Source organism: Sorex araneus, chromosome 1 (assembly GCF_027595985.1).
Source record: "Sorex araneus isolate mSorAra2 chromosome 1, mSorAra2.pri, whole genome shotgun sequence".
In the NCBI taxonomy this organism is placed as follows: Eukaryota; Metazoa; Chordata; class Mammalia; order Eulipotyphla; family Soricidae; genus Sorex; species Sorex araneus.
In genome coordinates, this window is record NC_073302.1 from 437,072,844 (window position 1) to 437,133,791 (window position 60,948).

Sequence of the window (60,948 nt, forward strand, 5' to 3'; positions counted from 1 at the left end):
CAGGTAGATAGGGAAGGCCCTCCCCCACACACCCATGGCAATGAAATTCCTGGAAAGTAATAAAGCCACTAGTCCTAAGGCTGTAGGACCATCTTTGAAAGCTCAGGAACTAAAGCCAGAAAGGCTTCATCTGGGTCCCAGACACACAAGAGAAGGCTAAACCTCCACCTCCAAGAAAGCAAAAACAAAGGCCAGGAAAGGAATTTCAAAGAGGACTATCAACCACTCCCAATGCTACCCCCATGGCAACTGCCCTAGCAACAGACTCTTAACTAGGTAGAGGCCCCATGTGGGGTCAGTTGGAAAAACCCTATAAAAGCCACCCTGAGCCAAGGAAGAGCACGCAGGTGCTGCCTGAGCCCCTGTGTATTGGATAGCATTGGTCAGTCCTTTCTCCTCCAGTGCAAGGAGCTTAGGTTTACTGAGTAATACCCATCACAATGCCCCGGAAGCACTCCCATTTCCTCAGTATTCACCTTTAACGCCTCCTTTGTACTCTGCTTCCTCTACCTGTTAATCACTCATTTCCCTTAATCAGAACCTGTGACTTGCAAAGTCAGATTCTTCAAGAGATCTCTGGATTTTGTATTTGTAAGTAAATATTGATAAGAACAATCAATATCAGGCTGCATCGATAGCACAGCAGGTAGGGCGTTTGCTTTCCACACGGCTGACCTGGGTTCAATTTCCAGCATTCCATATGGTCCCCTGAGCACCAACCCGGGTTTGATTCCTCCCTCCCTCTCGGAGAGTCCGGCAAGCTACCCACAGTGTATTCAATATGCCAAAAACAATAACAACAAGTCTCACAATGGAGATGTTACTGGTGCCTGCTCGAGCAAATGGATGAACAATAGAATGACAGTGCAACAGTGCTACAAGTAAATATTGGTTTTCTTTTTCTTTTTCTTTCTTTTTCTTGCTTTTTGGGTCACACCCAGCAATGCACAGGGGTCACTCCTGGCTCATGCACTCAGGAATCACCCCTGGCGGTGCTCAGGGGACCATATGGGATGCTGGGATTTGAACCCGGGTCGGCCACGTGCAAGGCTGCGCTATCACTCCAGCCCAAATATTGGTTTCCTTTTTCCTTTATGTCCTTTGCAGTTTACTTTAGAGCAATGTCCTTTTTGTATAGACACAGGAAGACAGTTGATGTTATGCTCTTGCTACTTGAGAGTTAATAGACTCTTAGTAATATTTACTCCTGGACATCTGTCTTACTCGACTTAAGCCTCAATTGCCCTTAGTTCCTAGCACCCCAAAAGGAGAGTCATTACGAGAGACTTGGATGAACCCATGGCAAGCTGTAAGCTATTCTGGCATTGAAATGAGACAGGCCAAGCACCATAAAACTTATAAGTTAAGACCATGGTTAAGGACGCAAAAAGAAGTAATTGGATTAAGACCCTGCTGGGGTTAGGAAAGACTAACCTGGCCTGAGGACTGTAATCTGAGATATATAGCAAGATATCCCCAGGAAGAGCCAATCTTTAAGCTTAATGTACCTCTTACTGTGTCCATACAAAATGACTTGTATCATTTGTCATCCCATTGTTCATCGATTTGCTTGAGCGGGCACCAGTAACATCTCCATTTGTCCCTATCGCGTCCATTTGTCCCTAGCCCAATGGTGTCTGCTCGCTCCAGGAACATGCAGAGCCTCAAACGGTTTGTTCAGGGTCTTGATGAAGAAGTCTGATCATCTTGGAGGTGGGCAGCCAGGAGTTCTTTTGACGTTGTTAGGGCACGGATTGAGATCTCCCTATAAGGACAAAGAGACTCCAGACACTGCAAACAGCAAGCAGGGTTTATTGTAAGACTGGCTAGCCAGGGTCCAGCCGCCTACGCAGACACGCAGGTCTAGCAGGTTGGGCAAAAGACCCTGAGCTTCTCCAAACGAGATCTTATATAGGCCTTACCTGTCCGTTACAGCAGAGCCCGCGCATTTCATAGCCAATAGATTTGTAATATTGCAAACTTTCTTTTTTTTTTTTTTTTAATTTTTTATTGTGGAAAGTTACAAAGTTACAAAGTTTTCAGGTTTAAATCTCAGTTATACAATGCTCGAATACCCATCCCTTCACCAGTGCTCATATTCCACCACCAAGAATCCCAGTATAGCTCCACCCCGCCCCCTCACACCCCAAACACCCCCACGCCCCTAGCCCCCCCACCCTAAGCCCCCCCCCGCCTGTGTAACTAATAAATTTCACTTTACTTTCACTTTGATTGCATACAATATTTCAACAAAACTCACTATTATTGTTTGGAGAGCCTCTCCCCTAAAGTCAGACCTGCTGAAAAGGAAGCATTAGGTAATTTGTTTTCCATTGCTGAGGATGAAGAAGTGTGAGGTCGAGTGACCACACTTAGCGGCCTCTCAGTTTTGGGTTTCTGTAATTTAGTATTTTAGTAACTAAGTCCAGAGAGATATCTGCCAGAAGTTGCATCGTTGCCAACTTGTACTTCTCAGTTACATTATATTCCACATATGAGTGCAATCTTTCTATGTCTGTCTCTTTCTTTCTGACTCATTTCACTCAACATGATACTTTCCATGTTGATCCACTTGTATGCAAATTTCATGACTTCATGTTTCCTGACAGCTACATAGTATTCCATTGTGTAAATATACCAGAGTTTCTTTAGCCAATCATCTGTTTTCGGGCACTCTGGTTTTTTCCATATTGTGGCTATTGTGAACAGAGCGGCAATGAACATGGAAATGCAGATGTCATCTCTACTATACCTTTTTGCCTCTCCGGGATATATTCCCAGGAGTGGTATTGCTGGGTCAAATGGGAGCTCAATTTCTAACTTTTTGAGAATCGTCCATATTGTTTTCCAAAAGGGCTGAACCAGTCGGCATTCCCACCAGCAGTGAAGGAGAGTCCCTTTCTCCCCACATCCACGCCAACACCGGTTGCTTTTGTTTTTGGGGATGTGGGCCAGTCTCTGTGGTGTGAGATGATATCTCATTGTTGTTTTGATCTGCATTTCCCTGATGATTAGTGATGTTGAACATTTTCTCATGTGCCTCTTAGCCATTCGGATTTCTTCTTTGGAAAAGTTTCTGTTCATTTCATCACCCCATTTTTTGATCGGGTTGGCAGTTTTCTTCTTGTGGAGTTCAACCAGTGCATTGTATATCCTTGTTATCAACCCTTTATCGGATGGGTACTGCATAAATATCCTTTCCCATTCTGTAGACTGTCTTTGTATTTTGGTCACTGTTTCTTTTGAGTTGCAGAAGCTCCTTAGTTTGAGATAGTCCCATTTATTTATCTTTGTTTTCACTAGCTTAGCCAGTGGCGTGTCAGCTTTGAAGATACCTTTGGCTTCAATGTCGTGGAGGGTTTTGCCGATCTTATCTTCAATGTACCTTAGGGATTCTGGTCTGATGTTGAGGTCTTTAATCCAGTTTGATCTGATTTTTGTACATGGTGATAGATGGAGGTCTAAGCCCATTTTTTTGCATGTAGCCGTCCAGTTTTGCCAGCACAATTTGTTAAACATGCTTTCCTTGCTCCACTTCACATTTCTTGCTCCCTTATCAAAGATTAGATGATCATATATTTGGGGGTGTATGTCAGAGTATTCAATCCTGTTCCATTGGTCTGCCGCTCTGCCTTTGTTCCAGTACCATGCTGTTTTAATGACTACCGCTTTGTAGTAGAGTTGGAAGTTGGGGAGGTTGATTCCTCCCATTTTCTTTTTCCCAAGGATTGCTTTAGCTATTCGTGGGGGCTTATTGTTCCATATGAATTTCAGGAGCGCTTGCTCCATTTCTTTGAAGAATGTCAAGGGTATCCCTATAGGGATCGCATTGAATTTGTACAATGCTTTGGGGAGAATTGCCATTTTGACAATATTAATTCTTCCAATCCATGAGCAGGGGATGTCTTTCCATTTCCTCGTGTCCTCTTTTATTTCCTGCAGTAGTGTTTTATAGTTTTCATTATACAAGTCCTTTACCTCCTTTGTTAAGCTGATTCCGAGGTATTTGATTTTTTGAGGCGCAATTGTGAATGGGATTGCTTTTCTCAGGTCACTTTCTTCTCTCTCATTATTATATTGCAAACTTTCTTAACCAATCCATTTAAAAGGACATCACTCCTTAGCCTATGGTTTTAGAGATCAGTATTCGTGCCAATATTCAGGAATGTCCGGGTTCTGGGGGCAGTCCTGGGTCCTGTGATATGGATCTTGTGATATGGGTCTTGTTACCTGGTCTGACCACCACCCTTCTTGCGACCCAGGGTGCCTGTATCCAAATTCCTTGCTCAGGGACAGATAGACAAGTTATTCTACAATGCCGGCTCCTATAAAAAGTCTTAAGAAAGCTAAATAGATTCCTGTGGTCTGTCCTCACAATGTCACGTGGAATCCAGTCGGTAACAGCTCTAGTCCAGTCCAAAATGACTAGAAATAGTATGAAGAAGTAAATTTAAGATGACCGTTTCAATAAATACTGGTTAAGGAAAGGAGAAAATAATACACCTCAGATGGGATCCCGCCCTTGGGTGGATCTGATGTCGGTGGACCCCACAGGTGACTCTTGTGAAGTGGGGAGGACAGTCACTTTCTCCCGATCCCTCTGCCACCTGGGACCCAGGGTTACTGGGTTCTTGTCTCCCCTCACAGAGAGGAATTTCAGAAGTAGATGAACAGTGAAATTACAGAGTTTTTGTTTAGAGGTTTTGAAAGGAAGGAAGAAGAGAAAATGGGAGAGAGTGGAGAGTAACCTGCTCAAGAGAGAACCCGGGCTTCTCCAAGGGCGGAGAGAGCCCTTACATACATCTCAACATTAGACATTGTAAGAGAACACGCAACCCGGAGATTCTTCTTCCAGCTATTTATTAAGAAACCTTCTCATGCAAACGGAAAAAAAGACGAACGAAGCATGGACTAAGGACGAACTAAGGAAAAGGAACCAGGGGGCCCTAGCTAGGCAGCTTCCCTCCTTATATACCTCTCGCTGCTTGTTTTCGCCCACGTGTCTGCATCTGATAGGTTAGTTACAGCTTATGGGCGTGGCAAGACATCCTGTTCCTTATTAGGAATGGTTTTCGAAGCACACAGGTGTTGTTTACCAAGAAAGGTGCAATTTACAAGCACAGTGCAACTGTTGTTGCAAAGCACGGTCCCGTGGAGGCTCTCCACAGTTGCCCCTTTTTGTTTTAGAACAGCCAGTCTGGCTCTCCACGGACATGAAAGCGTGAAAGTGCACTGGCAACACATGTGCCCAGGCACCACATGGGCTCAGGCAGCATATGCGTGTGCTTCCTTTGTTCAAGGTGGCCTTTATAGGGTTTCTCCAACCTGCCCCCATGTGGGGCTTCTACCTAGGTAAGAGTCCATTGCTAGGGAGGTCACCAAGGGGCTTAGGAGTGGTGATGGTCTTCTTTGAATTGCCTTTCCTGGGGGTCTGGATTGATAGCACAGCGGGTAGGGTGTCTGCCTTGCACGAGGCGACCTGAGTTGATTTCCAGCATCCCATATGGTCCCCTGAGCTCTTTGTCCTAGCCGGGGTAATTCCTGAGTGCAGAGCCAGGAGTGACCCCCGTACATTGCCGAATGTGACCCAAAAAGCAATTTTTTTAAATGAGGGCTGGAGCAATAGCACAGCAGGTAGGGCGTTTGCCTTGCATGCGGCCAATTCGGGTTTGATTCCCAGCATCCCATATGGTCCCCTGAGCACCGCCAGGGGTAATTCCTGAGTGCAGAGCCAGGAGTAACCCCTATGCATTGCCGGGTGTGACCCAAAAAGCAAAATAAATAAATAAATAAATTCCTGGAGCTGGAGTGATAGTACAGCGGGTAGGGCATTTGTCTTGCATGCAGCTGACCCGGGTTTGATCCCCAGCATCCCATATGGTCCCCCAAGCACCGCCAGGAGTAATTCCTGAGTGCATGAGCCAGGAGTAACCCCTGAGCATCATTGAGTGTGACCCAAAAAGAAAATTAAAAAAAAATTCTTTTCCTGACTTTTGTTTCTACAGGGGTTTCTGTTGGAGGGGGTTGGTCCAGCCTCCTGAGGGTCTGTTCCAGACAGGCACCAGTTCTCCATGAGGTCAAGGCTATTACATCCCAGAAGATGTACTGCCATTGCCTTGGGCAGGGGCTTCCCTATCTGCCTGCCCTCATCAGCTTGCCTAGCTCTTTGTCCTAGCCGAGCTCCACCCCCCCACCGAAGGAGGGGCTTTACATATGATGACTGTGCCACCTCACCTATGTGTAATTGCTGTCCCTAACCTTTGAGGGTTTTGTTTTTAACAGTGGGGAGAGGGGGAGGCGATGGGGGGCAGAGTAAGACTGGAATGGGGCAGAGTGAAGCTGGATGGGCCGTGTGCGGTGTGAGTCTGCAGTGGAGATGGCGCCTGACCACCAGCCAGCCTGGCCCATTTCCTCCTTCGTTTGCCCGTCGCCATCCGCCCTCTGGGGTGGAGAGACCACCAAACGCAGTGCCGCATGCCTGCGATTTTTGAACACCCACGTGTGTCGCCTGCGTGTCCCCTCTTGAGATGTGTCCTGGGGCTCGCTCTCTCTCTCTCTGGAGAGTCCTGCCTTCTCCCTGAGAGTGTGTCACTCTCTCTCCCTTCACTCTCCCTCCTTCTCCTTCCTAAAAGCCTCCAAATTAAAATGTTTTTATTTCACTGCTCATCTGAAATTCCGTTATGTGAAAAGAACAAAGGACCTGGGAACTCTGGGTGAGGTCTAGGCCTGACTTTCCTCTCCTGCAAAGAGCAATTCCTCACTCAAGCCTGAGTCTGCGGTTCCCTGAGAAATCGGTGGTAGGGACCAACTCCCGGGCTGAGAAGACAGAGCAAGCAGATGTTAGATGTGGGTTGATGGCCACCTGGAGGGACTGGCAGGACTTGAGGTCTGAGCCCTGCAGGGATCATTGCAGACTTTATCAGTCCTAACCTTCCCAGTTGGTCCCAGAGTCGCAGAGGCGGATCAGGAGAAAGTGACCATCTCTGTCCTCCCGGCCTCACATAAGCCACCCATGGCCCACCAACTTCAAGATGGTGAAGGCTTAGAAGGAGTTTTGGCATCAAGGACTAGTTTGGCAAAGAGAAGACAAAGGTCCTGGACAGGAAGTCAGCAGTCAGAGAGCAGAGACTGGAGCCTGAGCACATGAACCCAAAGAAGGTAGAGATGAGAGACAGAAAAAGAAGAATTTGTTTTATTATTTTTAGGGGGGGCAGAGAGATAGTCCAATGGGTAGTTCATTTGCCTTGCACGCGGGCAACCCCGCTTCAGTTCCAACACCCCAGAGGATCCCCTGAGCCGGCCAGGCGTGATCCCTGAATGCAGAGCCTGGAGTAAGTCCTGACCATTGCCAGGTGTGGGCCCCAGACAAAAACAAACGAAAGTGCAAGCACTACAGCCCAGCATATGTGTGTGTGAGGTACACCAACACACAAACATCATCATAAAACAACAATGAAGGGAAGAAGGAAGGAGGGAATAAGAAAGGAAAGGGGCTGGAAAAATAGTCCAGTAGGTGGGATACTTTCATTCGGCAGACCCAGATTTGATCCCTAGCACCACTTATGGTTCCCTGAGGCCCGTCAGGAGTGATCTGGGTACAAGCCAGAAGTAAGCCTTGAGCAACGCCAGGTGTGACCCCTCCCCCAAAAAATGAGCCAATGCTATGCCCTTTCCTTTATGTGTGCATGTGTGTGTGTGTGAGTGCACGTGCATGTCCCCTGCCATTACACAAACATCATTATAAACAAAACAGCAAAGAGAAGAGGTACGAGGGAATAAAAAAGAAAAGGGGCAAAGAGTTAGTACAAGGGATAAGACGCTTACTCTTGGCAGAACCAGGCTCGATCCCTGGCAACCACATATGGTCCCCTGAGGACCATCAGGAGAGATCCCTGAGTGCAGGGTCAGGAGTAACCCTTAAGCATCACTGGGTGTGGCCCCCACCAGCAGTAAAATTTTTCGTATTTGAGTGAGTGGTGTCTCGATGAAGCCATTAAAAAAATCTACATAAGGAGCCTATAAAAACGTGCAGATGTTTTGCAGGTATGAAGCTGTGGGTTTAATTCCCTGATACATTCCTCATCCCAGTATAGGGATGGAAATTTCTAATACTTGAAGTCTAAAAAAAGAATTACAAATATTGTGCCAGTGAATTTGTGTATCTCAAGTTTATGCATATACCTATTTGTTTCCAATATATTGTGTTTACATACCTATGTGTTTCTATATGGATATAGAAACATGTTTTTATGAATATATATAAACACACAGGTATATGAATATATTAATGTTCATATATATACAAAATGTATTATTATCATGGTATCATTATGATATTAAAATGTATTAATATCATTATTATTATTACTATTGGGCTGGAGCGATAGCACAGCGGGTAGGGCGTTTGCCTTGCACGCGGCCAACCCGGGTTCGATTCCTCCGCCCCTCTCGGAGAGCTCAGCAAACTACCGAGAGTATCTCGCCTGCACAGCAGAGCCTGGCAACCTCCCTGTGGCGTATTCAATATACCAAAAACAGTAACAACAAGTCTTGCAATGGAGACGTTACTGGTGCCCGCTCAAGCAAATCGATGAGCAAGGGGATGACAGTGATACAGTGATTATTATCATGAATTAGTCATCCATGACTCTCCAAGTGATTGTGAGTTTCCCTGGTCAGGGCAGGGAGTGAAGAGGGAGGATAAAAAATCGAAGAAATCATTCTTGCCTCCAAAAAGTTCATAGCAACTTCAGTCTCTATGGGCTAGTCAGCCGGCTAGTCATTCACTGTAGTAATTATTTTTGGCCACACCTGGCTGTGCTTCAGCTTTCCACTTGGGAGAACTGCTTCACTTCTCCAGATGTTCCTTCGTTAATTCTAAGGCCCTTTGAGGTTCCTTTTACCTCCACCATTGCAGGACTTGGTGACTTTAGCAAACCTTGCAGCACTGTTGTCTGCATTTCCCCGTACTGCCAATAAGTCATCCAACCAATACATATTTATTACAGCTCCTCACAGTGTGTGGGTGTGTGGAAGACTAACCCTATTCTCCTGAGAATGAAATAAATTGTTTCGTTTTTGGCTTGGGTGTCCAGGATGTATGCACACTTGGCAGAAAAGCAGGATGTGCGCCAGTTTGGCAGAAAGACAGGATGTGTGCACGCTTGGCAGAAAAGCAGGATGTGCGCTAGTTTGGCAGAAAGACAGGATGCGTGCTCACTTGGCATAAAAACAGGACACAAGACACGGGTAGACCAATCAAAGAGCGTTTAGTTAACCATTTTTTTTTTAGCTCCTATATCAATCAATCAATTATTCGACTACTTTATCTTTGACTTCTGTATCCATCAATGGATTACTTAGCTAACTGCTTTATTTTTGGCTTGCTTGCTCGTTTAGCGTAGGGATGGATGTAAGCTCTGCCCATAAAGAGCATTGCCCCGCAATCCTGACTACTGCTCTCCTGTCCAGGGTTTGGTACAGAGAAAACAGTCGCTGATCAGCTAATAAAGAATTCCTGAGTCTTTGCCGAGTGCGTCCCGCTCCTTCCGCCTATAACAGGTGCACTCAGAGACTAAGAAACTCTTGCGAGGAGCTTCCGAGCTCCAGCACCCGCAGTTTCCGCGGTTCAGCAGGAATCTGGTTTCTAAGGTTCCCGCATCCGCCTACGACGGGCATCACGGTTGCTAGGGAAGCGAACGGGAAGTCCCAACCGGAAGTGGTTCTGGAAAATTACCTTCCCCGGAAACTTGTGTCGGAAAACACTGCCGTCTTCCTTCACTTTTTTCCCTAAACGTAACTCCAAGTGCTAGGGCCTCGCTCTAACTATCCCAGTGGAGGTCGTCACTCTCTTTCCCGCAGAACGGCGCCCCCTCTTGCCCCCCACCGGTAGCGGCAGGAGCAGGGCGGAACTAAACCGTCGAGGGCGTCGCTTCTTCCGGGAGCGCGTCTCGGGACGGACCGGCCCTGAGCGGCGTTGCCGTGGAGACGGAGCGAGCGGTGTGGATGCTGCGCCGCCGGGACGGGGCGACTCTGCTGTCTGTGTGCCCTCGCGGCTCCCAGAACCCACGCCAAGATGGTCAGTGGCTTTGAACTCTGCTGGGGCGGGCCCTGGAGATGAGAGGCAGCTGAGTCCTAGCAGGGTTAAGCGCAGAATTGTCGGCGGCGCTGGGGTCTCGACTTCGGGCCCCTTCTGGCATCCCCGCACGTGGGGTGGGTGAAAGGTGGGGAGGAGAAGCGCATCCGACGCCGCCGTTGGGTGGTCGCCCTTCTGTGGGGTCCATTGCTCCCGACCTGACCCGTGGGCGCTAGAGCTGCCCCACCTGGGCTGGGGGGTGGGGTAGGTGGGTGGGGGCCGGGGGGCGGGGATGGCGCTGCCCTTGTGGCTGTTTTCACAGATGCTCTCCAGGGCCAAGCCCGCCGTGGGCGGAGACCCCGCGCAGGGCGACAAGCGGAAGAAGAAAGGGGGCAAGATCCCCAAGCTGGAGGAGCTGCTGTCGCAGAGGGACTTCACGGGCGCGATCACCCTGCTGGAGGTGATGCCTGCGGCGCGGGGAAGGCGGGGGAGGAAGCTCGCTGCTCTGAGCAGGTGGGGGTGTCCCCTGTAGACCTGGCAAGAAACGGGTTCCTGGCTCCCTAGTGAACGGTATGCGTGATCAGAGGAGAGCAGGAAAGAAAACTACTTCTGGGGCCAGACCCCCAGCAGGTAGAGCTTTATTGCTCTGCATGCGGCTGACCTGAATTCGATTCCCAGTACCCCATATAACCCCCCCTCCAGCGCAGAGCTAGAAATATGCCCTGAGCACCTCTGGGTGTGTCCAACAAATATAATAATAATAATAATGCACAGCACTGTAGCACTGTCCTCTCGTTGTTCATTGATTGAGTGAGCACCAGTTATGTCTCCATTGTGAGACTTGTTACTGTTTTTGGCATATCGAATACGCCATGGGTAGCTTGCCAGGCTCTGCCGTGGGGGCGGGATACTCTTGGTAACTTGCCGGGCTCTCTGAGATATAATAATAACAATAATAATAATAATAATAATAATAAAAGGATACATCTTTCTCTAGGCACACTTCATTATGCCTAGTGGTGACGCCAGCATTGAATACAGTGTCAGTTCAGTTTTTTAAAATAGGCATTTTAAAAAGTGTCCATCCCTGATCTGATCGATTTATGGTGGTTTTTTCTTGGAGGAGAGGGCAAATCAAAGAAGCATTTAATTACAGTTCTTCAGGGGAGGATTGAAAGCTGATGTCCTTAGCTGGCCGGATATTCCACAGCAGTACAGCTGCAGAAAAGCCAGTTATGTTTAATTTTACTGTGTGTTATAAAATTCCGGTCGAGGGGGCTGGAGTAATAGCACAGTGGGTAGGGCATTTGCCTTGCACGAGGCTGATCCGGGTTCGATTCCCAGCATCCCATATGGTCCCCTGAGCACCGCCAGAGGTAATTCCTGAGTGCAGAGCCAGGAGTAACCCCTATGCATTGCCGGGTGTGATCCAAAAAGCAAAAAAAAAAAAAAAAAAAAAAAAATTCCGGTCGAACAGAAATTTTCCATGCCTTGTGCTTGTTGTCTAATGTATTATGTATCTTACGCAGATGTACGTTGTTGTGGCTGTAGTTCTCAACCTTTTGTTTATGGTGATGGTGGTTTGGAGCCCGGGAGAGGGAAGGAGGCGGGGGGGGGGGGGGGGAGGAGACACACAGCTGTACTCAAGGATTATTCCTGGCTCTGTGCTCTGGAGTGACCACTGGTGGTGCTCAGGGGACCATATATGATACTACCATTTGAATCTGGTGGGTGGGAAGCAAGGCAAGTGCCTCGCCTGATGTACTATCTCTCCAGCCTCAATTCTCAACTTTAAATATATTCCAGAATCACCTAGGGGAATTATTTTTGTTTTGTTTTGTTTTGTTGCTTTTTGGGTCACACCTACAGGGGTTCCTCCTGGCTCTGCACTCAGGAATTACTCCTGGCGGTGCTCAGGGGACCATATGGGATGCTGGGAATTGAACCCGGGTCAGCCGCATGCAAGGCAAACGCTCTACCCACTGTACTATCTCTCCAGCCCCTCACCTAGGGAATTATTAAAATGATTTTTTTTTGTTGCCAGGTCAGTAGTTCAGCAGATAGGGCACTTGCCTTGCGCCTGGTCATATGGTCCCCCGAGTCTGCCAGAACTGAACTCTGAGTGCAGAGCCAGGAGTAAATCCTGAGCACCAGTGGGTGTGTCCTTAAGACCAAAATAAAATAAAAATAAAATGTGTATTTCTAGCCTGCTCTAGGTACTCAATCTTATTCCTTTTTTTTTTTCTCCCCTTGGTTTTTGGGCAACACCCAGCAGTGCTCAATCATATCCTGTCTTTGTGCTCAGGAAGAGCTTCTGGCTAACTTGGGGTTCCATATGGGATGTTGGGATCAAACTCAGGCCAGCCATGTGCAAGGCAAGCTCCTTGCTGTCCTCAGACTCGGGCCCCTTCCTCTTTCCCTTAGCCCCACTGGGCTGTGCTTGGGTATACTCCCCGGGCGCTGCCCCTGGTGTACAGAGCGTCCACCCCCGCTCCTGGAGCTCTCGCCCCAGCCCCAGGTCCCTTATTTTCTGTGGGATCAGCCTGCAGTGGTGCCAGACAAGTGACAGTTTAGGCAAGTAGCCTAAGCGCTTCTGATGGAGATTGTTCCAAGGACACTGCACTTGGGGGGTCACATTGGCAGTGCTTAGGGTTTACCCTGGGTCTGTGCTCAGGGATCACTCCTGGCGGTGCTCTGAAAACCATCTGAAGTGTGGGGGATCAAACCCAGGTCGGCCACATGCCAGGCAAACACCTGCCCGCTGTACTGCCGTTCCGACTCCTTGGAGAAGCTGTGTTGTGTGGTTGCCTTGTTATAGGAGGCGGAAGGGGAACATCCTGCTTTGGCGGCAAAGCCGGTTGTGTTGACTCACATCATTTCTTCAAAGCTCAGGTTTATGCTATGTTAAACAGAAGGCTTACCGTGCCCAGGTTTTCACCTTTGTTTGTTTGTTTTTAATGGAATTTGAACGTGAAGTTCAAGCGTCATGTGGGGGAACAAGAAGAGGATACCAATTTGTGGATTGGATACTGTGCCTTTCACCTCGGTGACTACAAGAGAGCTTTAGAGGTCAGTTTAAAGTTGTCACAGAAGTGCTTAAAAATCAAACTTTGTCTGTTATTAAACTTTGCATGATGAGCACATATGCTCCTGGTAAATTTCCCACATCGTGTAAGGGAGCAAAGAGAAGAGGCATAGAGCCACCCTGTGTGCCCTCCGCTGTCCTGCCTTTGTCAGGAGAGGCAGCCGCTGGCTGTGTCTGAATGTACTGCTCCTGAGAGCTCTGTCTGGTCGCATGTATCTGTCTGGTATCCTGTTCACTCTGTAGCTTTAAGACACTTGTTTTTGTTTGTTTGTTTGTCTTTTTTTTCTTTTTTCTTTTTTCTTTTTGCTTTTCGGGTCACACCTGGCAATGCTCAGGGGCTACTCCTGGCTCTGTACTCAGGAATTACTCCTGGCGGTGCTTGGGCCAACACATGGGATGCTGGGGATCAAACCCGGGTCTGCCGTACGCAAGGCAAACGCCCTCCCCGCTGGACCAGCGCTCCAGCCCAAGATACCTGTCAGTGAGATTTACACTCCCTGTCAGCACTGGCTCCTTTGAGGGGCCACAGCCTGCGGTGCGAGGAGACCCAAGGGCGCTGAGCACTGCGGCACTGAGACCAGCCAGGCCTGCGGGCAGCTTCGAGCCACGGTGTTGGCCAGAGGCCCCTAGGCAGACAGCCCTGCCGGCGTAGGCCGGCGCGGCACTGCAGTGCTTATTTAACCGCACAGGGGAAGGAGAATTGAGGAGCTAAGGGCCTGCAGGGGTGAAGCTGCGCCATCTCAGTGAGGAGCCCTTGTCCGTCCGAGCTGCTACAGCCACTGACGAGGCCATTGCTTTTCCCTTCATTTCAGGAATACGAAAACGCTGCCAAAGATGAAAATTGCAACCCCGATGTCTGGGTGAACCTGGCCTGCACCTACTTTTTCCTGGGAATGTATAAGCAAGCAGAAGTAGCTGGATTTAAAGGTACAGTAGGCCTTTTCATGCGATGTTGGGGCCAGAGCGAGAGGAGAGAAGTAAGGCGCCTGGCCTTGCATGCAGCTGGCCTGTTTCAGATCCCCCACGGCACCTCGGGGATCACTCCCGGCAGAGCCCTGAGCACCACGGGTTGTGAACAAAAAGATACAAAACAAAAAATAGTGGCTGGAGTCCTAGCACAGTGGGTAGGGCATTTGCCTTGCACGCAGCCAACCTGGATTCGATTCCCAGCATCCCATAAGGTCCCCCAAACACCACCAAAAGTGATTTCCTGAGTGCAGAGCCAGGAGTAACCCCTGAGCATCGCTGGGTGTGACACAAAATAAAAAACAAGACCTGCTGTTCATCACTGCTATTCATTATGGGTATGTTTTGTTTTGTTTGGGGGCCACACCCAGCAGTGCTCAGGGCTTACTCTTTCTTGACTTTGTGTTCAGGGATCATTCCTAGCAGTGCTTGGGCTATCCACCTGACGTAGGCAGTGATCCCTGAGCACAGGCCCAGGGTAAACCCTAAGCACTGCCAATGTGACCCCCTCCCCAACCCAAACAAAAAGTTTCTCCAAGTGCAGTGTCCTTGGAACAATCTACATCAGAAGCGCTTAGGCTACTTGCCTAAAATGTCACTTGTCCGGCATGGATCATTCCTAGTGGTGTTCAGGGGCCTTATCGGGTGCCAGGAATCGAACCCAGGTCGGGCACCTGCCACTTGCAGCCATCACATTAGGATTTTTGCTTGTGGAAAGGATCAAGTAACAATACAGTAACAGATATGTACATATCTCTCGGAGAGCCCGGCAAGCTACCGAGAGTATCCTGCCTGCACAGCAGAGCCTGGCAAGCTACCCATGGCATATTCGATATGCCAAAAACAGTAACAATAGATCTCGTTCCCTTGACCCTGAAAAAGCCTTTAGTCTTTGGGAAAGACGAGTAAGAAGAGGTTGCTAAAATCTCAGGGCTGAGTGTAGTAGAGATGTCACTGGTGCCCGCTCGAGTAAATCAACAAACGGGATGACAGTGATACAGTGATACAGAAAGCTTCAAGACCAGTAGCGGGATGAGAGCGGGGGCCGTGCCCATGGAGGTGCCCAGGGCTGGAAGTCTGCCTTCGGGGCAAGGCGCCGACAGCACCGTGGAGGGTGGCTGCGTCTCCTCCTGCCAGAGCGCTGTGCTGCGGTGGCGGGAAGGGAGTGAGACAGGACGGGGAGGAGCAGCCAGAGTACCTCTCTGCTCCGTGCTCCCCCTGCCACTGCACGGGCGGCCGGGCAGAAACAGCAGGAGGGTGTGGGAGCTCCCTGAGGCTCCCGGCCTTTCTGCAGCGGACAGAGTGGTTGCGTTCCTTAATGAGCAATCTGGCTTCTTTGACCAGCTCCCAAGAGCCGGCTTCAGAACCGCCTTCTCTTCCACTTGGCTCACAAGGTATGTTAAGTTCTCATTTCCCGTGTTTTGGTGGCGGGGAGGGAATGGTGGTGGGGGTGGCGTTGGAGCCACACCCAGTGCTCGAGGGCTACTCTTCATTCACTGCTCAGGGATCACTTTCAGGGCTCCCCGGGAACCACAGTTTCCTGCCCTGCCTGCTCGCTCCCCTATTGCTCTCGTCCCTTGTAGCTTCCTTCTTTCCTCCCTTCCTTCCTTCCTTCCTTCCTTCCTTCCTTCCTTCCTTCCTTCCTTCCTTCCTTCCTTCCTTCCTTCCTTCCTTCCTTTCTTTCTTTCTTTCTTTCTTTCTTTCTCTCTCTCTCTTTCTTTCTTTCTTTCTTTCTTTCTTTCTTTCTTTTCTTTCTTTCTTTCTTTCTTTCTTTCTTTCTTTCTTTCTTTCTTTCTTTCTTTCTTTTTTTCTTTCTTTCTTTCTTTCCTCTCTCTCTTTCTTTTTTTTTGTTCCTCGGGCCACCTCTGGTGGCAGTACTTAGGGCTTACTCCTTGCTCTGCACTCAGAATTCACTGTTGCTGGGACTTGGGACCATGTCGGGTCCTGGGGATTCAACCCAGGTCACCGCGTGAAAGGCTGACGCCCTCGCAGCTCTGGGCCGCTGTTGGCTTCCTTCTTTCCTTGCCGCGGGCCCATGCCCAGCAGTGCTCGGGGTTACTTCTGGCTCTGTGCTCTGAGGTCATTCCTTGGTGGGGCCCAGGGGAGCATATCGGGTGCCTAGGTTCAAACCCTGGCCAGCTGCGTGCAAAGTATGCGCCCTACCCGCTGTCCTATCCCCGGGGCCCCCAGTTTTCCTCTCTCTATTGCCCAGCCCTCTCCCCCCCCCCCCCGTTGTCAGTGCGCGCACGCCTGGCCATCGTGCCGGCACAGCGCAGATGGGGTGCTGGCTGGGGTCACACGTCAGGTTGCAGTGCTCACTGAGCAGTCCTCAGGGCTGAGGCACGCAGGTCATGGTGGTGGACCTGGCCAGGGCGGGGACCCCTGTGCTTCTCCCCTGCGCTTGCCCGAGTCACCTGCCGCCCCCCTCCTGCACTTCAGTCAGAAAGCCTTCTTCCCCTTGTGGGACCTAGCAGGTTTGAGCACCTTTCTGCGGTGCTTACACAAACCAGACCGGTGTGAGCAGAGAGACTGTGGTGTCAGGGGTCACAGAAGGCAGAGCTGCCTGACCGTGCCTCTGGGGACTTGAACTCTTGACCATCGCTCCCAAGGCACGCTCTGCGCCCTGTGCGATTCTTCCTCCGGGCCCTGTTTTCTTTCTTATCTGAAGGAGAGACCAAGAAGGGGGGAGCTAAGGGGACAGAGCAGACAAACAGCTGAAGGGGAAGGTAGAGCTCTGTAATGAGAAAGGAGGGACGAGTTTAAAGCGCTTGCCTTGTATGTAGCTGGCCCACGCTCAGCCCTCAGCTCCCCATGTGGTCCCCTGAGTCCCTCCAAGAGAGATTCCTGAGTACAGAGCCAGGAGTAAGCCCTGAGCCCTGCCAGATGTTCCCCCTACAAAAACTGATCGATAGAGTGCAATCTTTTCTAACTGTAATATTCAAATGTCTTTTTTTTTTTTTTTTTACAATTTTAGTTTAATGATGAGAAGAAACTAATGAATTTTCACCAGAATCTTCAGGATATCACAGAAGATCAACTCAGTTTGGCTTCGATCCACTATATGCGATCTCACTACCAGGAAGCTATTGATATTTATAAGCGGATCCTGCTAGATAACAGGTCTGTGTTCTTATCCCGCCGAGAATGGTTTTCACTGTAGGAGGTTCTCTTGCGAATGTGGTTCCCGTATTCCAGAGCGCAGATCTGCTGGGCTGGTAAGCCAGCCAGACTGAGAGCGCCCCCTTGTCCAGAGCCGGGGTGCTTCTCCCCACCCCTTTTCACCCAAGAAATACAGTGTAGGTGAGGCCAGAAACACCTTAGATTCATAATGTCTTTTTTTTTTTTAATTTATTTTATTTTTTGCTTTTTGGGTCACACCCGGCGATGCTCAGGGGTTACTCCTGGCTCTGCACTCAGGAATTACTCCTGGCGGTGCTCGGGGGACCATATGGGATTCTGGGAATCAAACCCGGTTGGCTGCGTGCAAGGCAAATGCCCTACCCGCTGTGCTATCACTCCAGCCCCTGATATTGTGTTTGATTTTGGTTTTTTTGTTTTGTTTTGTTTTGCTTTTTGGGTCATGCCTGGCAATGCACAGGGGTTACTCTTGGCTCATGCACTCAGGAATCACCCCTGGAGGTGCTCAAGGGACCATATGGGATGTTGGGAATCCAGCCCGGGTCAGCTACGTGCAAGGCAAACGCCCTACCTGCTGTACTATTGCTCCAGCCCCTAATGTGTTTGATTTTGAATTAATTTTTGATTGTTAAATATTCAAAGAGCTTCTACTGTTGTCAGAGTTTCTGTGATACCCGTTCTGTCACTGTCTAAGAAGCTCAGGTCTAAGTCAGTGTTTCTCTACCTTCGTATCAGTATTGCTTCCTTGGTAAGTCATGACAGACTGTCTCTTTATCCATCACAGATGAACTGTACATCCATTTATCTGTGCATATATGCTTAAGCTTTCTTTACAAAATGAATACGGGTCGCTGCCCACCAACACCCCACTGAAACAATTTGTGCCCTTTTAGGGGTGGCAATACACTTGTTAAAAATGCTTAGTCAGGGGCCAGAAAGATAGTACAGTAGGAAGGGCATTTGCCTTGCACGTCGCCAACCCAAGTTTGATCTCTGATACCCTATATGGTACCCCGAGCCCTGCCAAGAGTGATCCCTTAGCACAGAGCTAGGAGTAAGCTCTGAGCACTGCCAGGTGTGACCCAAAAAACAAAACAAAACAAAACAAAAAACCATTGTCTATTAGAGGTCTAGCAGGGAAGGCACTTTACCTGTATCTGTTCAATCCAGGTTTCTTTTTTGGTTTTTGGTTTTTTTTTGGCTTTTTGGGTCATACCCAGTGCCACCCACCAACGAGATGGTCAGACTTCTTCATCAAAACCCTGAATGAATGATCTGAGTCTCTTCCTGTTCCTGGAGCAAGCAGATATCATTGGGCTACACTAGCACGTGACAGGGACAAATGGAGATGTTACTGGCGCCCACTCAAGCAAATCAAGGATCAACAGGATGACAAGTGACAAGTGACCCGGCGTTGCACCGGGGTTACTCCTGGCTCATGCACTCAGGAATTACTCCTGGTGTGCTCGGGGGACCATATGGGATGCTGGGAATTAAACCCGGGTCGGCCGCATACAAGGCAAACGCCCTACCTGCTGTGCTATCGTTCCAGCCCTGGTCAATCCAGGTTTGATCCCTGGCACCTCGTGTGGTCTCCCAACCACTGAAGGAGTGCTTCCTCAGCGCAGAGCCTGGAGTGAGACCTGAGCATAACTGTGTCCTCCCGTAAAAAAAAAAAAAATCGCAGAAAAATCACAGTCTTTGGGGTGGAGAAATAGTCCAGGGGTAAGGCACTTGCCTTGTACATGGCTGATTCCAGTCTCATCCTCATCACTACAAATGGCCCCCTGAGCACTGCTCTAGAAATGATCCCTGAGTACCGAGCCAGGACTTACCTGGCTCTGAGTCTGGGCGGTCCAGCAGCCACTCGTCTCCCGGGAAGCATGATCCGGCTATAGCAATACCAACGCTGAAGTGAGTTATGTAGAGCTTCCTGACTAGGGAGTATACAAACCATCCTGAAGAAGTAACTTTCCAACTTGGTCACTGATCTCTTGTCCTCTGCCATATCCACAAAGCTTCCCCCCGCCCCCGCTTTCCCACTTCCTTTCTCTGTGCTTTGCTTTCCCTGAGCAGCCTCTCGCGTGCCCCTCCTCAGTGGCGGTCTGCCGTCTCTGTCTCTCCTCTGTCCCCTGCTCGCCTACAGCCTCGTTGCTTCCTGGGCTTTTCTTTCCAGCAGGAAAGCCACAGGCTGAACGTTCCTTTTCCCCTCTGTCATGGTTAACCCGACTTATAGAGAAACACCGCAGCAATACAAGAAGAAACCGCTACCTTGATTCTATCTTGCCGTCTTCCTCAAAAGGCAATCATCTCTTCTTTCCACACTGTCCATTTGGGTCCTGACCGGGGCAGCGCTTCTGACGCCCTCAGCTGCTGACCTGCCCGTTTCCTCTCCCAGGGAATACCTCGCACTCAACGTCTACGTGGCTCTGTGTTACTACAAACTGGACTACTACGATGTGTCCCAGGAGGTTCTGGCTGTCTACCTGCAGCAGATCCCCGACAGCACCATCGCGCTCAACCTGAAGGCCTGCAACCATTTCCGCCTTTACAACGGCAAAGAAGCTGAGGTAGTGATGGAAGTGTGTACGGTTTTTAATTGGGGAATATTAGTCCTAACCTTTCCCCCACCAAGATTGTTGCACTTTTATTGCTCCTTGCAAAAAAAGTTAAAGTGACTTTTAGTATTTGTTTCTTCTACAAAGATGTCAGCTGGGGCGGGAGCAATAGTACAGCAGGTAGGGTGCTTGCCTTGCAGACGGTCAACCGGGGCGCGAACCCCAAAACCCCACATGGTCCCCTGTGCCCTCCAGGAGTGATCCCTGGGCAGAGTCGGGTGATCCTTGAGCACAGCTGTGTGTCACCCAGAAAGTAAAACAAAGCACATAGAAGTCAGCTGGAATTCAGACGGGGGTTGCAGTGAACCTGTAGATCAATTTGGGAATTATTGAATAGCAGCAAAATGTAAAACGATGCAACTGTTTAAGTAAAGCAAAATCGTTAGTATTGAAATAAATTTACTTAGATGTGTGGGGCGGCTGGCGTGCGGGTGGCCAGAGGGATAGCACAGTGGGTCGGCACGGATTCTATCCCCACACCCCATGTGGTCTCCTGGGCCCTGCCAGGAGTGACCTCTAAGTGCAGAGCCGGGACTAACCCATGATCACTGCTGGTTGTGGGCGCAAAACAAAATAAAACAAAAAAAGCAAGATGTGAGGGGGAAGAAAAAGAGGAATTTGCGTTCAAGAACAGGGGCTTGGGACAGCAAACTGATGCTGCGACTTTAGAAACTGCAGTGGATCCTCTGATTAACTATGGAATTACGGAGCCCAGGGGCTGGAGTGACAGCACAGCAGGAGGGCGTTTGCCTTGCACTCGGCCAACCCGGGTTCAATTCCAAGCATCTCATGTGGTCCCCCGAGCACTGCCAGGAGTAATTCCTGAGTGCAGAGCCAGGAGTGACCCCTGAGCATCACCAGGTGTGATCCAAAAAGTAAAAAAAAAAAAAAGAATTATAGAACCCAGCATTTTCACTCTGCAGGATCTGCCGAGACATGGAAATCTTTTTATAACGTTTTCCCACATTTAGAATTCTTTTTCATTTGTTTGGTTTTGAGGACATACCCGGCTGTGCTCAGGTTCTACTCCTGGCTCTGTGCCAGGGATCTCTCCCGGCAGGCTCAGGGGACCCTCTGGGATGCTGGGGATCGAACCTGGGTCAGCAAGGCAAGCGATAGTACAGCAACCTGCCGTGCTATCTCTCCAGCCCTCGTTTAGGGTTCTCTAGGAATTCTCTAACCTTTTTAATGATGCTTTAAGGTTTTGAGAGGTTATAATTTTTGTAGTTTTGTTAAATTTATTCTGAGTATCTCATTTTTCTTGACAAGATTATAAGTGTAACTGTTTCCCTGGTTTCATTTTCAGATTGCCCATTGCAAATGAATAGAAATGCTGTTGGCTTTTATATATTGATATTGTGTCCTATAGCCTTGTCTAAATTACTATATTCTTGTGGATTCCTTAAAATTTTTATATATGATTGTGCCCTCTGTGATTTGTAGGTAGTTTTACTTTTTCTTTTCAATGTGGATGTTTTCAATTCTTTTTATTTTCCCTAATACCTTAGTTAAAACCTCCAGTTAATTGCCGAACAGAAATGACAGATTTGTCTTGTTTCCGTTCTTGGCTACTGCATGCACCCTCTCACCTTGAATCACTAAGATAGCTGTGAGGCTGTATATCTTTTTAAATAAGTGAGAGCACTCATAAATTGGAGTCATATATAGGAGCCATTCCAAGAAAGAAATCCCACTGTGGGGTGACCGGCCATAACTGAACGCAGACTCTCCTCCAGGGGAGCGGGGTACGTGCAGAAGCCCGGCACTCGGGTGGTTCATCTACACTGCACGCTGGCCTGGGAGGCAAACCCCAGGGTCTGGACAGGGCAGGAGCCTCCGCAGGGTCATGCTGGCGAGCTCACAGCCTTGCTGCCCGCAGAGCTGGTGTAGGCCGTAGTGGGTCTCTCCCCCCACCCCCCACACTAACCACCCCCAGGGAGCGCTCCTGCCCCCCCTGGAGCACAGCCCTGCAGGCGGGGGCAGATAAGAAATCAAGACTGCTAACTGCCCCCTGCCAGCAGGCCGCACTCCGCAGACAAGAAAACACTTAACGGTCCCCCTGGGCCCGCTGGAGCTTCCTCAGGATGGCATCATGCCCCGGCCCGCAGCACCGTGTCCTCATGGACCCCCAGGAGTACAGGGGCGAGGACGCATGCCTTGGGCGTGCCCAGCCCAGATGCCGGGGACCCACCTGGTCCTCAAGCAGCGGGGGGTGTAGTCCCAAAGGCCCCCGGTCCTGCTGGGGTGGCCCCTGGTGCCTGGGTCAGAGAGTATGTGGAGGGGTTATGGGACTTTACTTACACGTGAACAACTCAAGTTTGATACAGGTCCCCTAAGCGACACCAGGGGTCACTCCTGAGCACAGAGCTAGGAGTAGCTCTTGAGTAAAGCCAGGTGTGGCCCAAAGCTGATCCATTAAAAAAAGTTATTTCCTTTTTCATGGGGGCGGGGTCGTATCCAGTGATGCTCAGGGGTTCCTCCCGCTGCTCTGCACTCAGGAATCGCTCCTGGTGGTGTATGGGGGACCGTATGGAAGCAAGGCTTAGGAGGCCAGTGCCACCTAAGAGCGGGTAGGGCATTTGCCTTGCACGCGGCTGACCCGGGTTTGATTCCTCCATCCCTCTTGGAGAGCCCAGCAAGCTACTGAGAGTATCTTGCCCGCACGGCAGAGCCTGGCAAGCTACCTGTGGCATATTCGTTATGCCAAAAACAGTAACAGGTCTCACAATGGCGACGTTACTGGTGCCCGCTCGAGCAAATCAAAGAGCAATGGGGTCACAGTGACAGTGGTACAGTGATGGAAACAAAGGATCAAACTGGGATTGGCCACACGCAAGGCAAGCACCCCACCCACTGTCTTAAGATTTTTCCTTTCAAATATTGGACTCCTTGTCCCTGGGAGAATTCTTGGAGCCTTGGGGTTAGCTAATTTCAAATTTCCTGCCCACTGTAAGTTACTTAACTTTGATAAGTCTCAACAATATGATCTATGAAGTGAGGATAATGATAGTCACACTGGCACTTTTCTTAAGGATCCTGAAGAACGAATGAGAAGCACACAGACCTTTTCATGTGCTGTAAGCCTTGCGCCAGTGTGTGGTGTCAGAGCCAGACACTGATCATTTTCACGTATGTTTTCCTTTTCCAATTGTAGGCAGAACTCAAGAGTTTGCTGGACAATTCCTCCTCTTCCTTTGAGTTTGCCAAAGAGCTCATCAAGCACAACCTGGTGAGTGAGAGCTGCTTCATAGTGCTCGGGCCGCTTTATACTCTGCCATCTGGAGATGCTCCGCTGGGGTCGACACCAGAAGTCTAGTTTCCGTCCGTCCCCAAGATGTCCACCCACACCTGACTCCCCCGCCAGCCCCCTGCCTTCTTTTTTTTAAAAAAATTTTATTAGTGAATCACCATGAGACAAAGTTACAGACTTACAGGTTTTCATGCTTACATTTCAGTCATACAATGACCAAGTACCCATCCCTCCACCAGTGCCCATTTTCCACCACCAATGGTTCCAGCATCCCTCCCACCACCTCCACCCCCCCTCTTCATCCCACCCTGACTCTGTGGCAGGGCATTCCCATTTGCTCGCTCTCTCGTTTTGGGTGTTGTGGTTTGCTACAGAGATATTAAGTAGGCATCTTGTTCAGTCTATAGTCTATTTTCAGCCTGTATCTCCCATCCCTAGTAGCCCCCTTCCTTCTTTCAGTTTTTCTATTCTTAATGACGTGGATGCATTGCAGAAAGACTGGGGGAAGGAGGCAGCTCAGAAGACATTTCTCTTTGTGAATTCTTCTTTGCTGCCAAGGCCCCTTCTGAAGGAAACCCTTGTTTGGGAGGACAGTCCTCTATCTAGAACATTCAGCGGGAGGTAGGCGGATCCACGTGTGCTTCGTTGACAAAGACATGTGAACATCTCGCTGTGGATTAAACTAACTGGGAAGGATTCTGGTCCGAGCAGAGTGGGGCCCGCCTCGGATGGCTGTGGCTGGGAGGGTTCAGGGTCCCCGGGGTGGGGAGCGGTGGCAGGGGAGCACTGCGGCTCACAGGGGGAGCGCACTCACTCTGGGGCGGAGGGAAAGGAGGTGAGGCCTGCACTCTGGGGCTTCGTGTGCGGCTGCATCCCTGCCGAGAGCACCCGGAGAAAGCAGGTTTCTGCCGGCCGTGGCCTGTGCCTGCGGAATGGCTGCCCTCAGCTCGGGCACCCAGGACACGGGTCAGTGATTTACCATGAGTGAGTCTCCGTTCCCTTCTATAAAAATGCCAGTTACGGGGGCTAGAGCGATCGGAAAGGGGCAACGCACACGCCTTGCCCGCAGCCTACTTCTCCTTCCCCTCTGTTCTTCCTCTGTCCCTTTCTTCAGCGCTGACTCTGCTGAACACATGCTGAAAACGCATGTTTTATTTATTTTTAAAAATTTTTTTTTGCTTTTTGGGTCACACCCAGCGATGCTCAGGGGTTACTCCTGGCTTTGCACTCAGGAATTACTCCTGGCAGTGCTTGGGGGACCATATGGGATGCCGGGGATCAAACCCGGGTCGGCCGCATGGAAGGCAAATGCCCTACCCGCCTACTACTCCAGCCCGAAACCGCATGTTTTAGATGCTGTGGACCCCTGCCTCTTCGATAGCTGCTTGCTCACTCACTACTGTTTATTATATCTCGGTACTAGCTTTTACAATAATCCTGTCCCTTCTCTAATTTGATCCTCTATCACACATAGAGTTCCCTTTGACTATTTTCCGTCATGAGTTTCTGCCCCAGGCATCTCACCTCTGATCTAGTTTCTAAATTAGAGCCAGATTGGATTTTGTGGAGATTGATTTGTTAGAAGTCTAGCAATGGAGCTTGGCAAGAGAGCGAGACTCAACAGTAGGTTGAGGAGTTATCCTAAGAGTAGCGGCTGCCAACTTCTTGACACCTGAGTGTGGAAGAGAGATTAAACCAGAAAACCATGCCTGTGACTTTAAGGGGCTGGAGGAGAGAGAATAAGCCAGACCAGAAGGAGCGCCTGGACAATCTAATGTCGCTCACAGTATCTTTTCACCAGGGGGGATTTTTTTAAGTAACGATACACGTGACCCACCCCCAGAGATTCTTACTGAATTGTCTGGCTTCACAGCTGGGCCTGACAGACAGCCCGAGTCCAATCTGCTGTGTGTATATGTGATAAACAGTATTGGCACAGAGTACTAGCCCAGCAACTAGTAGTTTGGGACTGTTCTTGGAGACTGGGATTTAAGAACGTGAGAGCCAGAGAAGTGACAGGGTCACGCTAAGGCCTTGGTAGCGTGACAGGTGGACAGGGGCTCTGCACCACATGGCCTCTCATCACCACCAGAGGGCACTACTGAGCCCGGAGCCAGGAGTAGCGCCTGCGTGAGGCCCCGAAGCACAAAAGGGAAAGAAAGGGAATTGCACAGCAGGTAGGGCATTCGCCTTGCACACAACCAACCCGTGTGTGACCACCGGCATCTCATATGGTACCCTGAGCTGCCAGGGGTGATCCCTGAGCAAACTGTCAGGGGTCATCCCTGAGCACTGCCAGGTGTGGCCCCAACCCCCCAAATAAATAAATAAATAAAAATATGAAAGTTTTTCCTATTTCCTGGTGAAACAATATATGTGTTTTCCCCCATTAACACATATATTTAATTTTTGTTTTGGGGCCACATCTGGTGATGCAGGGGTTACTCCTGGCTCTGCACTCAGGAATTACTCCTGGTGGGGCTCAGGGGACCATGTGCAATGCTGAGGATGGAATGCAGGTAGGCTGCAGGGAGAGTGAGTGCTCTACCCACTGTACTCTCTCTCCAGATCCAATTTTGTTAGTTTAAAAAAGATGAAAAGCGTGGAGCTGGAGTGATAGCACAGCGGGTAGGGCGTTTGCCCTGCACGCGGCCAACCCGGGTTTGATTCCCAGCATCCCATATGGTCCCCTGAGTATGGCCAGGGGTAATTCCTGAGGGCATAGTCAGAAGTGACCCCTGAGTGTCGCTGGGTGTGACCCAAAAAGAAAATAAATAAATAAATAAGATGAAAAGCGTTGATATATTATAAATGATTACTAAGAACATAGACTTCTGTTGTCAGATTTGAGTGTTAAAATCAAGTTGTACCCTGTATTATCTTTTTTTTTTTAATTGGCTGTGCCGAGGGCTCAGTCTTGGCTCTGCGCTCAGGGATCACTCCTCGTGGACTCAGGGACCATAGGGGCTGCCAGGAATCAAACCCTGGTCAGCCGCGTGCACCTTACCTGCTGTTCCTGCCAGTCCATACACTGGTCCATCCACAGAGCCGGCATTCCTCTGGGTGCTTGAAGCTAAGGAGTAGAAGCAGAACATCAGTGACAAGACACAGTTTAAGTCTCTGTACGCACTCAAGAGATTTGTCAGGGGATACATCAAACTTTCTTGTCCCGCAGCAAAGCAAAGCAAAACCTCCTCTGGGCCCAGAGCGCTAGTACAGTGGCTAGGGTGCTTGTCTTGCACCTGACTGGCCCCGGCATCCCATATGGTTCCCTGAGCACCACCAGGAGTGATTCCTGAGTGCAGAGCCAGGAGGAACTCCTCAGCATCACCAAGTGGGTCTAACAACAATCACAACAAAACATAACCTCCCAAATAAGTTTTTGGCCAAGGATGCCCAAAGTTCTCAGGAAGAGAAAGAGCAAAGAGAAAAATCCCTGTGTTCTGTTTCTTAAACCCAGTGCATTGTAGAGAGGTCTTTCGGTGGGGGCCGGGTCACTTACATAGAGCATGCTTCAAAGGTGCGTTCATCCTTTCAAAGGATCCCTGAGTGCTGCCTCTAGGAATCATAATTCTAGGGCACAGAATGGAGAGTTTCCTGTCATGGAGCTTACGTTCTGGTGGGGTAAGATAAAAAGGAGCACATAAAATGAAGGGATCGGTGCTATGAACACAAAGAAAGGAGGCCCGGACAGATTGATAGCAGAGGTCGGCTTTAGGTAGAGCAGAAAAGAAATAGTTCGGACACACAGCAGGGTTCTTAGGTAGAAGGATCAAGACCAGAGGGAAGGGAGAAGAGAAATGGCTAGAAGCATTGGCATTAGGTCGGCAGGAGTCAGATGGTGCCTGTCGGAGTTCCAGACTGCCTGTGTGCTGTGCTTATTTACGAGGGGCACCCACATGGGCAGATTCCCGCGGCTATTCCAGTGGGGTCTGTGTACCCGGCTCCCAGTGACCTCCGCCGACACTTCCAGCAGTAAGTATAGCTGCACTTAGGGCGCTGGTAACCAGCTTCTCTGTCTCTAGGTGGTTTTCCGAGGCGGTAAAGGCGCTTTGCAGGTTTTGCCACCCCTGGTTGATGTCATTCCTGAAGCTCGGCTCAACTTGGTCATTTACTACCTTCGGCAAGGTCAGAATTTGTCTCGCTCTTCCTATGCTGTAAAATTTTAGAACGTTAAATCTCTTGAACCATTTACTGAACTTTAAAAATCCATAATACTTCTAAAAATATATTTGCAACAGGCTTATATGACAGAGCAATTTAATGGTGCTTATTAATTATATCTTTGCTCTTTATTCTCCTTTCGCCGTGTTGCTTCCAAGCTCCTTTTCCTTTTTTTTTTTTTTTTCAACTCTTATTTTTCTGTCCTCTGTCCTCTGCCCAGGTAATTTTGGTTTTCTCACTCCCTTGTAAGTTGTGTTCTTTTTCAGTGTTCCTCTTGGACACATCTATCTGTACCATATTCTGGAGAGTATAACTAGTAGACACCAGGTACATAAAGTAGAGTAGCTTGTCTTTTTTTTTTTTTTGTCTTTTATTTTTATTATAAAAATCCAACCCAGGGACTGGAGCGATAGCACAGCGGGTAGGGCATTTGCCTTGAACATGGCTGACCCAGGTTCGATTCCCAGCATCCCATAGGGTCCCCCAAGCACCGCCAGGAGTAATTCCTGAGTGCATGAGCCAGGAGTAACCCCTGCGCATCACTGGGTGTGACCCAAAAAGCAAAAAAAAAAAAAAAAAAAATCCAACCCAGGTAAGCCACAGACAAAGCAAGCATCTTAACTTCTGTACCATCTTTTATTTTTATTATTAACTTTTAAAAAATATATATATATGTGTTCTGTTGGCCTTTCTGACTCTTATTTCTCCTGGCTTCTTGTACTATCAGTCAACATAATGTGGCCCTCAATTGCCCCCTGAAGAAGGCTAAAGTGGCCAGTCACTTGCCTCTAGGGCCTTCATTTGACGAGGTGCGGGGTGTGCTGTTGGTGGCACTCTTCAGGAGCTCAGAAGTGTGGACCTTCTGTTTCCATTGCCAGAATGGCCTAAATGAAAATCCAGGATCCAGAGGGGCTCCGGGAGCCAGTGCCCATACTCTGAACACACGGGGGCCAGGTTTGACCCCCAGCACTGTGCTCCGAGGGCCCCAGGGCCCCCCAGGATGGGCAGCAGCAGCTCCAGAGCAGCCCAGAGAGCAAATGCCCTGCTCCGTGTCATTCCACTCTTACATGTCTGAAACAGATGCTCCGCGTGACCTTCTACATGTGTGTATGCATATGTACACACACACACACACACACACACACATCCTTTCCATGGTGTATCTTAGCTCCTTATAAATTAATTGGGTTAGGAGTGGAGTTTGGACCAAACCCAGCTGCGCCCAGGGGTCATCCTGGGGAGTTTGGGGGACCATACGTGGTACCCGGGATCCAGCCCAGGGAAGCCACAGACACAGCAGGCACCTTAACTTCTGTGCCATCTCCCCAGTTGGGGGCCTGACTGCCCAGGGCTTGCTCCTGGCTCTGTGCTCAGGGATCACTCCTGGTGGCGCTCAGGGAACTCTGGATGATGTGGGGAATTACAACAGCCACATGTAAGGCAAGCACCCTACCTGCTTTATGCCCCAGCCCCGCCATTAGCTCTTTTTATTTATTTTTAATTTTTTAAAAATATTTTTTATTGAGGTACTGTAATTCAGAAAGTTATTCATAGCTCCCACCTTTACAGTCAGCCAAGATCAAATACCATGTGTATGGTTTACCCGACCTCAGTTCTCAACCCCATCCCCCCAGTCTCAGACACCACTCCCGCCTGGGCTCCGGGGCCGTGTGGGGTGCCAGGGACCGAACCCAGATCGGCCACGTTGCAAGGCAAACGCCGTAACTGCTGTCCTGTCACTCTGGCTCCCCATTAGCTCTTTCTAAAATGGTTTCCTTTCTGGTTTGGAGGGGCCTCAGAGGGAAGCTCTCCGGCCGTGCTAACGAGGCCCACCAATCAAGCCGGTGGTTCCGTGCAAGGCCTGAGGATTTTGTGCTGCTTAGGGTCTGCGGGGCCGGGGGTTACACAGGCCCACCTGCTGGTGCTTGGGTGTCACAGGCCTGCAGTCAGCAGTGCGAGTGGACCGTGTGGTGCAGGGATCTAACTGGGGTTGACCACACGGGAAGACTGTGCCTTGACCCCGGTGCTGTCTCTGCGGCCCCTTGGTGGGGCCAACCTAGCAGCTGGTAGGGTTGGGTGCTTGGATGGCTGCTTCTCCAGTGCCATGGATATGTAACGCCCGGTCCGTTTGCTGAACTTGAAATTTGATTTTGGGTGCTACATGACGTCATGAATTTCCTAGAAATATTTGATAAGCTTTAGGATAACTACTGAATGTTGGACTTGATGGAGAGTTAGAAGACAAATAAAACATATTTTCCAGGAAGTTTGAGTACTTAAGTACTTGTCTGGGATGCGGAGGAGAGAGTTCAGAAGGCGGGAGCTCAGGCCTTGCACACAGGAGGCCCCGGGTTCCGTCCCCATCCCTCCATGGACCCCTGAGCAGTGTTGGTTGCCCCCACCCCAAGAATAAGGGCTTGATCTCTGGGGAGACTGTTGCAAAACACCTATAATTCTTTTTTTACATCTTAGTTGAACAAAAGCTTAATTTTAGCACAAGTCTGATAGTTCCTTATTTCCTTATATTTCAGATGATGTACAGGAAGCGTATAACCTAATCAAGGATCTGGAACCTACTACTCCCCAGGTAACGGAGGGCATGCCACATTTCTTTCTTTCTTTCTTTCTTTCTTTCTTTTTGGGTCACTCCCAGCGATGCACAGGGTTTACTTATGGCTCATGCACTCAGGAATTACTCCTGGCAGTGCTCAGGGGACCATATGGGATGTTGGGAATCAAACCCAGGTCGACCGCGTGCAAGGCAAATATGCCCTACTCACTGTGCTATCGCTCCAGCCCCACATGCCACATTTCTAATAACCAAGTTGTGGAAAAGAGCAGCTTTGCAGAGGCAGCGGGAAGACGGGGTAGAGAAGTTGCTGGCCGGGTCCCAGGAAGGGCTGAGGTCTGTTACCCTAGTAGGCCCCGTGCTGCTCAGGGGGTGGCGTCCTGCCTGCTGCGCCCAAAGCACGCTCTCTAGCCCTGGGAGCTCCAGCCACAGCTTTTCTTTTTTTTTGGGTCACACCTGGCGATGCACAGGGGTTACTCCTGGCTCTGCACTCAGGAATTACCCCTGGCGGTGCTCAGGGGACCATATGGGATGCTGGGACTCGAACTCGGGTCGGCCGCGTGCAAGGCAAACGCCCTACCCACTGTGCTATCGCTCCAGCCCCCAGCCACAGCTTTTCGATGGTTTTTTAAAAATATATTTATAAAAATATATTTATTATAGTACCATGATTTACCAGCTTCTTCATGATACAGTTGTTTTGTGCATTCGATGTTTCAACACCAGTCCCACCAGCAGTGTGACCTTCCCTCCACCAGTGTCCCCAGTTTCCCACCCATCACTCCAGCCTGCCCCCTTGCAGGGACAAACTAATTTATTTCATATTCTTGTTAGAACACAAAGGCAAGTGGAACTATCAAAATTTAGATCAGTAAGAATCAATTTGAGATAATTAGGGGGTTTTGTCTAAAATTTAATTACACATAGTAATTAAAATGTTAAAATCAAAAGACAAAGACTCAAAGTGGCAACACTCAAATGCGGGCAAAACAACATAAGAATCACAACTGACTTTCCATATATAATTGAGATAATTGTTGATTCTCACAGTGACGTGACGAAAGTGGTTGTCTGAGGTCCACTGTGTAGGCTGGTGCTGGCTGAGCCTTCCGCGTGACTGCTTAGGCCGGGGAGCTTGGTGGCCCTCGGTGTAAAACTCCCGTCCGCTTTGCTGTGATCCTTCCGGGCTGACGGCACCGTGAAATCGGGAGGTGTCACCTGGCTGCTTGTGCAGCTGCACCAGGAGCTGTCTAGATCTGGGACAGTCTGGTGGCGTGGCAGTGTGCTGGGCCCTTTCTGTGTGGGGGGTCAGGAACGGCAGTGGGCCACTGTGCCTTGACTCAGAAAGGGCACTGCTCGCCCCCATCCCGAGAGGGCCCCAGAGTTCTCAGCCCAGACCAGTCCACCGCGGAATATTTGGCGGTTTCATGTTCTTTCGGAGATAGGACATTGGTTCCTTTTGATGCTTTAAGATTCCCTTTAGTTAAACTTTGAAAATACTGAAATCTTGAATTCTGGTGAAACAGTTGAGATGTCGACATTTTGGTCACGGCTGTAAGTGACTATACTTGTCTTTAGCCAGAACTGCATCTGTATGGTGTCACCCATGCTGTGTTGTTTGTACTAAGCACATGATAAACATTCTGCTTATTAACTGAGAGACAGATGGAAAACTATTTACAGACCCTGTGACGTTTAAGCAGGCATACTTACCTAGTGTGGAAAAGGTTTTTTGTCTTGTTTTGTTTTGTTTTTTTGTACCATACCCAGCAGTGTTCTGTGATTCCTCCAGCTTCTGTGCTCAGGGTTCACTCCGGGCGGGGTCTGGGGCACCACAGGCTGTGCTGGGGACTGAGTCTCAGTTCAGCTGTGTGCAAGCCACGGTCCTTACCTCTTAGTATGTCTCTGACCAATATCTTTCCTACCAAACTATTTATGAGCCTTCTTCTTTGTGTGTGTATGTGTGTGTGTGTGTGTGTGTGAGTGAGTGTGTGTTTTGGGCTACACCTGGATCACCCTGGCAGGCTCAGGAGAATCTGACAGCATGCCAGGGATCCAGCCCACGTCAGCCCACTGTGCCATGGCTCCAGGCCCCCTACTGATGAGCCTTCCTAAATGAAATTAGCACACACATAAAAACTGATCAAGGTGCTCATAAGAGTATGTACTAAGTATTAGCACTAAGTCTGAAAGGGGTCTAGATAATGCCCCAGAATGCCAAGAGAAAGAAACCTTTACAAATGAGTATCAGAAGATTTTTAAAAAAGAAGTCGAGGGACCAGAGAGAGTAATAGTAAGCAGGTAAGTTGCTTTCCTTGCACACTACTGACCCGGTTTCAATTCCGGACACCACATACAGTCCCCTGAGCCTGGCCAGAGTGATTCCTGACACAGCCATCTTGGTGTGGCTCAAAAACCAGAGAGAGAGAGAGAGAGAGAGAGAGAGAGAGAGAGAGAGAGAAAGAGAGAGAGAGAGAGAGAGAGAGAGAGGAGAGAGAGAAAGAGAGAGAGAGAAAGGATTAGTAGCAAAAGACAGTTATATTATTGGAAAGGGAAAATCATATTTATGATGTTATATGTGTTAGTGACTGAAGTGATAAGAATTATTATGTAAACAATTTTTAATTGAATTGAAATACAATAAAACTTATTTCAATGAAAGTTTCCACTGAATTATTTTTGTTGAGATTGAGAATTTACAAATACAGTAAATTCTATGACCCGTCACAAATAAAATTAAAATTTCCTAGTTCTTTCATGACCCATCATAAATAAAATTAGCATTTCCTAATTCTTTCATTCAAACAAGAGGCTAAACAGAGAATGGTGATTTTGGGTAGTTCTTAACAATCATATACAATTTTGTATCGATGTAGATAATTAACTTGAAAGATATCTGACAGCTTTGCATTCCTTATATAATTGATATCATCCGTGTTCCCAGGAGTACATCCTCAAAGGAGTGGTCAATGCAGCCCTTGGCCAGGAGATGGGTTCGGTGAGTACAGCGTCACGAGTGGACCGGGCTTTGTAAGGTGTTAGTGTGGGAACACAGCAAGACCAACAGCAGGAAGGCCATGGCTGGCTCTTCTGGGTTTCTCTTTTCCTTTCCTGAGTTTGGGGCCGTTCCTGCTCCTGGGCTGTGCTCCGGAATCCCCATGAGGGACTCGGGGGGCCATGTGCGGTGCTGGAGATCGGGCCTGGGTGGGCCAGGAACCAGGAAGCGCCTTCCCTGCTTCCGCCATCTTTCTGGCCTTCTGAAGCCGTGGGTGCCTCAATCCAGTTTCTAGTATTAAAATTTGTTGAAGATTAAGAAAAGAGTTTACCTGGGGCTGGTGCAATAGCATAGTGGGTAGGGTGTTTGCCTTGCACGTGGCCGACCCGGGTTCGATTCCCAGCATCCCATATGGTCTGAGTACCACCAGGGGTAATTCCTCAGTGCAGAGCCAGGAATAACCCCTGTGTGTTGTCGGGTGTGACCCAAAAAGAAAAGAAAAAAAGAGTTTACCTGTAAAATTTGTTGCTTGTCTTTCACATGAAAACATTCTATTTCAAAATAAAAGAGCATGAGTTTTATTCCTTATTCTTGGAGAAGTTTTACTTTCATTGCTGGGTGTCAGACTCAGGACTGACAGAGGCACGAGAGCTGTCTCTGAGCCACACCTGTCTGAACCCAGTTTTTACAGGGTTTGCGTGTAGTGACAGCAGATCATTATACACTTTCATTGTCATTTTCATGGCTTTCTCTGTGTGAGTGCCTGGGAAACACCCCGGATCTCACATGTTCATGGTTCTACTGCTGAACCGCATCTCTGACCTAAAGAGATGTTTTTTTTCCCCCAAAATCTTGTGCATTCTGAGCAATAATGTTGGCATCGTCTCCAGTATCTCCAAAATGGAGATAATTTCTCTATGAGAAAGGAGGTGTTTTTGGTTTGCTTTTGTTTGGGGGCCACTTTGGCTGTGCTCAGGACTCACTCCTGTCTGTCCTCAGTGACCACTCCTGATGGGCTCAGGGGCCATCTGGGTGCTGGGCGTCAGATGGGGTGTCTGTGGGCACAGCCAGCACCTTACCCCTGTCTTCCTCTCCAGCTCTAGTTTATCTCCAACTTGTAACACAGAAACTCATAGATTATTTTTGAACAAACGTATGAGTTTACTTAATAAGCACATTTGTTACAGCCACGGCTCCTGCCCCAGGCCTGATGTTTGGCTAGTGAGCAGTGCGTCTCTGTTGGGGAGGCCTGGAGCTTGGAGGTCCCAAGTCCAAACCCCCGGTGTCCCACATGCGCAGAGCAGGGACTGGCTGCCCACTGTCGGCATGGTGTCCCCGCGCGCAACCTGGACTGTGGGAGCCCCCTTTGGGCACCGGGCCCCCCTGAGCCACACAGCCATCATGTGTGTGCCCCAACTCAGTGCAGCCCCCGCACACACATGAGCCAGCAGCCCCCTAAAGGAGTCAGCCCCCTGCCCTGAGCACCGTGGCCAAACCCTGCAGCTGTTTGCATCCCCACAGAGCACCACAGCCAGCACTTGTGCCCCCGTCTCAGCAGCCGCGGGGCTGGGGGTCGGAAATGGAGCTACTGAAGGCGTGACTGACTGAGGCCCGTGGAGGCCCCGCAGGCTGGAACGTGGAGTTGACGCCTTTCTCCTCTCTGGCTGCCCGAGCAGATTTTGTGGTTTCCTGTGGAAAGGCCCCGGTGGTCTCTGCAGCCGGGTAGCGGAGGAGGCCTGAAGCAAGGGTGTCCGGCAGCCTTGGGAAGCAGCACCGGGCCGGGAGGCAGCTCAGAGGGCCGCACGCGCTGTGGGGGAACCCCGGGCCCCAAGTACCAGGCGGATCTCCCTGGCAACAAGCCGGGAGTAGCCCCTGATCCCACTTAAGTGGCTCGAATGGCCCCAAACCTCAAGCCTGGCGAGTGTGTGCGGCCCATGGAGTGACATGGGGACGTGTGTCCAGTGTGACGGTGGCCGCTGCTCTGTTTTCCAGAGGGACCATATGAAAATCGCACAGCAGTTCTTCCAGCTGGTGGGCGGCTCAGCCAGCGAATGCGGTACGTCTGGGCCCCCGTGCTGGCCGGGGACCGAGTCTCTGTCCAGGGCCGGCTTCCTGCTCCGGGCACAGAGTGACTGCGTGCTCTCTGGGTCTCTCAGATGGTCTCATACTCGTACCAAGCTTAAAAATACTTCCTTAGCCCTTGCACTTGGGGGATGGATTCACTTACAGCTCCATGACTTATTCCAAAGCTTCCTTCTTTTTTTTAAAAAAAAGTATTGGTTTGCTCTGTAAGCTCGTTTCTCCTTTGAACATGTATTTTGTTTGCTTGTCTCTGTCTCTTTGCTTGCTTCTCCCCCCCCCATCTGTCTGTCTGTCTGTCTCTCTCTCTCTCTCTCTCTCTCTGTTTGTCTGTCTCTGTCTCTGTCTCTGTCTCTGTCTCTCTCTCTGTCTCTCTCTTTCTCTCTGTCTGGAGGTGGGTATACTTGAGTCGCATCCATGATACTGAAGGGTTACTCCTTGGAGGCTCGCGGCTGCCGGGTGTCACGGCGCTCCTGATGGCGCGGGTCAGATCCCAGCCGGTGGGCCCACAGAGGGTGCCCCTGCACTGGAGACTGGCAGGACTGATGACAGAGACCGAGTCACAGTCGTGGGTGTTGCAGCGTGGGTGTCTCCCTCGGGGCCCGGGCAGCACCAGGCAGCCACCTCGGCTCTCCAAGTAGACAGGGCACTCTCGAAGCCCCGGTTCCGGTGCTTCAGGTGTGTGGGAGACAGGCCTGTCGTTCAGCCCTGTGACAGCGCGCGCCCCTATTCCATTCCAGACACCATTCCAGGGAGGCAGTGCATGGCTTCGTGTTTCTTCCTGCTGAAGCAATTTGATGATGTGTTGATCTACCTCAACTCTTTTAAGGTCAGTACAGAGTTTCTAGAACGCTATGTTTAATGTGTCATACTAATAATTTTAGAAAAAGCCTCTTAATTATGGTGGCCCTAGTTCCTTTAATTCTTACAATTATTATTTTTTGAATACTGGGATTCACAGTACTGTTGATTTGTACATCGTCCCTGCATCCATCGTTCCTGCCCGAGTCCCTCCACGAGGGCCCCTCCTTGCCACCCCACCCCTGGGGAAGCTCAGTGTGTGGGAAGAATCTCCAGTTCTGAAGACTTGGGCCGTTTGTTGCCCCCTCGCTGTGTTTCTCCCTGTCCCTCTTGTGGGAGAGGCCTTTTCTCACACGTGTACCGTGGAGACGGAGACACCTACACGCCTGTAGCCTTTAAATGATGTTGCATGTACATGAAAGCCATTATCGTTAGCACTATTGTAAGCGTGTGCCCCAGACTGCAACCTGAAGGAAGACTTGTCATGAGCTTCCCAAGGAGGTGGGGAGGGCACGGGAGGGAACCCCGAGACAGGGGGAGGCCGCTGCTGCGGGGACGGCCGTTGCCCCCAGTGCTGTCACCAGCGGTCGTGTGAACCTCCGTGCCTGAATCAAAGGGGAAGAGTGGAGACATGAAGAAGTTTTCAAAAGATCATTATTTTATTTTATTTTATTTATTTATTTTTCTTTTTGGGTCACACCCGGCGATGCACAGGGGTTATTCCTGGCTCTGCACTCAGGAATTACTCCTGGTGGTGCTCAGGGGACGATATGGGATACTGGGAATCGAACCCGGGTCGATCGCGTGCAAGGCAAACGCCCTACCCGCTGTGCTATTGCTCCAGCCCAAGATCATTATTTTAGAGGGGCTGGTTTGGGCTAGATCTGGTGGTGCAAAGGGCACATTCCCAGTGGGCTGGGGGGTGGGGAACCACTGGGGGTGCCAGGGAATTGAACCCAGGTCAGGAGCCTGCAAGGCAAACACCTTACCTGCTGCACTATTGCTCTGGCCCCCTAAAAGGTTATTTTTGTGTTGAGCTGGTCTCGTGCGTCTGTTTTGAAACGTGCGTTTCTGCCCCGTGAGTGCTCACTGTGCCCTGCTCTTGGCGTGTCTTTCAGAGTTACTTCTGCAACGACGACATCTTTAACTTCAACTACGCCCAAGCCAAGGCCGCCACGGGCAACACCAAGGAGGGGGAGGAAGTAGGTGCTGAGGTTCTGCTCTGGGTGTCGGGGGCTCTGGGTGCAGAGTTTACGGGGGAAGGATTATGCCAAGTCATTTTGCTCTAAGTTACCTTCTAACAGCACAATGTGGGTAGTTATTTTAGAACCATATCAATATTTCATCTCGATGAGTTTTATATAAGTATAACATGCTGAGAAACATATATGTCAAATTACTCACTTGAATTTTTTATTTTTTAGCTTTTTGGGTCACACCTGGTGATGCACAGGAGTTACTCCTGGCTCTGCACTCAGGAACCACTCCTGGCGGTGCTCAGGGGACCATATGGGATGATGGGAATTGAACCTGGGTCAGCCGCATACAAGGGAAACGCCCTACCCACTGTGTTATAGCTCCAGCCCCTCACTTGAATTTTTTTTTAAATATTTTTTTTATTTTGTGTTTGGGCCGTGCCCAGCAATGCTCAGGGTAATTCAGAGTAATTCCTGGCTCTGCATCCAGGAATTACTCCTGGCAGTTTTGGGGACCATATGGGATGCCGGGGATTAAACCTGGGTTGGCGCGTCTAAGGCCAATGCCTTCCCACTGTACTAGTGCTCTGCCCCAGCCCCCTCACCTTTTACCTTTTACTTTATTTATGTATATATGTATTTATTTATTTTGGATTTATTTTTTTTTGACCAAAAAAATTCTTGAGCACCCGGCAGTGCTCAAGAATTACTCCTGGTGGGAGGCTGTCTCCATGGCTTGGAGGCTGGTTTCTCATTCTGGGCAACTCAGAGAAGGGAACACCAAGTAAAATGTGGTTGGAGGTCATGTGGGGGAAGGGTGAAGCGTGCTGAATACAGACTAGAGACTGAACACAATGGCCACTCAACACCTTTATTGCAAACCACAACACCTAATCAGAGAGAGAGAGCAAAAGGGAATACCCTGCCACAGTGGCAGGGTGGGGTGGGGGGAGGTGGGACTGGGAAGGGTGGGAGGGATGTTGGGTTTACTGGTGGTGGAGAATGGGCACTGGAGAAGGGAGGGGTTCTCGAACTCTGTATGGGGAAAACATGAGCACAAAAATGTATAAATCTGTAACTGTACCCCCACGGTGATTCACTAATAAAAAAAAAAAAAGAATTACTCCTGGTGGAGTTCGGGCACCACATGGGATGCCAGAAATCAAGCCCTGATCAGCGTCATGCAAGACAAATCCCCTGCCCACTTGCTATCACTCCAGCCCCCTAGGCCTTTTAAAGCCAGTCTCTCTCCTCCAGCACATCACCGCTACCTCCATAGACTTGTCTGAATTACTCATAATCATTTAATTAGTCATCCAAGTTTCGTTATTATCCAGCAGATTAACATGTCACCCAAATTCTGAAGCATTTGTGTTTTTTCGGTTTGGTTTGGCTCTTGTGCACCGTACTTACCCTTTGTGCTCAGGGCTTCCTCGTGGCTCTGCACTCAGGGCTCACTCCTGGCAGTGCTTGGGGGGCTACATGGAGTTCTTGGGAATTGAACCCAGGTTGGTTGTATACAAAGCCAGCACCCTGTTTTCTGTACTATCTCTTCAGTCCTGTTTCTAAATATTTTAAGTTTCCATAATGATTTCTTTTTTATGAATATTTTAAAAACAGGTTTCATGATTCGTTTTGTTGTTTTGTTTTTGGACCATACCCTGGTCATACCCAGGGCCTGCTCTGGCAGGGACCAGGGGACAATATGGGGTGCAAAGCAAGCACCCTGACAGCTGAACGAGCTCACAGGCACACGAGTTTCATATTTTAAAGCAAGATCAGGCAGGAGGGATTCAGGTGCTTGCTCGCTTGCTGCCAACCTTAGTTAAATCCTTGCCAGTCCATATGGTTCCTCGAGGAGGGCTAATTTTATTTATTTATTTATTTATTTATTTTGGTTTTGGGGCCACACCTAGCAATGCACAGGGCTGACTCCTGGCTCTGTGCCCAGGGATCACTTCTGGTGGTGCTGGGGGACCACAGGGAATGCCGGGACTTGAACCTGGATCTGCTGTAAGGCAGTGTGTGTAAGGCAAGCGCCCTGCTGCTGTGCTATCACTCTGGCCCCAAGCAGGAGTCATTTCTGAGCGTAAAACCATGAATGACTCCTGAGTTCTGTCAGGTTCCCCCCCCCCCCCGCCCCACAAATAAGCAAAAGAAATAAAAACGTGTTTTATTGTTTTAGGCTATGAATGTTATCCTTTCTAGAAATTTTTTTTCTGCTTTTTGGGTCACACCCGGAAATGCACAGGGGTCAGCCGCGTGCAAGGCAAACGCCCTATCCGCTGTACTAATGCTCCAGCCCCAAAATAGGAATTTTATTTTGATTTCTAACTTAATCCTGGGGATAGACTCTGTGTTCTTTAGAGCACTACCTTTCTAATACCTTTTTAATATTTGAACCATTGTTTTAGTTCCCAGTGGCACGGTCATCTATGTTTGTGTGTGTCATACAATTAATTACTGGTCAGATCGACTTCCATACCATCTTCTAGTCAGCTTGTGATATCAATAGCTAAGAGAAGTGTTTCAAAGCCACAGTTTCGTGCTGAATTTTGATTCTAAAGCTTTGTTAGTCATTTACTCCAAAGCAAGCTGGCAGGGTTATTTTGGCTGGAGAACATTTCATGCTTATTGGCTTTCTTTCCTCTTCCTGCAGGTTTTCCTCTTAATCCAGAGCGAGAAGATGAAAAATGATTACGTTTACCTCAGTTGGCTAGCTCGGTGCTGTGAGTCCCCTTTTCCCTGTTACGGAGGAACCAACCCTCCTCTCTCTGCTCTTCTGGATGGAGTGGCACGCGCCGACGCTTTCTGACTGTGCTTTGCCCTTTGTTCAGGCCAGGGAGTGGGCATTCCACTGCTGCAGGCGGGCTGCCCAGTAAGGGCGCCACGGGTGTGTGTTGTGTGTGGGGCCCATGATGGTTCTCCCTGGACGACACTGAACTGCAGAGACAGTCTTGAGAGACGCCAGGTTCTTCCTTTAGCCTCTTCCGGTTTTCAGAGTCTCCCTTGACAGTGTTGGCTGCGAAGTTACATTGTCGCTGCTCGTTGTAACTTTTAATGGTGGTACAGGTCTGAAAAATGGCTTTTTTTCATTTTTGTTTTTGTTTTTGGTAGATGACAAAAACACCTTTCACTTCTCTTTTCTCTTTTCACTTCTTAATTTTTATTTTAAATTTAAAACACTCACTGAATTAGAAAGAAATTTCCCCCACACTTTAAACACTGGTTTACAACGTTGTTCATGTCTGCGTGTTGCAGGCATTCAGTATTCCAGCACCAGCCCCGCCACCACTGTCACCTTCCCTCTGCCTTTGTCTCCACTTTTGCCACCACCCCTCAGCCTGCGCTCCTGGCGGGCGCCCCATGATTCATTTTATACTGCTTCTTACCACTAAATGGCTAATGGAATGATAAATATTTCCATAGAAGAAAATTAGTGAAAAGTGTTGTCTGAGGGATTACTAAGATGTTACAGGTCACTCTTTCTGTGTGAATGTTTTCATTAGTAAAGAGTGGCTGGCGTCCATCCCACCCACTGTGGTTTGCCAGTGTTGGAGAGTTTGGAGATGTCACATGGCTGCAAATGCATCTGGAAGATCCAGAATTTTTACCTGGGCAGTCCAGCTAGAGTTAATTTTTTTTTTTTTTGCTTTTTGGGTTACACCCGGCGATGCACAGGGGTTACTCCTGGCTCATGCACTCAGGAATCACTCCTGGTGGTGCTCAGGGGACCATATGGGATGCTGGGAATTGAACCCGGGTCGACCGCGTGCAAGGCAAATGCCCTACCCGCTGTGCTATCTCTCCAGCCCCCTAGAGTTAAATTTTTAACTGGGTAGTGGCTTTGGAGCCTTGTTGGTGTGAGTGCTGGCCCGCCCCCCTCTGACATTGCCCTGGATGGAGAGATTTTTGCAGCTAGTTGAGTTCTTTTGAATTTTATTTAGGAGTCTCTGAAGCAAAGCTGATAGCTGAGCTTACACGGCTGTGAGGTGGGTCATGGGCGTGGCTGCCGGGGCTCCTGGCAGTGCGGGAAGGTGGGGGGAGGCAGCCCACATTACTCTGAGTGGGCCTGAAGTTGTCAGCCGCAGGGACCTGAGATTTTCTGCAGGTGAAGGTCTCTGTGCAGCTCGGTCCTGAGGCGACGGATACTCAATGCGTTCTGCACACCTTGGGACATGTCTGTGATTAGACTTTCTGAGTGAAGTCGAAACGCAAATGAGTGAATGGCAGGTGTCCTCCCTTAGCTGAGGCGCAGAGTAGAAACTGCTGGAAGGACATGCTTGTGTGAGCCCCAGGAATTACTGTATTGATCGTGCAGCTCTGGCTGGGAGCCGGCTGCTGCGAGCGTTCTTGGGAACTGTTGCAGTTAGACCCAGCCCACAGAGGAGCAAGACGTAGCAGAGTCCTGCTCACAGGAGTTCAGAAATGCCAATCTTTGTTTCCCTTTTTCGTAGACATCATGAATAAGAAACCAAGACTGGCCTGGGAGCTTTATCTCCAGCTGGAAGCCTCGGGGGAGTCCTTTAGCCTCTTACAGCTCATTGCCAATGACTGCTACAAGGTGAGAACGGGAGGCTCTGAGGAAAACCGAAGGCCAGTATCAAGTTGCTGCATGCACCAAAAATTCAAGGAAATTCTCCCTGAGCCTCTAGTGCTGTGGTGAGAGGATTCACGGTGACAACAGAAATGCTATCCCTGTTGGGATTGAACTAAACGTTCGGGGTTTTATTTGTGCATGAAATAGTGATTTAGAGAGAGGAGATTTTGTGTTTCTAATGGTCATGCAACTTTTTTGTTTTGTTTTGTTTGGGGACCACAGCTGGCTGTGCTCAAGTCTTACTCCTGGCTCTGTGCTCAGGGGCCACTCGTGTGGGGTTAAGGCAAACAGATGCAGTGCGGGATCAAACCAGGGCCAACCTGTACAGAGCAAGGCTTTACCTGGTGGACAATGTCTCTGCTCCCATGTCCGTGAAATTTTTATTTTTTCAATTGAATCACCATGTGGAAAGTTACAAAGCTTTCAGGCTTAAGTCTCAGTTATACAATGCTCAAACACCCATCCCTTCACCAGTGCACATATTCCACCACCAGGAGCCCCAGTATACCTCCCCCACGCCCCCACTCCCGCCTGTGTAGCTGATAAATTTCACTCCACTTTTCTCTTTACTTTGATTACATTCAATATTTCAACTAAAAACTCAATATTATTGTTTGGAGTTTCCACCCCCAAAGTAAGACCTGCTGAAAAGGAAACATTTGATAATTTGTTTTCCATTGCTGACAGTGAAGAGATATGTGGTCGTGCGGCCGCAATAGCAGCCTTGTGGGTTTGGATTTCTGTATTTTAGTTACTAAGTCCAGGGAAATTTCTGCCAGAAATTGCATCACTGCAAGCTCATACCTCTCTTTTGTGTTCCTCATAAGATGGCGGTCACCACACCGTGCCCGAAAAGGAAAAGCGGAGAGAGAAACACCTTTCCCCTCCTGGGGCGGCGTGGGGCCATGGCTTAGTTCACAGTCTAGAGACATTTCTGCAAGAAGCTGCTGGTACCAAAAGTAGTTTAGCCGGCCTCCGGGATCATGGTCGTGCAGCAGCGGAGAGCTGTCCGTGAATTTTAAGTACTATCCAGATACAGATATTTATCTGAAGACGTGTTTCTGAGACTCAAAAAAGAGTCCTTTGACACACAAATATTTCAAGAAATCATCAGTATCTTGATAGTCATAAAGTGCTGAAAAATAGTGAGATTGCCTCAGTAAGGAAGAAAAGTGCGAGGAAGGGTTGCAGAGCAAACCCTGGGGAAACTGGAGGTGTGGATGGTGGATAGGAAAGACAAAGGAACCAGGAAGGGATGGAGGCGAGGACAGGGCGAGATCAAGAGAGTGCGGTGTTAAGCTGACCAGTGGCGGCTCACTCCAGAGGGAACCGTTGTACGAATAAAGTGAGCTCTCACAAGTCTGGAAGGCCTGAAGCTCCGGCCGGGGCTGCTCTCCAGCCCTCGTACCTCTGCAACACACCGTACTCGGGGCAAGCCCTGCTCTCTCTCGAGAACACGCCTCCTCCCTTTCTCTCCCCTCACAGCTTTCTAAATGAGTTTCAGGAAAAACTACCTTGCATCACCAAAAATAAATTAGAAAATTAAAATAAAATACAGCTGGAGAGAGAGAGTCCAGTGGGCAGGGCACTGGCCTTGCACTTGGCTGACCCGGATTTGGTGCCCAGCATCCCGTAAAACCCTTAGCACCGCCGGGAGTGAGTCCTGAGCACAGAGCCACAGGCAGCCCTGAGCACCTCTGGGTGGGGCCTCGTGTAATTTTTTTTTTAATTACAAAAAAAAAAAAAGAAAACAAAACAAAAGGTGGTTATAAAACTCAAAAATGTTTGCCACGACTTGGTGGACGGCAGCGAGGTTTGACGAGCTCCGGGAGGAGTGACTGGGGTGAGCGTGAGGCCGGGCGTCCAGGCGAGAGGGGGGTCAGTGGCGTCACTGAGGCTGACTGGCTAATGGTGCTGGTGGCAGCTGACTCAGGGAGAGTGCGATGAGGCAGGGGAGTGGGTGAGCCACCACAGCAGTACCAGTGCTTACGGAGTCAAAGTAGAGCCAGTGGGAGAGAGCAGTGAGGAGAGGGAGAGGAAAATAACCAGAAGAGAAGAAAAGCAGCGCTTTTTTATTATCTCACTCCAGTTTCATCAGAAATCTAGGGAGAATATCGAATCTGCAGCTAGGTGAACTTGTGTATGGCCCAAGAAAACAGTTGTGGATAGAAAAGTCAGTTAAGAAGAAGAAGCAGTTGGGCCGGAGCGATAGCACAGCGGGTAGGGCATTTGCCTTGCATGTGGCCGACCCGGGTTCGATCTCCGGCATCATATATGGCCCCCCAAGCACCGCCAGGAGTAACTCCTAAGTACAAAGTCAGGAGTAACCCCTGAGCATCGCTGGGTGTGACCCAAAAAGAAAAAAAAAGAAGCAGTGCCTGGAGCGATAGTACAGCAGAGAGGACGCGGGCCTTGCGTTTGCCTGACTTGGGTTCCATCCCCAGCGTCCCATATGGTCCCTGAGCACCACCAGGAGTAATTCCTGAGTGCAGAGTGCAGAGCCAGGAAATACCCCTGAGCACTGCCGCTTGTGATCCCCTAATTCTTCCCTCCGCCCCCTTCCAAAAAAGAAAGACACAGTGAGTGGGGTAATCAAACCACAGTACTTTTAAAAAGTGATGTGGAAAACATAATGCTAAAACCTGATGTTAAAGGATAAACCAACGTGTGTGTTTGGAGGAGGCAGATTTACTTTTTGAGGTTGAGGGAGAGGGGAATAAAACGACATTTTAGGCAGAGGGAAAGAAACCATTGACAGCGAGATCAAAGATTGGAGAGGGGGGGAGCATTTCTGATGGAGTCAGACCTCAGAGAAGATGAGCAAGGGGTGGGATTAAGATCAAAGGGGAAAGGAAAGAGATCAAAGGAGGGATACAACCTTGAAAACAACTGGCATCATTATCTCCTGTCTCAGTGGTCCTGTAATAACCCGCGAGTGTGATGATTCAGGGCCCAGATTTCTTACAGCAGAGCATGCAGGCAACGATGTGGAGGTGAAAACAGGAGTGCTCACGTCCAATTCATTTTGGTTTTGTTCTGGGGCCACGCCCAGCGATGCTCAGGGCTTCCTTCTGGTTTTCTGCTCAGAAATCACTCTTGGTGGGCTCAGGGGACCCTGCGGGGTGCCAGGGAGTGAACCCGGGCCAGCCCCGTGCAAGGCAGACATCTCCAAGTCCAGGCATTCCTGTCTCCTCTGCAAATTACAGTCCTGGCTCTGTTCAGGTGTGGACGGCCGAGATAAGCACATCCATGTTGTACGCCGTCCAGAAAAAACAGGCGGGACAAACAGAAAACCCCCGGAGAATCAAGTCCAGGCATGTCACTTCTTTTCCATGCCAGGGGGCCAGGGGCCAGACAGAGCCTGCGTAGGAGGCCTGGGCTGATCCCCTGCACCACCGCCAGGAGTGACCCCAAGCACCGAGCCAGAAAGCCCCTGAGCACTGTGGGAGTGGTGTAGAGCCAAAGAGATGTGTACAAGCAAATATATTTTATACATTTAACTAGTGTACTTAGACTAAAAGACATTAATAAGTTTAAAAACATGATTCAAGTACGTGCTCAGTAGAAGTTCAAATATCAGTTCTAATGTCTTTGGTTTTTCTGGGGGGGAGGAGCCACACCCAGCGGTGCTCAGGGCTATTCCTGGCTCTGAGCTCAGGGAGCACTCCTGGTGGGGGTCAGGGACCATGTGGGTGCTGGGGATTGAACCTGGGTCGCCCGCATGCCAGGCAAACGCCTGCCTGCTCTACTCTCTCTCTCGCCCCTCGCGTCAGATATTATGATATAGACACAGTGAAAGTAAATGGCCTTAAAAGGGCATGCCATGAAATAATCAGACCATTTTATTTTATATTTTACTTTATTTTGGATTACTTTATCCAAATTTCATTTTCTTCAATTTCTGTAATTTTGTTACTTTATCTGAGTTTTCGGTTATAGACTCGGTGAGGTGAGTGCCGTTGCTGAGGCCTCCCGTGTCCAGTGCTCTGAGTGACCCCGGCCCCCAGGCGCTCAGCTCTGGGGACCAGCGCTCAGGTGCTGTTGCCTTCGGCCGCTCGCTCCTCTCTCGCCAGAGAGAGATCATTCTGCCCCATTGGCTGGGCTTTGGGGCCACCTCCGGCCGTGCTGCAGGCTGCCCCCTTCAGACCTGGGGTCCCCCTGCGCCCCAGGAGCCTCCCGAAGGACTCAGCAGCCCCCGGGCTGACTGCGGAGACCAGAGTACCAGAACCGGACACAGTGCAGGCGTCCCTCCGGGGTGGGAGGTTACTGCTCTGCTGCGGCCCGGGTGCTGCTCAGTGATTTCTAACGTGTGTTGGGGGGTGGGGACCCCTGAGGTGACTCTGACTCCTCGTAGGCCACCAGGCCAGGATGATGAGAAGGCTCGGCCACTCCCTTCCCTGGCCCTTAGACCGCGGTGACCACCCCACAGGCCCACAGGCCCACAGCCCTGCCCGTTCCCTCCTGCCACAGGCCTTGCGCACCTCACTCAGGTCTCAGGTCTGCCCGGCTCGCGAGCCACAGCAGCAGGCAGGGCGTTTGCCCTGAATGCTGCAGACCCCGGCTCAATCCCCAGACCCCCGATAGTCCCCAAACTCCACCAGGAGTGCTCCCTGAGCACGGGGCTAGGCCTAAGTCCTGAGCGTAGCTGGGTGTGGTCCTCAAGACAAAAAGGAAAAAGAAAGACTGGCACCGCTTTCCCAGGGCGGTCGGCTGTGGCGGGAGTCGGCTTCACACTCGGCGACTCTCAGTGCTCTCCGCACCTCTCCACACTGGCCAGGTACTGATGGCGGCCGACCACCGCCACGGGGAGCAGCCAGGCAGCGTACAGCCGGGGGAAGGCGGTGCGGTCCCTTCTGCTCCGTTGCCCATATGCAGCATTATTATTATTATTATTGTTGTTGTTGTTGTTGTTGTTATTGTTATTATTTATTTATTTGCTTTTTGGGTCACACCTGGCTCTGCACTCAGGAATTACCCCTGGCCACGCTCAGGGGACCATGTGGGATGCTGGGAATTGAACCCAGGTCGGCTGCGTGCAAGGCAGACGCCCTCCATATGTAGCATTCTTGAAATGAAACAAAACTGTTAAGATGTAGAAAAATGAGCCGAGGGGCGGGAGCTGGAGGAGTGCACAGGGCGAGTGACGGTGGCTTCCAGTGGCCTCACACCTGGCCCAGCCACAGCTGTGCTCACACCATGGCGCGTTTGTTCAGGGGCCACATTCAGCAGTGCTAGGGCTTACTCCTGGCTCTGTGCTCAGGATCGCTGCTGGCGGTGCTCGGGGACCTTGTGTGGTGCTGAAGAGCAAGCCCGGGTTGGCCACATGCCAGACAGCTGCATCGCTCCGGCACCTTGTAATTATTCTTAAAGTGCCCCACCCCCACGGAACAGTGAGAACCACAGGCAGTGACCGAGATGAACTTTTGAATATATGTCAGAGGGCATTTTCCATCTGGGCACCACCCGCATCTCAGCCCAATATATGTCATTCCTTCCTTTCCACCTTACCGACTGGTCTTGACTCTCTTCTCCAGAGAAGCATCTTTAAAAGACTTTTTTTTTATTATTATTGAATCACAGTGAGTCACAGTGAGTTGCGGTTGTTCATGATTGGGTTTCAGTTATATAATGTTCCAACACCGTCTCTTCACCAGTGTACATTTCCCACCGCCAATACCGTGTCCCCAGGTTCCCTCCTGCCCCCTCCTGCCTCTATGGCAGGCACTTTCCTCTCTCTCTCTCTCTCTCTCTCTCTCTCTCTCTCTCTCTCTCTCTCTCTCTGTCTCTCTCTCTGTCCCTCTCTTACACTCTCTCTCACTTTCTCTCTCACTTTCTCCCTCTCTCTTTCTCTCTCCCCCTCCCATCTCCCTCTTCCTCTCGCTCTCCCTCCCTCCACTTCCACCTCCTTGCCCCTTTTGGGCATTATCCAGAGAAGCATCTTGAACACGTCTCACCCACTTACTGAAAATGTACTGATGGTCCAGGAAGGGCACTTGCCTTGCACATGGCCAACCGCCAGGGGTCACACCTGAGCACAGGGCCCGGAGTAGCCCCTTAAGCATCGGTGTGCTGCCTCCACCAAAAAAACAAAAATAATTTTCCCTCACTAAAACTTTTTTTTTCTTTTTGGGTCGCACCTGGTGATGCTCAGGGCTTACTCCTGGCTCTACACTCAAGAATCACCCTGCACAGTGTTCGGGGGACCATATGGGATTCTGGGAATCAAACCCGAGTCGGCCTTGTGCAGAACATATGCCCTTCCCACTCTACTGTCGCTCCAGCCCCCTCACTACAACTTTCAAAATAAAAGTAAATATGCGAGACAAAAGAGAACATTTAAGGGTTATTTGATAGAAATAAAGTTCTGAGAAGCAAAACTGCATCACACTGTCTAAAGATGTGGACATGGCGCCAGAGCAGTAATACAGCGGGTCGGGCGTCTGCCTCGCACGTGGTCAGCCCATATCTGGTTCAGCCCCGGCGTCTCCTACGGTCCCCTGAGCCTGCCAGAACTGATCTTTGAGCGCTGAACCAGGAGTAAGCCCTGAGCACTGCCAGGCGTAGCCAGAAAGTAGGGGAGAATGTGTCCATAGGTGACGAGCTGTAAAATGGGATGGAGGGCACAGGACCCCACCCGTCCCCTGGAAGGCTCCAGCAGCCTCCTATAGCCCTGAGGGCCCCAAGCACCACTGCGGTGGCCTGGCGGTCCCTGGCACCCCTGCATCTCCGGCCGAGCATTGAAGCAATGACCTGCTTACCCGGGTATTGCCGGGAGTGGGCACCGCGCAGAGGCTGCCCAGAATAGCTCTGAAGGAAGTCCAAGGCATGATGGCTTGAAAGTCTGAAAGGGCGGGAGTAGCTCCGGGGCTGGTAGGAGGCTGGAGTCAGTTCCCAGTACCTCACGCGCCCCGCAGCAGAGCTGGGAGTGACCTCCGCACCAAGGCAGGAGTCCCCCTGAGCAGAAAACACAAAAATACAAATGTCTAATAGTAGTTGTGTCTGGAAGGCAGGAGAGCGCCCTCATTTCTGGTCTACAACTGACACAGGTAGTTTCTGCTTTGCTGTCATCATTTTATTTCATGACCTGGGTTGTGGTGACACTTTGATTTACAGCATCATCAGGAAACAGTACACTAATGCTGTGTGCACCATCTTACAAGTGTTAATTCACCTGAAAGTTTTGTTGTTGTTGAGGGACTATATGGGGAGTTGGAGGTCAAACCCAGGTCAGCAGTGTGCAAGGCAGACACCCTCCCCTCTGTACTCTCTCTGGCCCCAAGCATTTGAGAATTTTAGCACAAGGTCAGGGAAAAGCCATCTTGGGTTGTACAGGGAGAGGGGGTGGGGGTCATGTGTTGATTGTAGCATAACTTCAAAGCACTGTAGCACTGTCATCCCCTTGTTCATCGATTTGCTTGAGCGGGCACCAGTAATGTCTCCATTGTGAGACTTGTTGTTAACTGTTTTTGGCATATCGAATACGCCACGGGTAGCTTGCGGGGCTAATTCTGCCGTGCGGGCGGGATACTCTCAGTAGCTTGCCGGGCTCTCCGAGAGGGACGAAAAAATCGAACCCAGGTCGGCCGTATGCAAGGCAAATGCCCTACCCGCTGTGCTATCGCTCCAGTCCAACTTTCAAAGCCTATAGAAAAAAATACCGTTGAAAGCTGAATAAAGATAAACTGAAACTGAACCCCTGTGCTAACCTTCCTTTTTTCTCGCTCTAATAAGGGTTTAGTTTTTCCGCCTTTGCAGACTCATGGTGTTGTCATTCCCTGCCCTTGCTTCATACAGCTGCGCCTCACAGTCTGTCCCTTTGTTCTGTGCGGTCTTCTGCTTACGAACGCCGCCGCACTGTTTTCTCTCACTCATTCAGATGGGCCAGTTTTACTACGCGGCCAAGGCCTTTGACGTCCTGGAGAGGCTGGACCCCAACCCTGAGTACTGGGAAGGCAAGCGGGGAGCCTGCGTGGGCATCTTCCAGATGATCTTGGCCGGGAGAGAGCCCAAGTAAGTAACCATGAGGCGGCCGGTGGCTCGCGGGGGATGGCGTTGTCTTCCGAAAGTTCAAAGTCATGATTATGTTTGGAATAATAGGGGCAGGGCATTAGTGCCGCGGGCAGGGCGCCTGCCTTGTTCGCAACCAAGGCAGGTCCATCCTTGGCATCTCGTGGTCCCCCGAGCTCGCCAGAAGCCAGGAGTAGGCCCCGGGCACTGCTGTGTGCGGCCCCCAGACAAACAGAATCGCAAACGGCGTCAGAGAGGCAGCTCCGAGGACAGATGCAGGCAGGGGCCTCATCCCCAGAACCACAAGTTCCTGAGTATGTTTGCTTCCAAATAGATCGACTTTCTCGTTGTCAGTCTCTCTCAGTCTCTTCTTTCCAGCCTCTTCAGTCTCTTCTTCAGTCTCTCAGTCTCTTCTGTTCTTTCCTTGGTATTTGCTTGTGGTTCAGATTGGGCCGGAAGGCACGAGGAACAGAATGGGTCCCTGTCCTTTCTCGGGACGGTGCGTCACACAGGACGATGCCCCGGAAGGGGGGGGCCGCGCTCTGCCACCCGCACAGCACCCGCTCGGGCTCTCGTCTGCCTCTTGCTCTTGGGAGCCACACTCAGAAGCTGAGCCCCTGGGTCACCTGGCAGTGCAGGGTGCGCCCACGACTGCTCACAGGGATTGTCAGCAGGCTGCTCTGGGGGTGCCAGGGGCGGGAGACACACGTGCTGGCCCACCTGGCCCTCTCCCTACCCCGGCCCCTGTCACCGCCTTCCCCTTCCCTCCAGTCCTCCCTCTCTTCCTCCTTTCATCCTTCCTTCCTTCCTTCCTTCCTTCCTTCCTTCCTTCCTTCCTTCCTTCCTTCCTTCCTTCCTTCCTTCCTTCCTTCCTTCCTTCCTTCCTTCCTTCTTTATTTTTCTTTTTAAGGTCACACTCAGTGGTGCTCAGGGCTTACTCCTGCCACCGTGCTCAGGCATCACTTCTGGCCGGGCTCGGGGACCCCGTGTCTCGAACGTGGGCCAGCCTCGTGCAAGGCAGCACCTTTACCCCTGAGTTACCCCCAGCCCTTAGTGTCCTCACACCTCCTCCTCGCCCGGGAACACGGGACATTCGGGCCCCTCCAGTGAAGGGTCTTCTAGCTCCATTTGTAACAGCAATCTGGATACTCACAGCTGGGGTCAGGATCCGCCACAGAGCCCCGCGGTTATTTCAGAAGGAAAGAACCTAGCAAAAATGACTTCCTGCCTTGTTTCTGCTTTTAGTTTAAAATCCCCCGATTGGGGCTGGAGCAATAGCACAGCGAGTAAGGGGTTTGCCTTGCACACAGCCGACCCAGGTTCGATTCCCAGCATCCCATGTGGTCCTCTGAGCACCGCCAGGGGTGATTCCTGAGTGCAGAGCCAGGAGTAACCCCTGTGCATCGCCAGGTGTGACCCAAAAAGCAAAAAATAAATAAAAATAAAATAAAATCCCCCGATTAGTTTGATGAGGTGAAAGAGATTGCTGGGGTGTGGGGTACGCAGCAGAAACTTTGAGAACGTTTAGGGAAGAGGAGTACAGGAGAGAGGGAAGCTTCGAAGTACTCCACTTACAATGCGGTATGAGTCCCACTCAATTGTTTTCAGTACATTGTTTTCAGTACTGAGAACTTGTTAGGCTAAGGGCCTTAACTCGCTCCCGGAGATCAAATATATTGTCTTCCTTGAGGAAACCATTGATCCCCGTGGCTTTGTGAATATGGTGGATACCCAGCTAAAGTGAGTCACTTTGAACAGAGAGGACAAGTCTGAGATGGAGCAACTGTAATAACTTTTTAGTCCACATAGAGAATTTGAGCCGAGTTCTGTTTGTTTGGGGCTCAGGGCGCAGTCCTGGCTCTGTGCTCGGGATCACCCCTGGCACGGCTCAGAATTGGAAATGTTAGTGTCCTACTAGGGAGGACAAAAAGACGGTGTGTGGATGTAAAAACAAAAATGTGGGAAGGATGCCACCGAATTTCCTAGTTTCAGCCCGGACACTAGAAGAGAAGGCTAGGAGTGGGTTTTGTACGTGTTGAGCGTTACCAAATGCCCTTGGAGGGAGCAGTTACCACCTCACTGTTGCTCCCGTTGCTGCCCAGCTGGAGGCGCTGCTGAGCCAGGTCCCTGCGGGGTGCTGGGGGTCCCTGCCGTGCCGGGGGGCTCCAGCCCTGCGAGCCCGCTGCCAGCCACTTGCTGGCTTGTATTCTTCACTGAAACTGTCCTTTCCAACGTTGTCCCCAGAGAGACCCTGCGCGAGGTCCTGCATCTGCTGAGGAGCACGGGCCACACCCAGGTGGAGTACATCATCCGCATCATGAAGAAGTGGGCCAAAGAGAACCGCGTGCCCGTCTAGGGAGGCCCGGCCCGCCGGGCTCTCCCCGAGACCAGTGCGACTCAGGGCTCCGACTTCTTGTCCTTCCGCTTCCCTGTTCTTCAAGCCTCGAGATCAGTGACTGTTGCCGAGACTCAGGGCCGTGGTCTGTGCGTGGTCCGGGTGGGATCCAAGCAGCAGCAAGGCCTCGGCCCCGCCTGGTGCTGTCTCCCAGAGACACCCTCGAGAGCTCCCAGCCCGCCCGCCGACTCTGAGACTCTGAGAGGCGCGTGCTTCTCTCCCGCCTCGGCGTCCAGAGGGTCGTCGTCTCGTCGCTCTAGCCATCGCCTCCTGTGCTCAAGAGTCACCGTCATCCCCTCCCCTCACTGTTGGCCGCCCCAGGAGAGGCCACGGAGAGGCGTGTGACGCGCCTGCGAGCCTCAGAGGGCAGAGGGGACAGACACTTTTTGATGGGGGGACGGGAGCATCCTGTCATCAAACGGAGGAGGCCACGGGCTTCCAGGGCTGCTCTTGCAGTGGCTGGATTCCTGACGCGACGGGCCCGGGCAGTGGCACGAGCACTGCGGCTGGAGCAGTCTGGGGGGCACTTCGTGGTCTCAGGAAGCAAGAGATAAATCTCCTTAGTCCTCTCTCCGGGATATTTGAGTCAAAGTAGGCATCGGTCCTGACAGGGAGTGACAAAGAAGACACGGGGCCCACGGCCCTGTGCTGTGGTCAGGACCGCGCGGCCTGGCCCGAGGGGCCTCCTGTGTTCCTGAGCTCTGGCAACACACAGCTGAGCACACAGCAGATTTTCCGAACAGAGACCCACCCACGTGCCACGGCACCCTGTCCTCCAGGGCGACTCCCTGGAGTAGCTGGAGGGGCCGGCCTGCCTGTGCAGAGAGCACAGGGTGGCTGAGAACTGGCAGCCGGGATTCCTTGAAGCTCTGCAGAGCTCCGAGTAACCCCGAGTCAGCCGCCTCACCCGCACCCCAGCTTCCTGCTGCGCGGAAAAGACCGGGTAGAAGGGCCTCGCCGGCGGGCACTCAGCGCCGGGAGAGTGGGCACGGCCTCCTCGGCCTCCTGGTCTCCAGCCGCCGGGGAGGAAGGCCGCGGTTTCTGTCTCTTGGCTGGGACCACGCCGGTCAACTCAAAGATGTGGGAAATAATCAGGTTTTAGAGAACAACATTTTTTATTATGCCAAAGCTTCCGTTTCCTTTCCCAGTCGGCTCTCGGCATCTACTCTTCGGTGGACCACGTCTGCTGTGAATGATCTTTCGGTGACTCCTTACCTCACTTAAATTCCCAAAAATATACAGTTGGGAAGAGACACGTCAGGCTCCTCTGTGACTCTTGGCAGTGAAATTTCTCTGCCAGTTCCTTGCTGTTCTTTTTGAACTTCATAACCTGCAAAGGCCTTTTTTCCATGGATGGTGACTTCACTGTCTTTGAATTTGACACTAGCGTCTTCCTACTGTTTTCCTGTCTGTAGGAAGAAATAAGATATTCCAAAAGTAGCAATCCCCAGAATGTTAGAGTGGTAAAATATATATTATATATACATATATATGTATATAGTTCAGAATTGAGCCACAAAGCTTAACAAACCCGTTTCGGAGAAACGCCAGCCCATTCTGTTCGAGAGAACTGCTTCCCACACCAGCCAGCCCTGCCCAGCCCGAAACACTCCGGAGTGGACACCTGGCTGTCTGGGCACTGGCAAGTCTGGCAACGGGGAAAAGACTTTACACTTATTTTTGTATTTGAGAAAGAAAGGTTGTGCTGCATTGTGATATATTGGCATTTAAAGTTCCTTGTTCTGACAGTGCTGTGCTAAGTGTGCTGAGCCCGGTGTGAGGGTGTTCTGCGTCTTCTCCCCTTCCTTTCCGGGAAGCAGTGATGGGAAGAGCAGCCCGGGGTTCCACAGGGGCCCTAAAGCAGAGGAAGGACCGTCCTGCAGAGCCGTCCACGGGCAGGGCAGTGGGACGAGGTAGGCTCTTGGCTGATCCCGGACCGTTCAGGGAAGTCTCCAGCCGACAGCAGGGCCATGTGCACAGACTTAGTCCAGGCGGTCCCCCGTGACTGGGTTGCATTTATTTTGTTTTGTTTTGAGAGAACATGTGAGCTTCAAGGGAAAGAGTGTGGGCACACGACACTCAATGTTCGGTGGCTGAGGGCCGCCTCCTCAGGCTGGACAACATTGGTGAACCGGATGAAGGACGGGGGAAGGAGAAACTGGGCTGGGCTGGTCAGTGGTCAGTTTATTTCTCCTCCCCAGCGAGTCAGATCTCTCCTTACAGCACAGTCACTGTCGTAGTTTTGGTTGTAGTCCCAGGCATCATGATCCCATCCTCCTGGTCTTCTCGTGGACCTCAAAGTCCTCTGCCTCAGGACATTTTCATCTAGTCTCATAGTCCTCTACTTCCAGCCATCACCATCATCTAGTCCTCCTGTCCCCAAAGTCCCAAAGTCTCAGTTCTCCTCCTCATCCTCTTTCTAGTCCCCCTGACCCCTTACAGTAGAGTTACATAGAAATCATGAAGGATGGGGGTACACAAAGTGGGGTTGAACATTGTCATAACAGCAAACAAATGTAAAGCCACTCCTTTAGGAGCTTAACTCAAAGACCAAGTCTCATCTGAGGGTTCAACACTCCGGATTACTAGGAGATCCACTCAAGGCCGGGATTCCATCTAGGGTGTATTGCTTTCTCCTTAGCTAGTAATCCATTTAAACAATCATGATAAATTTACTTATAATTTTTCTAGCAATGTCATTTTGTATGAACACAGTAAGAGATGACATTAAGCTTAAAGGTTGGCTCTTCCTGGGACATCTCACTATATATCCCAGACTACAGTCCTCAGGCCAGGTTAGTCTTTCCTAAACCCAGCAGGGTCTTTATTCAGTTACTTCTTTCTGGGTCATGACACAGTTTGTTCCATAACAGTGCTCTTTAATACTTACGGGACTTAGCTTGTCTTCTTTTGATGCCAGGATAGCTTACAGTTTGCCCTGGGCCCATCAGTCGGGACCCTGCTTTTGGAGCGATAGGAACTAAGGGCAACTGAGGCTAAGTCAAGTAAACATGGATGCCCAGGAGTAAACATTATTTCGGCATCAATTAACTCCCATGTTACAAAGCATAGCATCAACTGTCTTCCTGTGTCTATACAAAAAGGACACTGCTAAATAAGCCATGCAAATGACATAAAGGAAAGAGGAAAGCAATATAGGATTATTAGTGCCTGATGGAATTGGTTGTGCCTCAGGGCACTGTTGTGGGAGTGGCTCAAACCTAAACTCCCTGTGGGAGGAGCAAGGACAACCCAATGTTAATTCAACAGGGCCACACCCACCCTGGGCAAAAATGGAACTAGTGAGTTTCTCATCTCTTGAGCCCTCCAGGAGCAATTCCTGAGTGCAGAGTCAGGAATAACTCCTGAGCACTGCTGGGTGTGGCCCCAAAGAAATAAATAATTAGGCTTATCCATCTCTCTTTAATTTCCCCTATAAATAGGTACTTATACTCTTCACTCTCCGCCAGTTTTTGGCTGAATAATTACTAATTTGATGGAGCCTGAACATGTCATTCAACGTTAGGATGAAAGTATGGATAGCAGTGACCCAGGCGTATATATGAGGTAGAGTATGTGAGACCAGTGAAATGACAGGACAGTAGAATGTCTGTATTTACTGGGGAAATTCAGCAGGGAAAAACATAATTTACTAGGAAGGCTCCCTGGAGAAGTGAAAGGTGAGCTGTAACTTAAGTCAAGGATCATGTAGGTAGAGAATAAGCGAATCATCACACCATGTGAAGGTGGCAGCATAATGGGCCAGAGCGATAGTACAATGGTTAGGGTACTCCTTACACACAGCTGACCCAGGTATGATTCCCAGCACAACATACGGTCACTCCAGCCCCCACCAGAAGTGCCCAAGATAAGCCCTGGGCACCATTGGGTGTGCCCCAAGACCAGAAAATAACACCATGAACTAAACCACAAATAATAGTGGCAGTCTTTTATTTCTCGATAGAGCTAATTCTGTGAATAACTGTGAGCTAATTCTGTAGCCTTATTTGTAAAGTATTTCCTGCAATGACCCAGCTATTGTACACATAGGTGAATGTTCAAGAGAAATCCTTTAATACGTGCACCCCCCTCTCCTGGTGAACAAAAATTATCCTTGCAGAACCATTCCCAGGAAACATCTGGAAACCACCCAAATCCCCACAGGCAGGAGAGGAGATACAGTAACTGTAGTAACAGCGTTCCCACTCTTGGCATCTTCCCCAGAGCACAAAAGCATTAACCGGGAAAGAGAGACGCTCGGGGCAGAGCTGAGTACACAGCAGCCAGGTGAGGGAATAACGCAGTGTGACAAGTGGACACAATGGAGTCATTCTGGGCTCCGAGGGAAGATTTAATCCTGAGGTTTGCTGCGACTAGGATGCAAGTGGAGGGCATCGTGTTCAGCGGAGTGAGGGAGAGCATTTGTGGTTTGCAGAAAACAAAGGAATCGTGTGACAACCCCTGGTTAGAGCAGATTAGGAAATGGTGGGGAGGGGAAGGGGAAGAGGCAGGAGAGCTGACGGGCAGCTGGCGGAGACTTGTGGTGGGAAGGTGTAACTCTGAACACCGACATGGTGAACACTTGTAACTAAGTTGCCTCACCTACAACAAAAGTGCTTTTTTTTTTTTTAAGGGGGGCGTCCTTCACACCTGGTGGTGCTTGGGACTTACTCCTGGCTCTGCTCAAGGATCTTACTCCAGGGTCACTCCTGGCAGGCTTAGGGGACCATCTGCGGTGCCAGGGATCAAACCCAGCTTGGGCATGCGCAAGGCAAGTGCCTTACCCACGGTGCTATTTCTGTTTATATGTTCCCCCATTTTTTATTTTTCCCCCCAGTTTTTATATGCTCCCACTCCCCCTGTCTCTCAGATACTGTTTCTTCTGGAACCTAAGACTCAAGTGAGGGGGGAGAATACTGTATGATAAACATAATGAAATGCACAGCCTCTCTCCCTCAGGTGTGCCAGGAACATGGGGCAGGAGAGATCATACAGCGGGTAGGGCACTGGCCTTCCGTGCTGCCATCCTAGAGTCAATCCCCGGCACCCACTGTGGTGCCCCGAACCTGCCAGGAGTGATCCCTGCACAGCATCCTTAACAAAAAACAAAATATTCCAGTATGAGCCCAGAGGAGCAGCTGAGGCTGCCTGCATCATTGGCCTCAGTTTCTCCACACCCGTGCCAAGCTCGATCCCGGCAGCTCTGCCCGTGCTGTCCCCACCATCACAGGTGTCCTGGCCATATGGCTCGGGTGGCTTTGGAGCATCGCAACTAACCCTGTGGGCGCCCTTTCCAGAGTCTGGACTGCATGAGAGAACCGTTATTGAATTCGGCTGCTACATTTGCTTAAATCTGTTACAGCAGCAGAAGGAACCATTCATATGACTTTTTTTTTTCTTTTTGGGTCACACCCAGCGATGCACAGGGATTATTCCTGGCTCTGCACTCAGGAATTACCCCTGGCAGTGCTCGGGGGACCATATGGGATGCTGGGAATCGAACCCGGGTCGGCCTCATGCAAGGCAAACGCCCTACCCTCTGTGCTATCGCTCCAGCCCCCATAAGGCATTTTTAAGACATTTTTTGTATCACTGTATCACTGTCGTCCAGTTGCTCATCGATTTGCTCGAGTGGGCACCAGTAATGTCTCATTCGTCCCTGTCGAATTCAGGGTCAGGTGAATGAGGTCCATTATTGTTACTGTTTTGGCATATCGAATATGCCACGGGTAGCTTGCCAGGCTCTGACATGCGAGATTCTGCATCGCTGTCTTCCGGGAGCTTTGTTTTATAGTCTCTGGATCTTGGCTGTTGGTAAGATTACATTTGTGGGTGTGGCAAAGACACTTTTTTTTTTTTTTTTTGCTTTTTAGGTCACACCCGGCGATGCACAGGGATCACTCCTGGCTCTGCACTCAGGAATTACCCCTGGCGGTGTTCAGGGGACCATATGGGATGCTGGGAATCGAACCCGGGTCGTCCACGTGCAAGGCAAATGCCCTACCCACTGTGCTATCACTCCAGCCCCAGAGGGATTTTCTTTTTTCTTTTTGGGTCACACCTGGCTATGCACAGGGATTATTTCTGGCTCTGCACTCAGGAATTACTCCTGGAGGTGCTCAAGGGACCATATGGGATGCTGGGAATGTGCAAGGAAAACGCTGTGCTATTGCCCCAGCTCTGCAAAGACACATTTTAAACTTTCAAAGGTAAGTTACAAAATAACAGCTCTGGCTTGATTTTCACTTTGTACATATTTGTGTGTGTGTAAATTCAGACTTGAAAGTTACATTTGTTTTACTTTAGTTTTTTTCCGGTTCCGGGCTGAGCTCGAGCTTCCTTCTGGCTCTTTGCTCGGGGAGCACTCCTGACGGGGCTCAGGGGGGCCAGGGATTGAACTGGGTTGGTCACATGCAAGGCAAGTGCCTGATCTGCTGTACTATCTTTCCAGCTCTTTGAAAGGTAAATATGTAGGGATTGGGTGTCATTAAACCAATAGTAGTTGGTGGATCAATTTAGGGTATTTTTTTCCTCTTCTATAACCACATGGTGGGGAATGGGGGGGGGGGGTGACCTCAGCATCAGCTCCGTGGCTCAACGTGGCCAGAGTTCTCTCTGCTCTTCTGGGCCCTTCATTAATGGTTGCAGGTTAGCTGCTCTGAGCATCATGCAGGTCTGCTGGACGGGAGGGGCCAGGGCTCGCCTCTGACTCCACCTGTCATCAGCCCCTCCAAAGTGTGCCCAAAGCACCGGCCCAAACCAGGTCCCATGGCCGCCCTGGGCTCCCAAGAAGGTTGGGGGAATTGTATGGGTGGGTTTTATTTTGCTTTTTCAGCCTCCATGAGTGGTAGTCAGAAAGGAGGCCGCTGGGGTGATGGGTTGGGTAGCCAAACAGCTACACAAGGAACAGAGAGATTATTTAAAAAATTTTTTTAATTGAATCAGCGTGAGATAGTTACAAGCTTTCATGTTTGAGTTTCAGTCATACAATAATCAAACACCCATCCCTCCACCAGTGCACATTTTCCACCACCAATGTCCCCAGTATACCCCCCTTTCCCACCCTCCCCTACCTCCATGGCAGACAATTTCCCCCATACTTTCTCTCTACTTTTGGGCAGTATGGTTTGGAATACAGATACTGAGAGTCTATCACGTTTGGTCCTTTATCTACTCTCAGCACACATCTCCCATCCTGAATGATTCCTCCAATCATCATTGACTTAGTGATCCCTTCTCTATTCCAGCTGCCTTCTCCCCCAACTCATGAGACGGGCTTCCAACCATGGGGCAATATTCCTGGCCCTTGTGTCTACTGTCCTTGGGTGTCTGTAAAAAACTAAAGCACGCCAAGGGGCGTGTGCACTCGCGGGCTCTCCGAGCGGCTCTGTCTCACCGCCCACATTCAGTGCTCTGGAACTGCTGTGTGTGCTGTCGGTCAAGGGCAGGCGGCAGAAGGAAGAAGGCCAAACTGGTTGCTCGATCAGTTTATTTCATTCTCTCTCTCTGCTTCTCTCCCAGTTCTGGATCTCTCTCTGGATCTCTGGATCTCGCCCCCCAAAACACTCTTACAGCCTAGTTAAATCCCCCCAGCATGAGGGGGTTGGGGTGTACACATAGGTGTGGTCACCATCAATAGGGGGTAAGGTTCCTTTCCCTCAGGGCATGCTTCTCCTAGGACTGATTCCCTTTCAGCAGGAGGATCCACCCAAGGGCAGAGTCCCATGAGTGTGTTTCTCCTCTCCTCATCCAGCAAACATATAAGCATTCATAATGTTAATCATTTTGTATGGACACAATAAGAGATGCATTAAAGCTTATAGAATTGCTCTCCAGGGGCCATCCCGATCTCAGACTACAGTGCTCAGGCTAGATCAATCTCAGACTACAGTGCTCAGGCTAGATCAGTCTTTCCTATCCCTAGCAGGGTCCTAGTCTCATCATTACTTTTGGATCATGACAGCATTTGTCTGTGATCAAGCTCTTAACTTATAGTTAAGCATTAGGCACTTTGGCCAGGCCCATCTCGATGCCAGGGTAGCACATAACTCACCATTTGCCCTGGATCCGTCCCATCCCTCGTCGGGACCCTACTTTTGGGGTGCTAGGAATTGAGGGCAACTGAGGCTTGAGTGGAGAAAGCAGATGCCCGAGAATAAATAATATTCGAAGCCAATTAAGTCCCAAGTTACAAAAGCATAATATTGTCTTCTTGTGTCTATACAAAAAGGACATTGCTTTAAATTATTCAAAATGCATAAGGAGAGGAGAAAAGCAATATTATAATATTCAGTGTCCTAGGAAGGTCTGACCTTACAAATTAGCAGAGTCAGATTAGGGGAAAGCGGATTAACTGTTTTGGGGAAGAGAGCATAGAGAAGTGATTACAGCTAAACAAAGGGATGGGAGTAACTCGGGAACATCTTGATGGGTGTGACTGGGGTAAGCCTAAACTCCTGGGAAAAACCTGGGAAAAACCGGGATGAGCTCCTTGAGGCAGGGTGGGGGAAAGGACAAAGTAATGTCATCCTACAGGTGTCAGTCTCATATTATTTTATATTCTACAAATTAGTGAAGTCATTCTATCTTTATCCCTCTCTTTCTGACTCATTTCACTTAGCATGATACTGTCCATTACCATCCACTTATAAGAAAATTTCATGACTTCATCTTTCCTGACAGCTGCATAGTATTCCATTGTGTAGATGTACCAGAGTTTCTTTAACCAGTCATAACAGAGAGATCTCTTTACGTACATTTAACAGGAGGAAAAAGCCAGGATAGAGGCCGTTGTTGTGGACTGACCTGGCCGCTCTCCTGAAGCTCACTCAGGTTGGTGACAGGAGGAATTTATAGCCACCAAGGAGTCTGAGGTGAATGAAGGCCTGGCAGACCTGTGTCCTAGCTAGATCACAGTTTTCACTTTCTTCCTCGGTGTTCGCGTGTTTTAATTCGGGGGCCATACCTAGCTCTGTGCTCAGGGATCACTCCTGGCAGTGTTCTGGATACC

General features: G+C 50.1%; 1 protein-coding gene across 1 annotated transcript; it reads left to right on the forward strand.

Annotated features, from left to right (window-relative positions):
- The first annotated feature begins 9,960 nt into the window (after nucleotides 1-9,960).
- Nucleotides 9,961-53,686, forward strand: IFT56 (intraflagellar transport 56). Its single transcript, XM_004608228.2, has 18 exons — nucleotides 9,961-10,078; nucleotides 10,398-10,535; nucleotides 13,052-13,144; nucleotides 13,973-14,087; nucleotides 15,471-15,520; nucleotides 17,101-17,246; nucleotides 19,663-19,834; nucleotides 23,037-23,111; nucleotides 27,158-27,260; nucleotides 29,828-29,883; nucleotides 32,810-32,863; nucleotides 34,853-34,916; nucleotides 35,680-35,768; nucleotides 36,859-36,942; nucleotides 39,596-39,665; nucleotides 41,394-41,500; nucleotides 49,413-49,546; nucleotides 51,788-53,686. Exons 1-18 carry the CDS (start codon nucleotides 10,076-10,078, stop codon nucleotides 51,897-51,899), a joined length of 1,665 nt encoding a protein of 554 aa, XP_004608285.2. The 5' UTR covers nucleotides 9,961-10,075; the 3' UTR covers nucleotides 51,900-53,686.
- The last annotated feature ends 7,262 nt before the right edge of the window (nucleotides 53,687-60,948 follow it).

Excerpts from the sequence above, each read along its gene's own strand:
- IFT56 (XM_004608228.2), top strand. Across the intron at positions 14,088-15,470 it reads AGAAGTAGCTGGATTTAAAG|CTCCCAAGAGCCGGCTTCAG; the intron begins GTACAGTAGGCC and ends TTCTTTGACCAG. Across the intron at positions 36,943-39,595 it reads ACACCAAGGAGGGGGAGGAA|GTTTTCCTCTTAATCCAGAG; the intron begins GTAGGTGCTGAG and ends CTCTTCCTGCAG.